At 44.8% G+C, this 69,621-nt stretch overlaps 3 protein-coding genes across 5 annotated transcripts in view; all 3 read left to right on the top strand.

The window, feature by feature from the left end:
- LOC141148502 (sulfotransferase 1C1-like) overlaps positions 1–7,227 on the top strand; it is an 18,231-nt gene extending 11,004 nt beyond the window's left edge. Inside the window, exons 5-8 of the mRNA XM_073636025.1 lie at positions 1,073–1,199; positions 4,626–4,720; positions 5,378–5,558; positions 6,685–7,227. Of these exons, the coding sequence (XP_073492126.1) occupies positions 1,073–1,199; positions 4,626–4,720; positions 5,378–5,558; positions 6,685–6,797 (516 nt within the window). The 3' untranslated portion in view covers positions 6,798–7,227. The remainder of the gene's footprint in view (positions 1–1,072; positions 1,200–4,625; positions 4,721–5,377; positions 5,559–6,684) is intronic.
- A 2,313-nt stretch (positions 7,228–9,540) lies between these two features.
- On the top strand, positions 9,541–46,562 carry LOC141148501 (sulfotransferase 1C1-like). Of its 3 annotated transcripts, none has more exons than XM_073636023.1 (8): positions 9,541–9,657; positions 22,869–23,049; positions 26,941–27,069; positions 27,149–27,246; positions 36,009–36,135; positions 41,930–42,024; positions 42,699–42,879; positions 45,945–46,562. In XM_073636023.1, the coding sequence occupies exons 1-8, from the start codon at positions 9,640–9,642 to the stop codon at positions 46,055–46,057; spliced, it is 942 nt and encodes a 313-aa protein (XP_073492124.1). In that variant the 5' UTR covers positions 9,541–9,639; the 3' UTR covers positions 46,058–46,562. The 3 variants fall into 3 exon arrangements, with proteins under 3 accessions (XP_073492124.1, XP_073492123.1, XP_073492125.1); XM_073636022.1 differs by lacking the exon at positions 9,541–9,657 and adding an exon at positions 20,071–20,186; XM_073636024.1 differs by lacking the exon at positions 9,541–9,657 and adding an exon at positions 20,167–20,278.
- A 4,095-nt stretch (positions 46,563–50,657) lies between these two features.
- LOC141148500 (sulfotransferase 1C1-like) overlaps positions 50,658–69,621 on the top strand; it is a 21,171-nt gene continuing 2,207 nt past the window's right edge. The window contains exons 1-8 of the mRNA XM_073636021.1: positions 50,658–50,752; positions 59,491–59,671; positions 60,045–60,173; positions 60,254–60,351; positions 62,353–62,479; positions 67,963–68,057; positions 68,304–68,484; positions 69,530–69,621. The exon at positions 69,530–69,621 is cut by the window's right edge and continues 2,207 nt beyond it. Of these exons, the coding sequence (XP_073492122.1) occupies positions 50,735–50,752; positions 59,491–59,671; positions 60,045–60,173; positions 60,254–60,351; positions 62,353–62,479; positions 67,963–68,057; positions 68,304–68,484; positions 69,530–69,621 (921 nt within the window). The 5' untranslated portion in view covers positions 50,658–50,734. The remainder of the gene's footprint in view (positions 50,753–59,490; positions 59,672–60,044; positions 60,174–60,253; positions 60,352–62,352; positions 62,480–67,962; positions 68,058–68,303; positions 68,485–69,529) is intronic.

The following is a 69,621-nucleotide window of genomic DNA, read 5'->3' as shown; positions in this document are numbered from 1 at the left end:
CAGCTCCGGAGGATAGGTTCCACCCTTCTTCCTTTAGATAGTGGCGATTGTGTGTGTGACAGTCCCACCCCTCTGTTCTGAGTCCCCAACCTCTTCTCCATTCAGGATGATCCAGTGTACTCTGATCTCCCTGTGTCTGGTACGATGTAATCAGTGAGTTTGCAGCAGATTTCCCTCCTCCTGATTGGTGCTTACAGAGATCCCCGCCCCCTATTGATCCTATGACCCCTCCTGTATTGGTGAGTGGTGAAGCCGGAGATCCGTGATTCTCTGCTCTCCGGAGTCATCCACCACAATATAAGGCACCTAGGGGTGCTAATGTATTTTGGGAGACATTTGGGGTCTGTATGCCATTTTTTTTTTTTTTTTTTATTTTACAAAAAGAAGCCTTGAGGGGCATGTCAGTTGGCGCAAATTTTAAAACTCTTTTTTTTCCCCTTAGAAATGTTAGTGCTTTAAAGAAAAATCAATGCTCCTGGCTGCTTGGAATCTCTCAAATATTTTTTTTGCATTGGTACAGGCTCCCCAGGGCAGTTCCCACTGTGCCTCCCCCCAATACAAATTTTTTGACACCCCTTGCCTATTGCCCAAAAGATTTGCATTTTTAATTTGACAGATTCCGCTTCCATTGATTTCAATGGGGTTTGGGTTCAACAGCCAAACTTCTTTAACGTTCACCAAACCTTGTTTGAACTGAACTCAGGGCAGTTCAGCTCATCACTATTTGATATATATCTCTTGCACACTCTGCTGGTGAGACCTCTTTTGCCGAGTTCCTGAGTTTACACACCTTCTGTGAGGTCTTCCCAATCAACATGCTTCCCCTAGTCTCTGCAACTGGTGGCCATCACTTGGCCTATAAGGTGTTATTGCCCGTAAATTTTTAATAAGATGGAGTACCACCAGTCTCTGGGAAATACTGGTTTGGCTAATAAAGTTTTTGACTCCCCAGTATAATTTGTTTCTCCAGACCATATGTAGATCACAAGAAATACTTCCCAAATGCTAAAGTTTACAAGATCATTTTCAGCATATACAAAACAAAGATGGTGTATTCTTCTTCCACTTGCAGGCAGTTTACGTTGCTCGAAATGCAAAGGACACCGTGGTGTCATATTATTTCTTTGATCAGATGAATAAGACTCAGCCAGATCCCGGGACCTGGGATCAGTACGTGGAAAAGTTCTTAAAGGGCGAAGGTATGTGTAGCTCATGTAAAGGCTCTAGTTTTTTTATTCCAAAAGAAATTAACAGGTATTTTCAAGGAAAATGGACATGTCACCTGTCAGAAAATAAATGCTAATGACCTATTTGTAAATGGCAAATGCCAACAGGAGGCTTGATTTCTCCTGTGCTGGAGGAGGTAGCAGGGACTAAGCAAAAAATAAATATATAAAAATGTCCGCACTGGACACAGTGCACTATGGGAGGCGCCACGTCAATGTAATCATGAGATTGCAGACACGGCACTTCATTGATGGGGTTTGGAGCTGCTTTGCGGCCGGCCGGGTGCTTTGCTCTCAGTGTGAGAACAAAGTCACTTCCGACGGGCTACAAAAAGATGGCTGCCATAAGGACTAATCCCCTTGTGTTCAGTGGAGAGGGGAGACCCCTCCCCTCTTCACTGAACACACAGGGAAAGCCAAGAACTAGCACAGACGCTGCTTGAGAGTGCTGTGCTGCTGGGGACACAGATCCTGTAAGGAGGGGCTTCGCTGGAGACACGGATGTAAGGAGGGGCTACGTTGGGGACACAGATGAAAGGAGGGATTCTGCTGACTGGGACAAAGATGTAAGGAGGGACTCTGCTGACTGGGACACAGATGTAAGGAGGGACTCTGCTGACTGGGACACAGATGTAAGGAGGGACTCTGCTGACTGGGACACAGATGTAAGGAGGGACTCTGCTGAGGGGGACACAGATGTAAGGAGGGACTCTGCTGAGGGGGACACAGATGTAAGGAGGGACTCCGCTGACGGGGACACAGATGTGAGGGGGGATTCCACTGGGGGCACCTGATGTAAGGACGGACTCCGCTGGGGACACCTGATAGCATCTGGTGGCAAGCGAAGTGGCTAGTGACACGCTCAGGGCTCCCACTGATTCTGCATTATGGTGAGTTGAATGATTTCATTTTATATTACAATATAATAATAGAAATATTGCGCTTCAATCATCCCGACACCATAACCATGGTGCCGGGATGATTGAAGTGCTAACACCAGTTGTTTGGAGTATCTTTATCTGCTGATTGTTAAACTTTCTAGAATACACATATTTCTATTGTTGTGTAGGATTTGGGCCTGCTGTCCCTCCCTCTCCCTCCATCCCTCGTTCATCTCAGATGTTAACCACACCACCTTAGAGCCACGCCCACTATTTCTCTTAAACCATGCCCATTTTCACCAAGTGGGCGGGGTCTGGCGCCCCCCCCCCCATCCTAAAATTTCACCAGCCGCCACTGCAAGCCGTTGTGGGGATGGCTGGGGGGAGAGATGACACAGAGGTGAGATGTCCACAGTGTTTGCAGATGGCGAACCAACAGACCGGATGGGTGTTCCTGACACGCCAGAGATGACAGGCTGTAGTCTGACAGGAAGACATAAGAGACATCGAGGGCTGGAGTGGACCAAAAGCCCTAGGGTTGCCGCAACAACGCATTTTACATGCATGCGCTTTATCAAGTCCTAAGTACCTGTTGGTAACTGGATCTGCATGTAATTTATTTTATGGCTTATGATTTTAAGTCTATTTTTTATGCCTGAATAAATGCAGTGCTTTTTTTGTTTTTTTGAATACTTCAATGGCAATTTCTCTTTTCACCATTCCTATCATACATCTAGCATAGAACTATTACTCGCCACAGTTATTGCCATTAGAGGTCCTGAGCACTGTGTATGTCTTCCTTGATCTAAGCAGCTACAGTAACAGCAAGAGTGACAACACTTCAGTCAGCATCTACGCAGCTATAGCAGCAGCAAGAATGACAACATGATATACAAAATAATGGACCCTAACAAACTAAATATAAGGACTATAACCGTACCAAGTCTTTATAAAAAGTATCAAAAAATATTTATTATATAAAAAAAAAATGCACACGTATACATATCAAAAAAACTTACAAAACACACAAAAACTGCACATAGAACATAACCAAAACCATCTAGTACTCCTAGAATACAAGTTCTTGGTGGCTCCCCTATAGTAGAGCACAGTGAGTTGCTGTAATTTCGACACAGTTTGCGTTTCGCAAGAGATAACCCGCTTCTTCAGGAAAAGTTTCAGCAAGATCATTCACGGTTCTATCTCACTCCATGCTGATCTGAGGAACAACATGATGGGAACCACTTTACCTACCTAATATAATACCTTTTATATATCACTAGGTGCACACTATACGATTTGACTATTGATACCTAGTTCCAATTACATAGTCCTTAGATCTTATCTTGGAAAATGAGTTGCACCGCCCTGTGGCATTATATGGGTGACAGAGACCATTTGTAGGAGGACCATTCAATGTGTTTCTATTTTGATGTTGTTGACTGTTAACCTTGAGCGTTCTTGCTGAAACTTTTCCCGAAGAAGAAGGAATAAAAATACATTCAATAAAAAGCAATTGACAGGTTGCTTTAAAACTGACTTCATCTGCAGATCGAAGTTCATCCCTTTTGATCTGTAAATGAATAAACCGAAAGATACAAAAAGTAACAATGTTTCTTTTTATCTTTCTGTTTCAGCTGCTGAGCAATGCTGTTGATAAACATTGCCAACTTTGTTTACACTTCAACTGTCAACAGGGGAACCCCACTGACAGCTGAATGAGTCATCAGTTAATTAGGACTCAGCGGCCCCATTTCTTAACAACCGATAATTGCCTTTTTTTTTTTTTTTCTCTTACATTTCAGCTGTCAGGGGGGGAATCCCACTGACAGCTGAAAGAATGTAGTCTGAAAGTATCAGTTTCAGGTTTTGGAGCATGAGTACTGATGTTTGTGCAAATGCTTCATATAGGCACCGATACCGGTATTGGTGCAAACCTAATTATTATTATACAGTATTATTATAGTGCCAACAGTTTTCACTTTTTGGGTCCTGCCTGGTTCAAAAATATAGGGGGGGGGGCAGGCTCAAGAGAGAGTGGGGACCGCATGGGAGCCAGAGGGTTCATGTCATCTGGAATGATGTAGCCTTCATCTGCCACCCCAAGGGGGTCACTAGTAGTGGATACTACCAGTTAGGGACTCACACCTTTACAGGTATGCCTTGGCAGCCAAAGAATAGTTAGCTAGGAGTTGGACTGAGATGCACCTATGTTGGCGTAGGTGACAGGTAACTACTGCACACAGTGTACGGCTCATCTATAAGCCGGTGTACCGCCATAATGTTGACGTCCACATAAACACAGCCCCAGCTGGTCCCAAGCATTGATGAGCATGCACACGCAAGAAAGGTACCCCCTTGTGCAGGACAACTGGCCCCACCAACAAGGGGTTATACCACTGAAGCACTGACTGCTTGCCTGAAAGACCTTTCAAGCAGATAAAATGCTCTTAGCGGTCTCACTACTCTGAAAAAGTGAGACCATTTTTACTACAACGCATGTTCCCTTCTTTTTTAGTTGCCTGGGGAAGCTGGTTCAATCATGTGATTGGTTGGTGGAATGCCAAGGAGAAGCATGACATCCTCTATGTGTTTTATGAAGATATGAAGGAGGTGAGGTGGGGAATTGAGAGGTAATGATATCAAATTATTTCCTGAATGCTAAAGGTGTCCTTCTGCAGTATAAGAAGTATGCTGATGGGAGGAGATTGCAGAGTGACAAATAGATGAGCTCATGAGTGTGCAGCGTCTCCTATTACTCTCCAGTCGCAGGGTGGAGGGAAGACCCATGTGTGAAAATGAAAGTGCAGCAAAAAAAGTCCCCTCTCAGGCTGTGATGTGGGGTACAGTGTGTACATTTCAGGACAAGATGGGCAGAAAAACAAATCCTTAAGTGGGTAAAATGGCTAACTTATGAATACGTATTTATCTGTATAAGTTCAGCTCTAAACCCATCATGGACATAACCTCATACCTGTGCTAATGCCTCAGCTACTGCAAATAATCCCAGTACTGTGTGTAATATAATACATTTTCCATGATTGTCAGCTCTATCTACTGGCCATAACGTGGTATGAAATGTCACAATCAGGAAAATACCACATTATGACCACTAGATGGAGCTGACGATTATGGGAAATACATGTTAGACACATTACAATTAAGCGAATGCTTAAAATGAAATGTTGTAGAGGGGGTTCAGCCTCTTATCAGTTGGTTACGTTCATGACAGTTGTCCTCAAAGCATGTTACATAAATGTTTTTGAACAGGACCCAAAACGAGAGATAAGAAAAGTGATGGAGTTTCTGGGGAAGAACCTCTCAGAAGAAGTGTTGGATAAGGTCTGCCACCACACTTCTTTCAAAACCATGAAGGAAAACCCGATGGCAAATTATTCCACTGTTCCTGATATAATTCTGGACCAGGCCCATATGCCCTTCATGAGGAAAGGTAAGGTTTTGTACATGGTTCTTGCTCACTAAAAAAAATACTGATTTAAGTGTTTGTCCACTTTTTCTAAGACAAAGAATATTCAGAGTAAATTTGGTGCAGCTCGGTTTCTACTAATTTTGCTTAAACTTGATTTTTAGATTTCCCCACAACAATGACACTGCCGATGGCAATATAACAGGCTATTACAAGGGCTATCGTCAAGAACACTAGGGGTCTCCTAGCCATATTTTCAAAGTTTTGTGACTTCTACAGCAATGAAGCCCAATGCCGGGGCATAGTAGCAATTCCAGGGACAAACAGTTTTTAAGATCCAGAATCTGAGGGTTTCAGCAGATGGAGCATTTTTTTTTGTTCTCGTTGGTAACAGAGGTAGGCAGAAGGCTCCCACTAAAGTTTGATATCTAACTAGTCTTGATCTTCACTAAGGACCTGCTCAAAGAGGAGTTGTCTCTTGACATTTGGCCCATGTGTACATGGCTTAAGACAAAATACAAAACGATAGGTACAGAGAAGAACCAGAAGCAGAATCACAGATAATACTTGACCACAGATAACGGAGGTCAAGGCAAGGGATAACCAAAAAAGTCAGGTTTCTACAGACATCTGTGCTGGGTAGCAGGCTAGTCAGGTGATGGACACAGAATGTACCAGCAATAACGAAAGGCAGAACGGTCGTTAAATGTCCAATGGATAACCAAGACTAAACTTGGTAGAGTATGGAGTTTGAGACTAGGGTCAGGAAGGATTCAGACCAGCAGTAACAAAAAGGTAGAATGGCTGGTTAAATACCCAATGGAAAATCGAAACTAGGCTTGGGAGAGTATGGCGCTCATGCTTAGGAAGCCAGGAAGGAGTGAGGTCTAACACAAAACACACAAGATCGGACACAGAGAAGAACCAGAAGACATAGACAAAGGGCATCAAATCCTAATTTGTGAAACCATCACATCAGCTGAATGATGATGGGTCCACCATCCCCATGCAGACAAGAGTAGGACTGGAGATCTGATGCTTACTTAGAAGGACCCTGTTGATTTTTACTAAAGTCACCACAGTTCTATTTCTCCAAGTATCTCTATATCTTTTTCTAGCTGACATTCTTATCTCTCCACTTTTAATTTAGGTGAAGTTGGAGATTGGATAAATCATTTTACAGAATTGCAGAATAAAATGTTTGACGCAGAATATGAAAAGAGAATGAAAGGAAGGGACCTGAAATTCCGCACCACCATCTGAAGATAATTTATGGAGCCTGGAGATGAAGCAGAAAACTGAACAACAATGTCTGTTATCATCATGCATTGGTTTGGATATGAGTAGTATCCACTAAAACAGTGAATCTCAACCTCCGTCCTCAATTACCCCCAAAAGTCCATGTTTTCAGGTTTTCCTTTACTGTGCACAGCTGCTTTAAATCAATATCAATGACATGGTATTGATAAGAGCTATTTTAGCTAAGGGAAGTTCCCAAAACATGGCCCATTGGGGGTACTTGAGGACTGAGGTTGAGAACCACTGCATTAAACCACCCCAAAAATCTGCTGCTAGACTGCGGCTTCTACTATACATAATGCAAGAACCAATGGTGCGCTGTTTCTTTAAATCATTATACTAACATGCAAACTGTACATCATAAACCAATGATGAATAAACCATTAAAGGTAAAGTGCTAAGTGCAATCATTTATATATGGAAAAAAAGTGTTCTTGTGACCACAATTAAATGTGCAAACTCAATCCACAAACTTATAAATGTCCATATAAAGTGCCAAAAAGTCCATCAAAAGCCTTCCCACTGTTTTGTATCCCACAATGTATTGCATTATTTTTCTTCCTATAGCCGGGGGATACAGGAAATACAGAGATATTCCCTCCAATAGGTCATAAGTATCACCTAGCATTAGACTGAACTTAACCAATAAGCATTTACTCAGATTGAAATAATTAGCATATAGTAAAGTTAACCTTCCAGAGAATGTTTATAGAACTAGTTACGGAAGCCAACTCCACTCATATCTTATGAGGCCATCTTGAGTCCTATGAGCAGACATTCCAGAGAGCGCGGCCCAGGCTTTAGGTTTGGCCCACACCTTAAATGCCAGTGTGGGGCCACGCTTGTCATTGTCATTGAGGAGTTTAATGCACGTACAATTTAGTCTGGTTATTGGGGCGGTAAAGTGGAATTAAAGACACCTTTTTATTTTGGATAGAGTAAGGGAGGGTTATAACCCCCCTGTCAGTTTTTTGTTTTGTTCTTTGTCATCTGTGTCCCATTGGGGAGATTTCAATTCACTGTCTGTCCCATAGCCAAAACAGGAAGTGAAAGTAAATCCCTCCAATGTGGAAATCCCTGGTTGTCATCAGAATCTGTGTCCCCATTGGAAAATGTCCCCTCTATTGCTGTTCTGAGAACCCAGCATTTTAGATTTTTTTTTTTCCATGTTCATTCTCTATGATAATGATAAACAGGATAAATAGGGTGAATCTCCCTAATGGGGGGGGGGGGGGGGGGGGGGCATTGACAGCAATACAAACCTAGCAGAGAAGAAGGCACTTCTATAAGTGCAATAATAAAACACTTTAATGACAAGGAAGGGTTAAAAACACTTACAAGATGGAAGTGAAAAACAGGAATATCAATGACTCTATAACGTCCAGTGGGATGCCTCTACACCTGACAGGGGTTTGAATCCCTCTACACTCCAAAAAAAAAAAGTTTTGCCTTTGGTTATATTTTATTGCACATACACTGGAGTGTGATAATTGAGCAGGTAATGCACATACACTGGAGCCTGGACATTGAGGGGTTAATACAAAAAAGACAAAATGGAAGGCGCGCACACCTATTGCATTACCAATGACATTTAGAGGATCACTAAAGCTATTTTTTTTTTTAAATAACAAATATGTTATACTTCCACTGTGCAGCTCGTTTTGCACAGAGTGGCCCTGAACCTGGTCTTCTGGGGTCCCCCGGCGGCTGTCTCAGCTCCTCCCCACAAGGACTCAACACCTTCATGCGAGCTCCCTCTCATGGTGTTGAGTGCTTGCGGGCGCGCTCCCGTGATACAGCCGGTGGCCATAGCCGCTCACTGTATCACTCGGCCCCACCTCCCGGCGCGCCGCGTCATTGGATGTGATTGACAGCAGCGCGAGCCAATGGCATGCGCTGCTTTCAGTCCATCCACTCTAGCCAATCAACAGCCAGGCTGAGCAGCGAAGAGGCTGTCAGGAGCGAGCGCGGGACTTTCGAGGAGTCAGGTAAGTAAAGCGGGGGGGCTGGGGGGGCGGTATTGTCGGATGTTACCTTTACAACCCCTTTAATGAACGATAAAAAGTGGGTACTGACAAAAAGCAAGTCACTTCCAGTGCTAAGGGGTCTTCTATAGTGAAGGGCAACAGGGACATCAATATCCCAAGACTGGGTGGATGCTGCCATCCTCAGATGGGGTAATCTGGTGGAAACTACAAAAAAAGACAAAATGGAAGGAGCGCACACCTAGTGCATTACCAATGACAGTTAACTGAGGGGTTAACACACATACAATGGAGGCTGGCCACTATAAGGTTAATGCACATACACTGGAGTCTGGTCACTCAAGGGTTAATGCACATACAATGGAGTCTGGTCACTGAAGGGTTAATGCACATATAATGGAGTCTGGCCACTGAAGGGTTAATGCACATACACAGGAGTCTGGTCATTGAGAGGTTAATGCATCTATACTTGAGCCTGGCTATTGAAGGGTTCATGCACATGCAATGGATTCTGGACTTTGAGTGGTTTGTGCACATATAATGCAGTCTGGCCATTAAGGGGTTAATGCACGTACACTTGAGTCTGGTCACTAAAGGGTTGGTGCACATACAATGGGATCTGGCCATTGAGGCATTAATACACTTATAGTGAAGTCTGGACATTAAGGGGTTAATGCACATACACTGGAGTCTGGCCATTGAGGGGTTAATGCACACACACTAATGATGGGAGGATTGTGGTTGGGGCGTTGCAGTGCAGTCTGGAAGAAGAAACACATAGGAAGGAGAAGAGAAGAGGAGGACAGGTTGCAGGCTGAAGAATGGAGCAGGATCATCAGGTGAGGGGGAGCCAGGATGAGGGAACACATGGTAGGGGGCCAGGAGATCAGGGAGGGGGGGACTTTGTAAAGTGTATGGAGGAGGGAATGTGAGAGTAGGGAGCAGGACAGGGAATCCCTATAATGGGTGTGAAGTCACAGAGCCACAGGGAGAGATCCCAAACTTTCCACCCCAGCAAAACTGGAGATCCTGGAAGTGATGATACAATTCTCCGCTCATCAAATGGGAAATCAAAATGAGACATTAATGGGGAAGGAGAACTGAGGACTAAAGCTGCCCATACACACATAGAGTTAGAAATACAGATCCCTCCATCCACACTATACAGTACGGATGGACAAATCTCTCGCCAGCTGTCCACTACCTGAACAGTGCCTGCATCTGATTGGATGCTATTCAGATAACTATGTTACGCCCGGTTCCATTGATTTTTTTTTTCCATTGAAGGATGTCGGGCAGAAGTCACCCACTGAGCGGATTCCAGCCGGTTTATCAGGAACTGACCATAATTTGCTCCATGTATGGCCAGCTATAGAAACTTCTACCAGCAGAACTGCTGCAGAGAGACCCCGGGGAGGATGGAGGAAGACCAAAGCTGGTCACATAACATTTTTAGTTGTAAGAAAGTTTGTTCATTTTACAAACTGTTAGTGAAGTCAAATTAATGTTCATTTTCTACAACAGTGCCGAGAAAATTTGAAGGAGCAGAATGGAAAATTTTTCTCAAAGTTCTCCCTTCTCTACTCCTCTCCGGTGTCGCCATCTTGAATTAACTTCCGGCACATGCCGCTGGGAGCTTTGCCAGGTCTACGGGACCCTGCAGCTCCCGCAGCATGTCCGCGCATGTGCCTGCGCATGCGCCGACACACCGTGGACCCCATTCGTGGCATTTCTGCACATGCATGAGATCCCACAATCTGCCTCCTGGGATGATTGATGTAGAAATCCCAGGAGGCAGTTCGCAAGACCGCACACATGTTCTGAAAAGGCGCAAAAGATCCCAGTGTGAGCCGCGGCGTTCTGCGCATGCACAGTGTCCAGGTACGTCACAATGCCAGTCCTGACAGCATGGATGTTGGACCACTTTCTTAAACTGAATCTCTTTAAAACCGAACTGATATTATTCCCCCCTGCCTGTGCCCCTCATGACTTTTCCATCAATATCAATAATGCAACCACTGATCCCTTCCCTCACGCCAGGGTACTCGGTGTAATCCTAAACTCTGACCTATCATTTCAGCCCCAAATCCAGTCATTGTCAAAAACTTGTAGAATTCACCTCCGTAACATCTCTAAAACTCGCCCCTTTTTAACAAATGAAACCACCAAGCTCCTCATTCACTCTCTTGTTATCTCTCGCCTTGACTATTGCAACTTTGTCCTCATTGGCCTGCATCTCCATAGGCTCCTCCCCTCTTCAGTCTATCATGAATGCTGCTGCCAGACGCACCTACCTTACCAACTGCTCTGTGTCTGCTCCTCTCCTCCAATCCCTACACTGTCTCCCGATCGCCCAGCAAATTAAATTCAAAATGCTAACTACAACATACAAAGCCATGCACAATTCTGCCCCAAGCTGCATCACCAATCTTGTCTCCAAATATCACCCAAACCGTCCTCTCCGCTCCTCTCAAGACCTCCTACTCTCAAGCTCTCTTGTCTCCTCCTCCCATGTTCATCTCCAGGACTCCTCCACAGCCTCTCCCATCCTCTGGAACTTGCTACCTCAATCTCTCCTACTCTGGCTGCCTTTAGGCGATCCCTGAAAACGCATCTCTTCAGGGAAGCCTATCATGCCTCCAACTAATCTTTTATTATTTTCATCAGCTCATCCCCCACAGCTACAACCTTTTGTACTACTTACCCCACCCTATTAGATTGTAAGCTCCTATGAGCAGGGCCCTTTTAACCCTCTTATATTTTATTGTAGTGTAACTGTACTGTCTCCCTTTTCTATTGTAAAGCGCTGTGTAAACTATTGGCGCTATATAAAACCTGTATAATAATATTAGTATGTTAACCGCTTGCCGACCAGCCGGGTTGGTAGCTGCACGAATCGCCGTAGCTGTACGTCGCCTGCTTCAAGAGCTCTAGGGGGAGCCCGCGGCGCAACGCTGGAGCCGATGCGTGTGGCCGGCAGCCGCGATCTCCGCCGATGACCTGCGGTCGCTCCTCAGAGAGCCAGAACGGGGATCTGTCAATGTAAACAAACAGATCCCCATTCTGTCAGGGGAGTAGAGAGAGATCTACAGTTCCTAGTGATCAGGAACAGCGATCTCTCTGTACTCCCAGTCAGTTCCCTCCCCCCACAGTTACAAACACCTCCCTAGGACACACTTAACCTCTTGATCGCCCCCTAGTGTTAACTCCTTCCCTGCCAGTGACATTTATACAGTAATTAGTGGCTATTTTTAGCTCTGATAGCTCAAGCCAGAAGGGGGATCTGTCAATATAAATAAACAGATCCCCATTCTGTCAGGGGAGTAGAGAGAGATCTACAGTTCCTAGTGATCAGGAACAGCGATCTCTCTGTACTCCCAGTCAGTTCCCTCCCCCCACAGTTACAAACACCTCCCTAGGACACTCTTAACCTCTTGATCACCCCCTAGTGTTAACCCCTTCCCTGCCAGTGACATTTATACAGTAATTAGTGGCTATTTTTAGCTCTGATCGCTGTATAAATGTCACTGGTCCCAAAAAAGTGTCAGATCTGTCTGCAGTCCCGCTAAAAATCGCTGATCGATCACTGCCATTACTAGTAAAAAAAAAAAAATTATAATAAAAATGCCATAAATATATCCCCTATTTTGTAGAAGCTATATAACTTTTGCGCAAACCAATCAATATACGCTTATTGTGATTTTTTTTTTTACCAAAAATTTGTAGAAGAATACATATCAGACTAAACTGATGATTTTTTTTTTAAATGTATATATTTATTATAACAAAAAGTAAAAAAATATAGTTTTTTTTTCCAAATTGTCGGTATTTTTTGTTTATAGCGCAAAAAATAAAAACCCAGAGGTGATCAAATACCACCAAAAGAAAGCTCTATTTGTGGGAAAAAAAGCATGTCAATTTTGTTTGGGTGCAACGTCGCACGACCGCGCAATTGTCAGTTAAATCGACACAGTGCCGCATCGCAAAAATGGCCTGGTAAGGGGGCAAATCCTTCTGGTCCTTAAGTGGTTAAAGTTGGTATAGGTCCTCAGTTACATGAGCAAATCTATATTTTCCTCTCTTCTAGAGATAGGCTACAAGAACTGTCAGTGTAAAGTCCGATTCAGGGGAAAGGTTGTGACTGCTCCCTGGGTCTAAATAAATACACCAGGTTTCCATAGACACTTCAGGCTTTTTTTCTGTTGACCCGCTCACTTTTGGAACCTGAGACACTCTGCTAAACTAGATTTTCACGCTTGCCGAGGGAGAGCACATTAACGCTTTCACTGCCAGGGCCGGTTTCGCATTACTTTTCTTTTTTTGCACAGGTATAAAAAAATCATTTTAGGCCTTGAGATTAGTTAAAACCCTCAAACATTATATATTTTCTGAAAGTAGAGAATTAAATAGCGGTAGTACCAATGTTTTGGGAGCTCGTGTGCACAGGTACATTCATTGCACCTGGCTTACTAAGGAGGAGTAGGAAGAGCGGAAAGTGCCAGTGAGGGAGCTGTCAAAGAGGAGGTAAGGGACTGCTCTGTGCAATATCGTTGCACAGAGCAGATAAGTATAACGTTATTTTCTTTTATTTTAAAAAATGTATCCTTTAGTATCCCTTTAAAAGCACATACAGGTCATTAGTTTAAATTTAACTTTGAATAGTGGCTCTAGAATTATTGCTCTCATTCAATGTATAACATAAGTATCACAAGCGTGCTTGTGTGTAGGCACCCTCGATGGGTGTGTTCACGTCGTGTGTGCGCATATATGGGGGGCGGGGCAGGCCCAAAATCTTTTTTGGGAGGGCGTTTTAAGTGTTCTGGTGTAACTTTATTTTATTTTTCATTAAAACTTTGTTTTTTTATGTTGTGGCAGTATAAGAGTCCAGGGCTTACTACACATGCACCAATAGCGTCTTGCCACAAGAGGAAATCTGTGCCAACTGAGCATGCGCCAAAGACGCCTCAGTGCGCCAACCCACACCTGCGCAGAAGACCTGATGGAAAAAGGCAGGAAAATGCCCAGGAGGCGCACATTAAGTGACCTCAACCTGATGGAAAAAGGTGGGAAAATGCCCAGGAGGCGCACAGGAAGTGACCTCAACCTGATGGAAAAAGGTGGGAAAATGCCCAGGAGGCGCACAGGAAGTGACCTCAACCTGATGGAAAAAGGCGGGAAAAAGCCCAGGAGGCACACAGAAAGTGACCTCAAACTTCCCTATATAAGCCCAGCCCAGACACTGCCAAATTGCTTGATTACCTTCAGTCTCCCCTTGTTCCTGTGCTAGTGTGTGATCTGTCTGAACTTGTTGTGACCTGGAAACCTATTTGACTACTCTTGATTGCTGCTTGCCATTGACCTCGGATTTGTACCTTGACCATTCTACTTCTTTGCCCCTTTTGTACTCAGCTGCCAGATTGGAGCTGACCCTGGCTTGGATCTCGACCATTCTTCTTCTGATTAACCCTTTTATACTTCGTTGCCAAACTGCACTTGACCTCGGCTCGTATCTCGGACTAAGGCTTGCACGGTGCTCCGCATCCCTGGCACCCGTGCCACTCGGTGTCCACCAAGTCTCTGTCTCCATCTCCAGAGGCTTCAAGGACCTGAGGTGCAAGGGAGGCCTCCCCACTACTTCGGTATCACCTCAGGTACATGGCCCTTGTGACACAATAATCCAGCCCTGTCTAAGACTGAGGGGAGTGCTTCCACCTTCGAGGCCCTGTGCCAACAAGTGGCCTCTGTGTCTCAGGCCCTGATGTCCATACAAGAGGGGTACTTTCAACTGGAAGGTCGGCTGACTGCAATGGCAAATACCTCAGTTCTGAGCCCTGCGGAACCACCTATTATGGCTATGGAGCAGCCCATCTCTACTCCAGCTCCTGAACCACGGGTTCCTATGCCAGAATGCTTTTCAGGGGTTCGCCACAAGTTCCGGACTTTCAGGAACGCCTGTCGGCTATACTTTACCTTACAGCCTAGGACCTTCTCTTCAGAGGATACAAAGGTCGGGTTTGTAGTGGCCTTACTTACAGAAGAACCTCAGGCATGGGCTCATCAGCTATTGGAAAGGGAGAGTCCTATACTGCACTCACTGTCTTCTTTCTTCGATGCCATGGCAATGCTCTATGATGACCCACAACGAACTACCATGGCTGAAACAGTGTTGACCTCTCTACAACAGGGGAAACGCCCTGTTGAGGACTACGTAACGGAACTCTGCAAGTTGGCTGCAGACACTGCCTGGAACGACGCTGCCTGCAAGAGTGGGGCTCCCTGATACATTGGAACCTACATTTCAGACTCAGAGGACGTTGCAGGGAACGATCCGGTATGACCCGTCCCACATGGATGCTCCCACGAGTACCCTTGAGTACCCTTGGCTCCACACCTAAGAACCCCTGAGACTCACGCATCAACCCCAATCATGACGCAGAACCGATGCAACTCGGCTTAGTTCGTGCACCACTCACACCTGAAGAGCGACAACGCCGTCGCCTGAACAATCTATGCCTGTAATGTGGTGGAGCGGGTCACTTTCTTCAGGGATGTCCCATTAGGTTGAGTAAGTTGATCGAACACCCATCTGTTTCACTGTACGTTGTTAAATCCTCGCATCTCACTCTCTGCCTCTCTTTGCAGATACTGGGAAGGATAATCCAAGTAGCAGCCATTATTGACTCTGGGGCTTGCAGCTGCTTTATTGACATCCACTTCTCCAAAAAGTATGGAATCCCACTATGCAAGAAGCCCCAGCCATTTACTGTTCATCTGACAGATGGCTCCACACCAACCTCGAGTCCAATAACCCATGAAACCACCCTCATATTGGCCACCACCAAAGCAGACCATCGGGAATATCTTTGGCTGGACCTGATTTCTTCCCCCCATTTTTCCAGTTATTTTGGGGTTACCATGGCTTCGACAGCACCAGCCACAGATTGATTGGTCCACTGAAGTTTTGTCTTTCGGCTCACCCTATTGCTTACACCACTGTTTCCCACAACAAGCCTGTTTGACAGTTCAACCAACCCCTTTCCACAGATGACAACACTCTTCTCCCCCAGGTTTACAGAGACTTCCTGGACGTCTTCGAAAAGAAGGGGGCTGAATCCCTACCGCCTCACCGGCCGTATGATTGCCCCATTGAGCTTCTTCCTGGTTCTGCAATACCATTTGGGAGGATCTTCCCACTCTCTGAGGCTGAATTAGAAGTCCTCCAAAAATACATTGATGACAATCTTAGGAAAGGTTTCATCTGGCCCTCTACCTCTCCTGCTGGCGCTGGACTCTTCTTTGTTGAAAACAAGGACCATTCTTTAAGCTGATGTATCGACTACAAAGATTTGAACAGTATCACAATCAAGAATCAATACCCATTGCCTCTAGTCCCTGAGCTCGTTCAGAGGTTCCACACCGCCAAGGTCTTCTCAAAATTGGACCTACGGGGGGGCCTACAATTTAATACGGATAAAAGAGGGCAATGAATGGAAAATGGCCTTTCGTACTAGGTTTGGCCATTTTGAGTATCTGGTCATGCCAGTTGGGCTGTGTAACGCCACAGCAACTTATCAACACTTGGTGAACGACATCTTTCGGGATTTTCTTGACCTCTTCATGATAGTGTACTTAGTTGACATCCTTGTTTTATCACCTTCTCTCGAGGCACATCACATCTATTTGTGAAAAGTCCTTTTTCGCCTCCAAGCCCATAAACTCTACGCCAAGCTTGAAAAATGTGAGTTTGAGAAAGATACCATACAATTCCTTGACCTCATTATTTCGACTTCTGGCATATCCATGGACCCCCAGAAGGTAACTGCAGTTCTTGAATGGCCAGTACCCTCGGACCGTAAGAGCGTCTAGAGGTTCGTGGGATTCGCCAATTTTTATAGAAGATTCATCAAAGGCTTCTCGTCAATAATTTTACCTATCACACAACTCACCAAGCAAAACAGCCACTTTCTGTGGTCCCCCTCAGAACAATCAGCTTTCAACAAACTCAAGAAGCAATTCACCTCTGCCCCAGTCCTTCGTCATTACCACTCAGTCCTGCCTTACGTGTTGGAGGTCGATGCTTCAGAGATTGTGGTTGGGGCAGTCCTTTCTCAGCGCCACAAATCCACAGCCATGTTGCATCCTGTTGCCCTCTTTTCCAGGAAGTTGTCCCCAACCGAAAGGAACTATGATGTAGGGGACCGGGAACTCCTTGCTATTAAACTGTCCCTGGAAGAATGGCAATATCTATTGGAAGGAGCCTTGCACCCTATACTTATCTACACTGATCATAGGAATTTGGAATACCTCTGTACAGCTAAACATCTCAGACCTAGACAAGCCAGATGGGCTCTCTTCTTCACCCGATTTCAAATGCATATCACATAGCGTCCAGGATCCAAGAATTTTAAACCTGATGCTCTATCCCGCATGTATCCCACATCAGATAACTCGCCAACGACAGACGCGATACTCCCTGTCTATAATTTCTTCCTACTTACGGATGACCTTTTGTCCAGGATTAAACTGGCCTCCTCTCTAGACCAACTGACCTCAGGAGAACATCTGCAAGAAAAGGATGGACTTTTCTTCCATGACCATGCTGTGTTTGTGCCCCTTCAACTGAGAGTTCCTGTGCTCAAACTCTGCCATGACAACAAGTTAGCAGGGCATTTCGGGGTGACCAAAACCACCAATCTGCTTTTGCAAACCTTTTGATGGCCTACCCTCAAGGCAGACTGCCATGCTTACGTCAATTCCTGCCCGGTATGCAATCACAGCAACATGGAAAAGAATAAATCATGGGGTCTCCTATGCCCCCTGCCTGTTCCCTCCAGACCCTGGGAACAGATCAGCATGGATTACATTAGATTAGTGGAGCTACCACCCTCTGATGGGTTTACATCCATATTTGTTGTTGTGGACCGCTTTTTTTATTCCTATGATTGGCACTCCTTCCTCCCCAGAAACAGCTCAGGCTTTTATCAAGGAGATCATACGCCTCCATGGGGTCCCCAGCAATATTGTATTGGATCGTGGGGTCCAATTCACCTCTAAATTCTGGAAGGAGCTCTGTCTTGCTCTAGACATCGAGAACCACTACTCTTCGGCCTACCACCCTCAGACCAATGAACAAACGGAACGCATGAACCAAACTCTTGAACAGTACCTTCGTTGTTTCTCCACCTTTGCCTAAGACAATTGGGCGTCCCTACTTCCTTGCGCAGAATTTGCATACAACGCAGTACATTCTACCACTAAGCAATCACCGTTCTATGCCAGCCTGGGGTACCACCCTTCTTTTCCCCCTGTCCTACCCGCTTCTGCTTCGGTGGAGTGGAGTTTCTACACAGCAACATAAAGCTCCTAAAGGATACCATGGCCAAGGCACAGTTGGATTACAAGACCATCTATGATTGAAGGCGGGGGGGGGGACCTGGATCTTCAACCGGGAGACAAGGTTTGGTTGTCTACCAGGCATTTGAAGTTGGCCTGTCCCTCCAAGAAATTGGGCCCTAAGTTCATTGGGCCCTTCCCTGTCCTGTCCCGATTCAACCCTGTTGTTTACAAACTCAAACTGCCCTCAACTTACAGGATCCACCCTGTCTTCCATGCCTCCCTCCTAAAGCCAGTGGCCCTGAACCGCTTTGGGGAACGTGGGGCCCGTCCTCCGCCTCCCTCTATGATTAAAGGGATTGAGGAGTACGAGATGGAGGCCATCCTGGACTCCCATAGAAGATGCCAATTTCTGCTACAGTGGAGGGGTTACGGCCCTGAAGAGAATTCCTGGGAACCCAAGTCGCATAACCATGCTCCAGATCTTCTCCGGCGGTTCTTTCAGCGAGCTACATCCCAGGGGGGCTCTGTAAGAGTCCAGGGCTTTTTATGCATGCACCAATAGCGCTTTGCCGGAGGAGGAAATCCGTACCAACTGAGCATGTGCCAAAGACGCCTCAGTGCGCCAACCCACACCTAGGCAGAAGACCTGATGGAAAAAGGCAGGAAAATGCCCAGGAGGCGCACAGGAAGTGACCTCAATCTGATGTAAAAAGGCGGGAAAATGCCCAGGAGGAGCACAGGAAGTGACCTCAATCTTCTCTATATAAGCCCAGCCCAGACGCTGCCAAATTGATGGATTATCTTCAGTCCCCCTTGTTCCTGTGCTAGTGTGTAATCTGTCTGAACTTGTGACCTGGAAACCTATTTGACTACTCTTGATTGCTGCTTGCCATTGACCTCGGATTTATACCTTGACCATTCTACTTCTTTGCCCCTTTTGTACTCAGCTTGGATCTCGACCATTCTTCTTCTGATTAACCCTTTTATACTTCGTTGCCAAACTGGACTTTACCTTAGCCTGGATATCGGACTAAGGCTTGCATGGTGCTCCGCACCCCTGGCACCCCTGCAGCTCGGTGTCCACCAAGTTTCTGTCTCCATCTCCAGAGGCTTCAAGGACCCGAGGTGCAAGGGAGGCCTCCCCACTACTTCGGTCTCACCTCAGGTACGTGGCCCTCGTGACAGGCAGGTTCTCTTTATTGAGACATCAAGGGCCTCTTAGACCCCTGATGTCCCATCGGTCCTCCATTGATCGCACTCCGTTAGCACCACTAGCCTCTTCCCCAGCCAGAGAAAGTGACAGCTGGACCTGGAAGGGATGCAATGCACGTCGCTTCCGGGTTTTTACTAGGTGGGGGAAATCAGAGAAGGGATGTTAGCTGGTCTATGTCCATTCTACCTGGCAGCAACCGCCATGGGGTTCCGAACCCGCAGGTGGGATAGCAGAGCCCCTAGAAACATATGGGAGGAGAAAGCGAATGTACTGGGGGGGGTTGTGGAAGCAATTAGGTGGCCGAAGGTTTTCACCTGAAAAGGCTTACCAGATTTAAATAAAACCCCCTGCTGCGGATGCTTGGGATATGTCGGTGGCAGTGAAAGAGTTAGACTAAGTTTCCACTACTGCTACCTGAAAGTGGTGCGATTTTTGCCAAGATTTTTTGCCACGTTTTTTGTCTCGATTTTGCCCCGATTTTGATGCAACTTACAGCAATGCCTGTGTATTCTTGAGGTCTATGGACCTCAAGTCGCATCAAAGTGGGACCAAAGTAGTGCGGGGACTACTTTGAAGTCGCTGCAGCTTGCAGTCGCACAGATATGAATGGTACTCATTGTAAATCATCGGGTACGACTTGTCATGCGACTCTGCAGGTGGCATAAAAAGTCGCACCAGTGGACACGTAGCCTTAAGGCACACACACTGGAGTCTGGTCATTGAGGAGTTAATGCACAAACAGAAGCGATGAGTGGATTATATTGTGGGGCGGAAGAGCGCATGAGGAAGACAGGCTGAAACATGGAGCTCGAGAAACTGGTGAGTGCAGCAAGAGGAGCACTGAACACAGACAACACATAGCCCAGGAGATTAGAGATTGGGGCTTGTAGAAAGGGGTTGAAGGAAGAAAGGTGAGACAATGGGATGGGAGCCGGAAACCTTAGGGCTCATTCTGTCATGGTGCAAGTGCTGCCACTCCTCTCAAAAGCGATCCACGTTCAGATCGCTTTTCAGAAGTGTTTGACAGGATGTGAGGAGGCGATATAGCTCATTCACACTAGCAGTTGGGGGGTGGGGGAGAGTGGTAAAACCCTATGGTTAAGGCACACCTTACTGCCCTCCAATCACTCCACCTTTAGAGGCAGAAGCAGCGGCCAGGGTGTACACATGCCATGGCTGCAATGCTTTGCTTCATGGCTGTGGCAGGAATTATACCCCTACAGCTTTCAAGTGAATGAGACTGCTCTGTAAAGTACCCTGCAGCTGCACGCAACGCATGCAGTTCTAACAAGCTAGCACAGGGTTCAAGCAGGCGGTGATGAGATGATACAGGTTTTTTCACGCTTGCAGTTCCCACTGAGCAGCAATCCACATTCAGACTGCTTTTTAGAGGGCATTTGACAGGCAGTGAGAAGGTGTTATATCTCCTAATCAAAGCCTGATTTAAGCCTATAATGCTGCACTACCATGCAGCAATTGTGGTCCTTGCCACCTGTCAAACTCTGCACCCCCGCAGTAAAAATGCTGCGGCTTGTGGACAATCCTGTCCGGCTGTAATGTTAGCATTCTGGTGGGCGGCTGTTTTTTTTTATTGTCCCTCCAACCCCTAGCTGCCCATGTGAAAAAAAAAAAAGCCCTACAATGCCTCCTCATTGCCTTAGGGTTCGTTCAAATGCAGCCAGGGTGTGGTAAAACCAAGAAGTAAAGCCATGGTTTTATCCCCTGCCCCCCCCCCCACCACCACCAGTGGTGACATACAGCCACTTTACACTTGATGTGGCTGCGATACTGTGCTTCCTGGGCACAACAAAATTTAGCATGTTGCTTTCCGCCACTAAACATGACTAGTGCAGGTCTATGGGGCTCCACCACAACCACATGCGATGCGGTAGGTCGGCATTTAAAGGGTTAAATCAGGTGGGGATGAGGCAACATATCGCCTTCTCTCGCCTGTTAATCCACACTCAGATCGCTTTGCAGAGGCGTGCCAACCCTTGCCACAAATCTAGCCCTTAGGCTCCATGCATACTAACTTAAAAAAAAGCAGCTTTTGAGCATTTTTCTTTTTCTGCAAATAGTGTTATCCTACGTGTCCATCATGTACACTGTTTAAGTCTAGAAACGCTTTTGATGCTATAGCATTTAGGAGGAGAAAATTTTTTTTTTGCCGTTTTTGGTAGCAATTTTTTGGCAGAAAAAAAAACACTGAAAGCTCCTAAATGCTCCTAGACGCTGCTAAGAGCTGGTTTCCAGCGTTTTTTTTTTTCTTAGCAGGTGGCCCCTGTTGTCCTTAACAATCAGTGAATAGGTGCTTGTTAAGGAGCTGACTGGCAAGCCAGCCGCTGCGTCCTTAACAACGGATGATTTATCAGCTGTCAGCGGGGTTCTCAGATGACTCATCAGCTGTCAGTGGGGTTCTCGGGTGACTCATCAGCTGTCAGCGGTGTTCTCCACTGACAGCTTAGTGTAAACAAAAGAATTGCCGGCAAATGTTGGAGAAAAAAAAACAATCCATACCAGTCCCTTTGGGTCTGTTGTGGATTTTAAGGGGTCTTAGATTTTGAGGGGAACCCCAAGCCAGATCCTTATCCGAGCATGCAGCCTGGAAGGCCAGGAAAGGGAGGGGTAATTGGGGTAGGGGGGCTCTCCCCTTGTCCCTATATTAATGAGGACAAGGGCCTCTTCTCAAAAACCCTGGCTGGTGGTTGTGGGGGTCTGTGGATGGGGGGCTTATCAGAATATGAAAGCCCCCTTTAAAAAGGGGGCCACCAGACTCTGTGAATGAGTAGGGGTAAATTGTACTCTTACTCCTTCCCCAAAAAAGTGTCTAAAATAATTACAGTAAAAATGCAATGCGGCAATTCTTTTGCGTACATTCAGTTGTCAGCAGGGAACCCCGCTGACAGCTGATAAATAATCGGTTGTTAAGGGTCAGGCTCCTTAACAACCAGCTATACTAATATTGAGCAATTTTTATCCAGCGTTTTTCCGTTGTTTTTTTCAGCTCATAGTGTGCATAGTTATAGTGAGAGCCAAAGGCAGCCAGGATTGGCAAAAATCAAAAACTTTCCACCCCAGCACACCATCCGTGTGTCAAGATAGAGACTGTCTGTGTTCGAATCTGTGCACCCGCTCCTACACCCAAATCAGATTTTGAGAAACAGCTGTTGCATCTCCATCCACCTGCATGGGCTGCCTATATGCAGCTCGGGGTGGGGCAGATGTAACAAGGCTCGTGTGAACGGGTGTCAACGCCCGTCTGAATGAAGCCTTTAACACCAATATGTAAAATAAAACAAAAAAGCAAAACCTTTTTGGATAGAGTGAAGAGGGATTAGAACCCCTGTCAGGTATTTATTGCTGTCTGTGTCCCCGTTGAGCAGATTTACCCTCTGAGTGAAAGTAAAAGGAAATCCCAAGTTTTGCCTTGAGTTTTACTTAACCAAACAAAGAATGCTAAAATAGGTGTCATCATCTCATTTTCTGATGTTTCTTGGATAGCTAGCTGAAAAGGATTTTGCCGCCGTCATCAACAACCTCCCGGAAGGTACATTCTACAGGTTCCCGCTGTGCTCAGTTCATGGAGTACCGCTAATGAAACCTATTGCAGACCGATGGAAAGATATGGAAAATGTGCAAGCCAGACCAGATGATATCCTCATAGTGACTTATCCCAAGGCAGGTAAGAGAGGCAGGGGGTCTGCACATATCATTTTCTGACCCATTGTCATCAATACAGTTTTCAAACTAACATTATGAATTCCCAAAAAGAGGGATATAGGTTTTGCCTGAACTGATTTGGTTGTTCCAGAGAGCAGAATGTTATGATGAAGGATCTTTCACATGGCTAGCTCACACTAGCGGAGAAACTTAGAATAGTGCAGCTCAAACCAAAACCCTGCTCAAGGTCAGGACAGGTAATATACGGTCAAGTCACAAGCAGGAATTGGGTTACCATTAGGGCATGTAATGTAGGCTCAAGTGCAGGAAGCAGGCCAAAGTAAGGACAGGCAATGTAGAATCAACTCAGGAACATGAAGCAGGCTAAAGTCAGAATGGGCAATCTAGGCTCATGTCAAGTGCAAGAAGCAAGTCAAGGTCAGGACAGGCAATGTAGGCTCATGGTAAGTGCAGGAAAAAGGCCAAAGTCAGGGAAAGGCAATATAGGCTCAAGTCAGAAAGAGGAAGCAGGCTAAAGTCAGGACAGGCAATGAAGAGTCAAGTCAGAAAGAGGAAGCAGGCTAAAGTCATGACAGGCAATGAAGAGTCAAGTCAGGAACAGGAAGCAGGCTAAAGTCAGGACAGGCAATGTAGGCTCATTTCAAGTGCAGAAAAAAGGCCAAAGTCAGAACAAGCAATGTAGGTTCAAGTCAGGAACAGGAAGCAGGCTCAAGTCAGAACAGGCAATATAGGCTTAAGTCAGAAATAGTAAGCAGGGGAAAGTCAGAACAGGCAACGTAGGCTCATATCAAGTGAAGGAAACAGGCCAAAGTCAGAACAGGCAATGTAGGCTCAAGTCAGGAACAGGAAGCAGGCTAAGGTCAGGACAGGCAATGAAAGCTCATGTCAAGTGCAATAAGCAAACCAGAGTCAGAAAAGGCAATGTAGGCTCAAGTTAGGAGCAGGAAGTCATTACAGGTAAAGCAGGACCAATTGAGGTGCAGGAAGCAGACCAAATCCAAAACTGGCAATGCAGGTTAATGCCAAGTGCAGGAAATAGGGCAATCTTGGGGTAGGAAAATGTAGGTTCAAAGCAAGTGCAAGAGACCAGCCATGGTCAACACAGGCAAGGAAGGTTCCATTCAAGTTTAATGTCTATGGGTCAGGTATGACCTTTAGAGAAAACACTTTACTGTTAGGCGGGCCATACATGCATACATACTTTTTTTTACCTATAACCAGCAGGTTGACGGAAAAAAAAAGAGAAAAAAAAAAGGGAGCTGATTCCCCTATCCACACACTCACGTTTGTGGATGGGGGAATCACTCCTGCTGTGCTATTGTATTCTGACCATGAGGAGCCTTCCCTGCCATCAAAATAAAATGATCAGTGTTGCCGGCTATAGCCAGCGGCATTGACCATTCAGGAAAGTCTAACAGGCTGGTTTTACACGGTTTGTTTGACAGATCAACTTTGTAAAACCAGCCAGCCCATACATGGATCAAAATTCAGCCGGTCCCTGCTAAACTGGCTGAGTTTCGATCAATGTATGGCTGGCTTAAGACTAACTTGGGGTTACTGATATACAGAAAGGGAGGAGGGGAGAAGGTGTTTTACAGTCCTAACACACTTCCTACTCCTAGGGTGAAAGTTGTTAAACTTACCTTTTAATTTCTTGAAGTCTGCACGGCTCTGCACCTGGTGACTTCCTCCTCATGCACCTATGCATCTTACATGAGGATGCATGCTCTTTAATGATGACTTGGTGCCAACTCCTCCTCAGGTTTAGTCTATGAACGCAGACTGAACATGCAGATGTTAGCACTAAGCCTGCAGTACAAATGGGAACAAGGAGCTTAGGGTGACAATATTGCTCCTCCATAAATGTACAGTGAGCAAGCGTTGTCACCCTAGGATAGGAAGTTTGGCAGGATCACCAGGTGAAAATAAATAAAAAGAAGCTTGGGAAAAGAAAACTATTAAAGCCACCACAACTAAGGATTGGTAAGTTCAGAGCTTTTTTTCTGCAGGAACAGCGTTTCGGCACCTCTGCCAGAGACAGTGAGGAGAAGAAGCACTCTCTGTATTGCTTAGCCTTAGCAGGGCCAATGCAGCTCACATAGTTCTGGCTGCAGCCTGAGAGAGCAGATGCAGAGTAATATCATCTGCACTCTGCCTCTCCCTGCAGCCCGGATGTTGGTTTTGGCGCCAGTCGCAACTTAGCAGTGTGGAAAAAACTTCAGTGCATGTCACCTGCCTGATTGACAGCTCGCTGCTTAGTGCTCACTTTGGGCTGAAGACAAGTTGTTAGAGATTTTTTGTTAAATTTGACAATGTTGCTGGATGGGGCTGTCATTGTATGTGTCTGTTAATGTTGCTTGGATGTGGGTCTGTGCTGCCTGTGACCGTCTCTTTGCTGGATTGGGCTGTCTCTTTGCCATATGGGGATGTCTCTTTGTTGGATTGGGCTGTCTCTTTGCTGGATTAGAATTTCTCTTTGGTGAATATGTGGGGATGTCTCTTTGCTGGGTTGGGATGTCTCTGTTGGATTGGGTTGTATCTTTGCTGAATATATGGGGATGTCTCTGCTGGATTGTGCGGTCTCTTTGCTGAATATATGGGAATACCCCTTTGCTGGATATATGGGGATGTCTTTGCTGGATTGGGCTGTATCTTTGCTGAATATATGTGAATGTCTCTGTTGTATTTGGCTAACTCTTTGAATATATGGGGATGTCTCTGCTGGATATATCAGGACCTCTCTTTGCTGGCTATATGGGGATAACTCTGCTGGATCAGACTGTATCTTTGCTGGGTTGGGCTGTCTATTTGCTGAATATATGGGTATATCTGTTTGCTGGATTTGGGCCGTCTCTTTGCTGAATATATGGGGCTGTCTCTTTGCTGGATTGGGCTGTCTCTTTGCTGGATTGGGCTGTCTCTATGCTGGATTAGGCTGTCTCTTTGCTGGATTAAGCCATCTCTTTGCTTCATACTGTATATTGGGATGTCTTTTTACTGGATATAGGAGAATGTCTCTGCTGGATTGGGCTGTATCATTGCTGAATGTATGGGGCTGTCTCTTTGCTGAATGGGTTTGTTGAATTGGACTGTCTTTTTGCTGGATTGGGCTGCCTCTTTGCTGAATTGGGCCATCCCTTTGCTGGATTTTACTGAATATATGGGGATACTGGCTTATCACATTTTGAAAAAAAAATAAATAAAAATAATATTTGACATCAGAATATATAAATATGAACCCCTGGTGAGAAATCTATATTAATAGCTCTACTAGTGATATGTTAGGGCTCTGTATCCCTTTGGATTTTCATAACCAATCCCAAATGTTTACAGTGTGTCTAGTTTGTAATGTCTTTGCATGCTTATATGAATTCCACTGTTCGGCCACTTTGATATAATAATTAATAAGTTGGTCCTTTAATACTCACTGTTCTCACTAGCCCAAGAGTGTAGTTGCTGGTTGCATTTGTACTGAAGCCTTGCTGGTGATAAACCCTTTCCTTTAAAGAGACCCGATCACCAGACCATTCATTTTATCAAAAATCTTTAAAAAAAAGTGTACTCACTAAAGTAAAATATATTCTCCCTCTAGGAAAATGTGATCACTTTGACCATTCTCCTCTTGTTTAGGGCTAAGATTATTCACCCCTTCTTCATGCTTCACCAGTTGTGCCTAGTAAATAGATTTATTCTGAGAAATACAGATTATTATAGTCAAGATAGTCAGATTTCACAAATTTGGTGGGCTTCCCTATGCTTTAGTGAGAAGATCCACTAAATGAGCACTGTTGATAGGGTCTGTAGCTAAGATTGTGGACCTCGGTTGACCTTTTAATTCTACTTTTTCTTTTTTCCCCTTTTAAATTGCTATTTTCATCTGAGATGTTTTTAGGCACAACATGGATGCAAGAAATTGTGGACTCCATAATGAATGATGGTGAGGTAGAGAAGACCAAGCGTGCTCCTACCTATATACGTTCTCCATTTTTAGAGAAGTTCGCCCCACCTCCCTTGCCTTCTGGTAAGCTTGGATCAGGTTTCAAACAACTTGACTCATGAAATTCTGAACTTGCTATTGACAACTTCACTTCTTTCTTCAGGTTTGGATGTTTTGAATAATACACCATCTCCCCGAAAAATAAAAACCCATCTTCCGTTTGAGCTGGTGCCAAAATCTTTTTGGGAGCAAAAGTGTAAGGTAGGAGTGAGGATGGGATAATTGGGAACACCACAATGAAAAAAGTGTCCTTTATAAACATTCCATCATCTTTTGGGGTTAAGGGGAGAAAGTTTTGTTTAATATAACATTTCCCAGACCATGATCTGCTGCTGGGTACCATTATCAGAACTTTGCAAAATCCACTTTTGTTATTACCACTTCTGCCACACCTAAAAAGGCATTGTCTAGTCAGGTGCTGTTCTTTCCATAATTGCCATTGGAACTTATGACAATAGACATTGTGGCGGCCCCATTGGCTTGAGTAAATAACGAGAGGAGAGCATCTGTCGGGTGCAGTACTTTTATTCTTTTGCCTCAAAGGTGTGCATTAAGGTTGAACACCACAGAGTTCCAATGGTGTTCCTTTATCTACACACATATCTAAATTAACATTAAACATTTAAGGAAACATAACTATAAGTTCAAACATGTGGATTGTCTACAGCATATCTTTTAACTAACAGCATGGACTCAATTTGTGTCTAAAAACATATATACTGACAATGACAATGCACCTTTACTGCATACCTTGCTCCGTTTGCCAAGGGGTGCAAACTTTAAACTTTAGAAAACTTCCATAAGCAATCGCCTTCCCACAAGGTACTGCTGACTTGCCTGTGAATGCTGAATTAATGAGAGCCCCTTTTTCCAAAACTAGAGGAAGCAGGAAGTGTCTGATGATTAAAACATTCCCCAGAGAAACAAGAGGAAGGCAATAAAGGTCCCACCTGTCAGTCAGTGCTGAACAAAGGTTTAAAGTGACAAGCGGACAGTTACACTCCCACCAAATTATGTTATGACGAATAGGACTTTATTTACAGAACATAACTGTGGCCGCTATAAAAAACATGAGTCTTACACAATGTAGCTTGTTAGATACCTCTGTGACTGGCTACTGTATTGCGTGGTGGTATGCTAGTGAATCACTAAACTGGCAACTCATTTACTTTCTATGAAAACTACTAGCTTTTAAATAGGACGTTCAATAATTGAGGGATTTGATACATAGTCCTTATTTTGCAATCTTCAGTCACCCACTAGCACCCTGACTCGACGAACTAGACCGTCTTTTTCTATTTCAAGTTCTGCCATGAACACGACACTCCATCTTGCTGCAGTGACTGCAGCTGAGAGTTCAAGCCTTGGGATGCTCACGATCTTCGTCGTCGCGACTCCTCCTTTAGCCATCACGAAGCTGCAGTGAACTTGACTTCTGTCATTTTTGTACCTAAGGTAAGAACAGGCACCATATCCTACGTTGCTGGCATTGGAAAAGTGTAGTTCCACCTTCACTATGTTACCGAAGTCAGGATGGTAGCATCTGGGTATCTTGATTTTCCTTAAAGCTTGCAGACTACTCTTCCAGGCCTCCCACCGTGGGCTTAAAGCAGGGTTCCACCCAAATTTTGAACAATATCTGTATGTATTCTCTTCCTTGCCTAGATGCTGACACGCCGTTTAAAAAAATTTAAATCGCCGTAATTACCTTTTATTTTTCTATTCTTCTTTGCACTTCCTGGTTCTCCTCCCGTGGGAGTAGGCGTGTTTCTAGCCTCTCCCAGACTCCCCAGTGTCCCCTGGGAGCTAGTCTCGGGCTTCCCAGGATGCCACTGAGCATGTGCGGGAACGAGCGGTGAATGCTGGGAGCACAGCATTCACCACATCCAGGAAATAAATGCTTGTGGGCTTCAAATGCCCACAATGAAGATGGAAACCACCTGCAGTGAATAATATAAGTTATTCTTTCCGACGAAATCTGACACAGGCGGACATATTACACACAATATGTGAGTATGTAATGCTGAGAAGAAAAGGTTGTGAATGAACTAAAAAAAAAAAAAAATGATAGATAGGTGGACCTCCGCTTTAAGCTCTCAGGAAGTGCTTCATCCCAACTGATGCCCCTGCGACAAAGCTCCTGGAGAATGCACTTGACACTCAGTATGAAGGGAGCTATGAAGCCTATAGAATCATAAAGAGAGGCTACAACTGACAGGATACCACGACGAGTTGAGGGTCGATCCTTTATGTCAACGCTGAAACTGAAGGTGTCGTTTTCAATTGACCACTGAATGCCAAGTACTTGTCCTTTTGATGTTGAGCTTGACAAAGGAGCGCAGCCGTCACGTCACTCACGGCTAGCCGGCTCAGAAAACGCGCCGCACAGTGTGTGACGTCATCATCCCTTGCCCGGATCACTGTTTGCTTCTCAAGCCTCGCTCTGGCGTTCTCCCTCGCTGTCGGCCGATATGCATCCAGCGCTTCGGGAACAAGACAGAGGACACACATCCACGGCTGGAAGAGATGACCTCACGGACACCTTTGATTGCCTTGGGACTTTTTTATGCTTGATACTTTCTTTGTAAATGCGAGTGCAAACCTTGTTGTTGCCTTTTTATTAAATTGTTTTAAAGTCTTCACCCAGAGGCGCCTCCGTTTTTCTTGTTTTAAGTTTGAGAGGTTTACTAGTTGTTGCTCTTTCTGTTGGAGCTACACAAGACAGGACGTCGCTTTTATAAGAGTTGAACTTATGCAGCCTTAAGCCAGCATTTTTACATAATCCTTGCGCTTTGAGGATTAGATTTGTAGCCTCACTTATTGTTGAAACACTGGTTGGCCATCGTCGACATAAAAGTTCTTCTCAATGAAAGCTGATGCTGAAGGATATTCTGCCTTGTGTTGTTGTGCAAGATACTTGCGGCCAAAGTTGGCATATCCTGTAGATGAACTGGCACTGAAGAGGTGAACTGCCATTCTGTATTCCTTTGGTTCTGTTTCTAACTGGCCGTTCTCCCACCAAAGGAACCTTAAGTAATTGCGCATTTCTGGGGGGATGTAGAACTGGTGGAACATCTTTTCAATGTCGCATATCACAGCAACTGCTTCCTTCCTGAGGCGACAGAGGACTCCCACTAGAGAATTTATCAGGTTGGGACCTGTCATTAAGGTGTCGTTAAGGTGTCGTTTATTGAGATGCCTTGAAACTTTGCTGAACAATCAAAGATGACTCTTAACTTGTCTGGCTTCTTGGGGTGATAAACCCCGTGATGTGGGATGTACCACACTGTTTCTTCCTCTGATAATGAAAGGGCTGGTTCTGCATCACCTTTTCTGATCGTTTCTTCCATGAATGCAGTATAGTGTTCGTAGTACTGTTTATTGGCCTTTAACCTTTTCTTTAGATGTTGAAGTCGAATAATGGCCAGCCTCTTATTGTTTGGTAGTGTTGGTTGACTGTTGTCTTTGAAGGGTAAAGGCATTTCATAGTGTCCATCTTTCCTTTTCATTATGGTTTCAGAGAGAAACTGCACAAAACGAACGTCATCTTGAGACACATACTTATCTTCATAATTTCTTTCAGAGAAGTCCATTTCTAAAGCCTTTAACACATCAGTGACCGGGGGCATTGGCATTTCTTTTACTGCGACTCTGTGTACGAAGCTCTGGCTACCCTGTCTATCAAGCTGTGGATTTGCTGATCCTATGATGCTCCAGCCGAGCATAGTTTTTTGAGCAAAGGGTTCATCTTCGGAGCCCATAATGACCTCCAAGGGAGCCAGTGCTAATGGGCAATCGTAACCGATCAGTAGTCCGACTTCATAGTCTTGAAGTGGCTGTAACTTGTTTGCCAAATGCTTGAGGTGTGGCCACTGAAGTGCAGTCTTCTTGGTGGCGATGTGAGACTTATCTACTGGAATGAAGTTTCTCATATAGGCTTGATGGAGTTGGACTATAGCTTTAGAGTTGAAACCTAAATTGGACTGTGAGCAATTTGGCTTGATATAACTGTATCAATGGCTGCCATGGTGCTGAGCTTTAGCTGTAATGGCTTGGTGCTCACAATTAGCTTAGATACCAGGTCTGCCAAAATAAAGGTTGAATCACTCTGCGTGTCAAGTAAGGCGTAAGTGAGGATTTCTCTCTGAGGCTCCGCCGCAGCTGACAACAGAACTGGAACAATGCAGGAGGTGGCAAGAGTAAGCTTGTTAATGTATGGGACGTAACTTTGGGAACGCTGTCGTTTACCTTATCTCCCGTAGCTACTGAGTCATCGTTTGGCGTTTTGACAGGCTCAGTGTTTCTCTGTATGTGCAAACAGGTTGACGATGACTACATATGCTACATGTGTGTCTTCCTTTGCAGTATTTTGAAGTATAGCCCTTTCTTAAGCAACCAAAACAGAGGTGGTTTTCATAAATGAAGGCCTTCCTTTCATCGATGGTCCTTGCTGCAAAATTCAATAGCAACACTGTGCGTTTTGTCTTTGCAGGCTAGGCAGGGTGGTTTTGGTCTTGAAGCTGAGATCTCTGGAACACTGGAGGTGGAGGGCTTCATTTGAGTGCTTGTGTTAAGCGCCTTGGCTCTTTTGGATATTCTCTCATCTGTGGTCTTGGTACTGAGGAGGAAGGGGGAGGCAATGGGGTTGCATGCTATCTTGGCTTCCTTTTGCAGGTACTCTGTGAAACGAGCAAAGGTTGGGTATTTTTGAGACTTGTCTAATTCGTCCACAACGATGCGACTCCATCTATGCACGACCTATTCAGACAGTTTCTTGAGAAGCTTGTGGTTTTCTTCACAATCATTTAGAATAGCTAGGCCTTAAACGTGGGGAATGGCCTCCACACAGCCTTGAAGGAAATCCGCAAACTCTCTTAATGCTGCAGGGTCGTTTGCTGATATCTTTGGCCATTTAGTTAGCCTTTCTCTGAAAGCTCTTTGCACTATGAATAGACCTCCCATACCTGTCCTGTAGGATTCCCCAGGCACCTAGATAAGCATCTTCTGAATTCCGATATAAGAAACCTTCCACTACCTTTATGAGCTTCACCACCGAGATACCTCCTACAAGTGCAACATTTTTTCACACACAGGAATTGATTTTTGATCAATCAGCGCCTTAAAGGATATCTTCCAATCTATGAACTTTAAAGGATCACCTGTAAATATAGTTGGTTCAGGTATAGGGAGACGGTTGGAGATGAACAGACTTGCGAGTTCTGGAATTAGACTACCTTCTTCTTGTGGTCTTGACACTTCAAGAGGTGTATTTGAAGGTTGAAATGGCACAGCTTTCGGATTCAATGAGGTTTGTCGTTCATTTTTTTTGTAAAGGTTTTGTACCTTGTAGTCTGTCTCCTGTTCACAATATTCAAAAATATCACAGGCATTGTAAGCGTTCACTCTTGCTGCAGCTACCTTGACTTCATTTTCTGCTTGTAGCTGTTGCAGTCTTGTCTTTTGCTCATCTAACTTAAGTTTAGTTTCTGCCTCCATTTTGCTCAGCTTAACTTGTTGCTCACACATCTGTTGCATCGCCTTTGCCTGTTCCATCTTGGCTGCAAGGTAGGCTTCTGCGTCTGCGCGTTTGCTAGAAGATATGGAAGTGGCTCTCGAGCTTGAGCTAGAGTCTGGTAATGACTCTGAGAGGACAGTTTCTGTTTCCGTGTTTCCAAAGACTGACTCGTGCTCTTCTTTAAGTACCATCCTCACTCTTTCCTTCTCAAGTTGATCATTAAAGGTTCCCTCCACATTCTCTAGCCGTTTGCTGGTGAGGTTGCAGATTTCAGCTGTTAACGTGCTGCATGCATCCATTCTTTTAACAACGTATGAGGTAGTGGAGTGATTACGGCAAATGGACTCATACTGTTGGTGTACTAACGCTTCCTTGGCTTTAATCTCCTTCATTCTTGTATCAAGGTCTTCGGCTCAGCAGAAGTACGAATATACTGCTGATATTTTTGACCAGACAATTTACCCTTTACGTGATTAACAGTTTAGTGGATTAGGAACTTAGGAGATAGCATTGTTTACATTTTGACACTAGGCCTCTAGACACTAGGCACTCATATCACGAATATAATAACAATCAATGCTTTAGTAAAATATAAATTAATTGGTTCGTATACTAATTAAAGGCGATTTCCAGACCGCGTATAAAGCAGCCCGCTATATTTAAATGTCCATGTGACGCGTTTACTTTTCGGCCTATTCTCTGTTGCTAAGATGGCGTCCGCACGTGTCCTTGCGAGGCATTGGGAAGCCCTTACTCACAGTTTTATGAAAACAGCGATGACAGAGATGGGGCATCGAGTCTCCACCTCAGCGACAAGTTTTCACTGTAGCGACCCCATTGGCTTGAGTAAATAACGAGGAGAGCTTCTTATGGGTGCAGTACTTTTATTCTTTTGCCTCAAAGGTGTGCATTAAGGTTGAACACCACAGAGATTAATCCCTTTGACTCCTTAAACACCTTAAGCACCATAAGCACCGTGAAAACTGTAAAATAACATACAATACATTCGTTTACAGAGGTCACCAAAAGAGGGTTACAACAGAATCACAAATGTGGAGTTACAAAGTGGTGTTCCATTATCTGCACACATATATCTAAATTAACATTAAACATTTAAGGAAACATGACTATATGATCAAACATGTGGATTGTCTACAGCATATCTTTTAACTAACAGCATGGACTCAATTTGTGTCTAAAAACATATATACTGACAATGACAATGCACCTTTACTGCATACCTTGCTCTGCTTGCCAAGGGGTGCAAACTTTAAACTTTAGAAAACTTCCATAAGCAATCGCCTTCCCACGAGGTACTGCTGACTTGCCTGTGAATGCTGAATTAATGAGAGCCCCTTTTTCCAAAACTAGAGGAAGCAGGAAGTGTCTGATGATTAAAACATTCCCCAGAGAAACAAGAGGAAGGCAATAAAGGTTCCACCTGTCAGTCAGTGCTGAACAAAGGTTTAAAGTGACAAGCGGACAGTTACAGACATTTCTGGTGATACATAATAAAGGACATAATAAAGGGTCAGTCTACATAAAGGGTTTGTCTACCTAACTCTGATCTGGTAAATTCTGGAAAGTTAAATCACTTGACAGCTTGTTATCAGGAATGAGCTAAGTGTTTGGTCCGAACATAAGTTTGGATAGAACACTGGCTGTTCGGGTTCTTCCGAATGTTTAGGGCATTTGGTGAGGATCTAAGGCTGTCAATGGTTGCTAGGGAAGCAACAAGTGCTTGAATCCGCCATCTCCTTAACAACAACTGACGTCTGCCCATTCACTTTCCTTGCCAGGAATCCTTGGCCACGTAAGCAGGGCCACTGTTAGAAATCATGGGGCCTCGTACAGCCTACCTAGTTCTCCCCTTATCCCGCATTGAAACAAGCAGATTTCTCTTCAAGTGAGATTTATCTTTCTACAGCCTGTTATCAGGTCCTCCATTCACTATAGAGCGGTGAATGTAAACAGACCATCCACAAAAAAAAAAAACTAAGGGGATCCATTCCACTCCTTCTGGGTGGATGGGTGCAGGGGCGTATGTACCACGAGGCAAACAAGGTATTTGCCTTGGGCGGAATATTTCAGGGGGCTGCCCCCCCCAGGCAGAAGGGACATGGTCATGTCCAGTAGTTCGGGGTAGATGGCGTCATCGTCCTTTTCCCTGGGCAGTCAGTGGATCTGGCTGAGGATGTGTCCGTCCAATTGGTCCGATTGATCGGGGATGGGGACATTGCTGGGCTCGGTGCCCCAGGAGAAAGTACAGGTGGGGAAGTATTTGCGGTACTCAGTGTCGGGCCGGACCCCGGGCTCCCAGCTCCGGAGGATACCCCTCAGGAGAAGCACTGTCCCGCCCCTCTATGCAAGGATCTGCCAATCTGTTCGGAGGTCCTGCCCCTCCATGGCGCAGAATCCACCCAACTGTTCAGAGGTCCTGCCCCTCCATGCCAATGTTTCTGCCCAACTGTTCGGAGGTTCCACCCTTCTTCCTATAGATAGTGGCGATTGTGGGTGTGAAAGTCCCACCCCTCTGTTCTGAGTCCCCGCCCTCTCCTCCATAGAGAATGATCCAGTGTACTCTGATCTCCCTGTGTCTGGTACGATGTGATTAGTGAGTTTGCAGCAGATTTCCCTCCTCCTGATTGGTGCTTACAGAGAGCCCCGCCCCCTATTGCTCCTATGACCCCCCCCTGTATTAGTGGGTGGTAAAGCCAGACATATGGGATTCTCTGCTCTCCAGAGTCATCCACCACAATACAAGACACCTAGGGGTGCTAATGTATTTTGGGAGACATTTGGGGTCTGTATGCCATTTTTTCTTCTAAAAAAGAAGCCTTGAGGGGCATGTCAGTTGCCGACAATTTAAAACTTTTTTTTTTCCCCTTGCAAATGTTAGTGCTTTAAAAAAAATCAATGCTCCTGGCTGCTTGGAACAAATCTTTTGACACCCCTTACCGATTGCCCAAAAAAATTAGCATTTTTAATTTGACAGATTCTGCTCCTATTGATTTCAATGGGGTTTGGGTTTAGCAGCCAAACTTCTTTAAAGTTCACCAAACCTTGTCCGAACTGAACCCAGGGCAGTTCAGCTCATCACTATTTGATATATCCCTTGCACACTCTGCTGGTGAGACCTCTGCGTTGAGTTCCTGGGTTTACACACCTTCTGTGAGGTCTTCCCAATCAACAAGCTTCACCTAGTCTCTGCAACTGGTGGCCGTCACTTGGCCTATAAGGTGTTATTGCCTGTAAATTCTGAATAAGTCGGATTACCACCAGTCTCTGGGAAATACTGGTTTGGCTAATAAAGTTTTTGACTCCTCAGTATCATTTGTTTCTCCAGACCATATGTAGATCACAAGAAATACTTCCCAAAAGATAAAGTTTACAAGATCATTTTCAGCATATACAAAACAATGATGGTGTATTATTCTTCCACTTGCAGGCAGTTTACTTTGCTCGAAATGTAAAGGACACTGCGGTGTCATATTATTTCTTTGATCAGATGAATAAGACTCAGCCAGATCCCGGGACCTGGGATCAGTATGTGGAAAAGTTCCTAAAGGGCGAAGGTATGTGTAGACTTTAAGCTCATCTAAAGGCTCTAGTTTTTTTATTCCAAAAGAAATGAACAGAATTTTTTTTAAGGCAAATGGACATGTCACCCATGGGCGTAGCATAAGGGGTTGCAGGGGTCACAATCGCAACACTGGCCCTAGCTCCAGGGGGCCCCTGCAGCCTCCCTGTCATATTATCAAATCCTCCACAAAGTCCAGCTCCGATCTGCCCTAGGGCCCCACAGCCACGCTCCAGTACTGGGCTTCCACTTTGCCTTCCACAGTCCACACCCCTCTGTTCTCATTGGCTGGGGAGAAGCTGTGAGCCATTTCCTGAATGGAGAGGAGCACGAGGTGAGAACAGCCCAGGATGGGGAAGTGTCTGTGCTGTCAACATGGAATGGTAACCGAGCTCAGCGAGTTAAGAGGAGGAGAGTGCCGTCCTGTAGCCACGAAGGACCAATGTCACTGGTGAGGTATGACACTGCTCAGTGTCTTCTAGTCACTAGCTGGTATTCTCTGTACCCCCCACCCAGGGATGTCCACTTACCCCACTTCCTTGACAACTGGAGAAAAGACACGTACCCCTGGGAGGTGACCTTCCCCCCAACACCTGCCAACACTGACAGAGAAACCTTCAGAAATTGCTAGAACAAATCCCTTCACACCTCCTGAGGGGCCCCTGAGGGGCTGCAGGCTCCAGATTTCATGTCACATGGCTTTGACCCCCCAGATTTAAGTTGCACCCTCCCCCCAAAGCCCCCTGACCACCCCCTCCGCCCTGGATGCTATGCCTGCTGCTGAGCTTCTTTCCCAGTACAGCACTCTATACTGCTCCTCCACAGCAGGGCTGAAATCACATTGCTTTACAATACAGCCAGTCAGCCATGATCTGCACAGGGTGTATCTGCCTACTGCAACTACACTGCCGTTCCGACCAGAGAATTTCACAGGTCAGAAGGGCAACATAAAAGCCAGATACACCCTGTGAAGACTGACAGGCTGTGTGTAAAGGAATGTGATTTCAGCCCTGTGTAGTGTGTGTGTGTGTGGGGGGGGGGGGGGCTGTTTATAGTGCTGGAAATGGAAAGGAGCTCTGCCAAAGACCTGCCAGGGGTCCCTGTCCTCTGATTCTCCATCGGAGATCCCTGTCCTCTGATTCTCCATGGGTGATCCCTGTCCTCTGATTCTCCATGGGTGATCCCTGTCCTCTAATGTGAGGAGGAACTCTGGGAACTCTTAAGCTACGTTGAGTATCTTGGTGGGTGTATCTGCACACATGGTGGAAGTGGTGGGTGGTAGTGTGGGGGGCAGGGTTGCCACATCATCCCTTTAATCCAGGACACACATTAAGTACACAGGTTCTGTGGCTGATTAAGGTGGTAATTAAATTCACTTGGTGCTTTATCTGTATTAAATCAGCCTCAGAACCTGTGTAATTAATATGTGTCCTGGATTAGAGGGATGATGTGGCAACCCTAGTGGGGGGCCAGGTCAACTTTTGCATCAGAGCCCACAAGCTTCAAGCTACGCCTCGGATGTCACCGGTCATAAAATAAATGCTAATGACCTATTTGTAAATGGCAAATGCCAACAGGAGGCTTGATTTCTCCTGTGCTGGAGGAGGTAGGAGGGACTTAGCAGGGCTTGTACATAATTTCCCTAATTCCTTTAGATCAGTGATTCTCAACCCTTCCAGTGCTGTGACCCCTTGATAACATTTCCCAAGTTGTGGGGACCCCTAACAGAAAAATAAGTTTCGTAGCGTGGGTTGTCAGCACCCAAGGCAAGACAAGTAATTTGCACCCCTAACCCACGGACATTTAGCGTCCCCGAGTCCCTTCCACTTGTATAGTATTAAAACCCCTTATGGTACATTTTAGGATGTACCACTCTCTTTGTTCTCCTTTCTTTGCCTTTTATCTCTATCGTAAATTCCCCCCCCCCCCCCCCATCCCTCTCTCTAGCCGTCTTTCTTGTTCTCTCTCTTATGCCCCGTACACACGGTCGGACTTTGTTCGGACATTCCGACAACAATATCCTAGGATTTTTTCGGACGGATGTTGGCTCAAACTTGTCTTGCATACACACGGGTCACACAAAGTTGTCGGAAAATCCGATCGTTCTGAACGCGGTGATCTAAAACACGTACGTCGGGACTATAAACGGGGCAGTGGCCAATAGCTTTCATCTCTTTATTTATTCTGAGCATGCGTGGCACTTTGTGCGTCGGATTTGTGTACACACGATCGGAATTTCCGACAACGGATTTATTGTCGGAAAATTTTATCTCCTGCTCTCAAACTTTTGTGTGTCGGAAAATCCGATGGAAAAAGTCAGATGGAGCCCACACATGGTCGGAATTTCCGACAACACGCTCCGATCGGACATTTTCCGTCGGAAAATCCGACCGTGTGTATGGGGCATTATTCTTTCTCTCCCTTTTTCTTTGTTCCTCCCCCTTCCATGTATTCTTTATTTTTATTCCTTCTCTTACTCTTTGGTGTGGGGGGGGGGGGAATGAGATGAGCGGCAGTGTTGGCGGAGAGTTGGGATGAGTGGCAGTGCTGGGGGGAGTTCTGAGCCAACTTGGTGCGGACTTTTATTCGCAACTATAATCACAGGTAGTGTTACTCACTGTGTCTCCCACTTTGTGATGTCTCGCAGCAGTGACACCTATGCTAAAATCAGGAGATAGGGTCTCCTCCAGCCCCTCCCACTTCACATTCCTCACCAGTCAGCTGACCTCTAGTCTCTGCCCCCCCACCCATGCCGTGAAATGAATGGGCGGCTGCGAAAAGGCTGGGAGAACGGTGCAGGCTTCAGGAACAGCCCAGGATTTAGTGACCCCTGGCAAATTGTCATTCGACCCCCGAGGGGGTCCCGACCCCCAGGTTGAGAACCACTGCTTTAGATAGAGCAATGTGCTGTCAATCTAAAGGTCTGTACATGAAGCCAGGTGTGGCTTTTCCCCAACAGCCCTATCAACAATGCCAACATCTAAGCAGCTACAGCAAGAGGGACAATGCTACAATCAGCATCTAAGCAGCTACGAACCAAAAACGTACACACCAAGCGCTCAAACCATAAATCCATATGATTACGTGGGTGAAAGTACTATGGAGAGACACAGGCAGCTGTGAAAGCACTAGGAGTAGTAGCCGGACAGATCAAGGAACACATACACAGTGCTCGGGACCTCTAATGGGAATTATTGTGGTGAGTCATAGTTCTATGCCAGATGTATGATAGGAATGGTAACAAGAGGAACTGCCATTGAAGTATTCAACAAAAAAACACTATATTTATTCAGACATAAAAATAGCCATTTATTTAATTTATATATTTTTGTTTTTATTTTATTGTTTTTATTTTATTTTTATTTTCATCTTATTTTATTATACTCTAAATGACTCAGTAAGAATGGGTTTTTGACAAGGAATCTAGAATTGTAAAAATGTTAAACTGTAAAATGGTCCAACTGTTGATCCATGCTTAACAATAATTATTACGTTAAGAGTACAAATTATTATCAGCTGAGCTGCACATACTGTATTTACCATTCTTTCAATATAAGTGTTGTTTGACACATTCTGCATGATAACTTTTTGCTTGTACAAAATTATCCAGAAAACAATAAGAATTATGGAAAAAAATAAATAAAAAATCATAAGCCATAAAATGAAGTACATGCAGATTCAGTTACCAACTGACTGTGACACAAGATAAACCGATCCTCATTGTGTAGCCGATGTGGAGGATAAAACACTCCTGGCTGTACAAGCCAGTGTGGGGATGGCTGGGGGGAGAGTTGACAGTGTGAGCAGATGGCGAACCAACAGACCGGACGGGCGTTTCCGACACGAGATGACACAGGCTGTAGTCTGACAGGAAGACATAAGAGAGACATGGAGGGCTGGGGTTGCCGCAACAACGCGTTTCACATGCATGCACTTTATCAAGTCCTAAGTACCTATTGGTAACTGGATCTGCATGTAAATTATTTTATGGCTTATGATTTTAAGATTTTTTTTTTTTGCCTGAATAAATGCAGTGGTTGTTTTTTTTTTTGGACACTTCAATGGCAGTTCCTCTTTTCACCATTCCTATCATACATCTGGCATAGAACTATGACTCGCCACAGTTATTGCCATTAGGGGTCCCGAGCACTGTGTATGTCTTCCTTGATATAAGCAGCTACAGTAACAGCAAGAGTGACAACACTTCAGTCAGCCTCTACGCAGCTATAGCAGCAGCAGGAATGAAAACATGATATACAAAATAATGGACCCTAACAAATTAAATATAAGGACTATAACGGTACTCAATTTTTATAAAAAGTATCAAAAAATATTTATTATATAATAAAAATTGCACACTTATACATATCAAACATACAAAACACACAAAAACTGCACATAGCACATAACCAAAACCATCTAGTACTCCTTGAATACAGGTTCTTGGTGGCTCCCCTATGGTAGGGAACAGTGAGTTGCTGTAATTTCAACGCAGTTTGCGTTTCGCAAGAGATAACCCGCTTCTTCAGGAAAAGTTTCAGCAAGAACACTCACGGTTCTATCTCACTCCACGCTGATCTGAGGAACGACATGATGGGAACCTCTTTACCTACCTAATATAATACCGTATATATCACTAGGCACACACTATACGATTTGACTATTGATACCTAGTTCCAATTACATAGCCCTGTGGCGTTACATGGGTGACAAAGACCATTTGTAGGAGGACCATTCAATGTGTTTCTATTTTGATGTTGTTGACTGTTAACCGTGAGTGTTCTTGCTGAAACTTTTCCCGAAGAAGCAGGAATAAAATTACATTCAATAAAAAGCAATTGACAGGTTGCTTTAAACTGACTTCATCTATAGATTGAAGTTCATCCCTTTGATCTGTAAATGAATAAACCGAAAGATACAAAAAGAAACAATGTTTCTTTTTATCTTTCTGTTTCAGCTGCTGAGCAATGTTGTTAATAAACATTGCCCACTTTGTTTACACTTCAACTGTCAACAGGGGAACCCCACTGACAGCTGAAGGAGTCATCACTTGATTAGGACTCAGCGGCCCGTTTCTTAACAACTGACATTTTTTTTTTTTTTTACATTTCAGCTGTCAGTGGGGGAATCCCACTGACAGCTGAAAGAACGGTGTCTAAAAGTATCGGTTTCAGGTATTGGAGCATGTGTACCCATGCTTGTGCAAATGCTTCGTATTGGCACCGGTACCGGTATTGGTGCAACCCTAATTATCATTATACAAGATTTATATAGCACCAACAGTTTGCGCTTTTTGGGTCCTGCCTTCCTGCCTGGTTCATATATATAGGTGGGGGAAGGCTCAAGAGAGAGTGGGGACCGCATGGGAGCAAGACGGTCCATGTCATCTGGAATGATGTAGCCTTCATCTGCCACCCCAAGGGAGTCACTAGTAGTGGATACTACCAGTTAGGGCCTCACACCTTTACAGGTATGCCTTGGCAGCCAAAGAATAGTTAGCTAGGAGTTGGACTGATATGCATTTATGTTGGCATAGGTGACAGGTAACTACTACATCAACATAATGTTGACGTCCACATAAACACAGCCCCAGCTGGTCCCAAGCATTAATGAGCATGCACACGCAAGAAAGGTACCCCCTTGTGCAGGACGACTGGCTCCACCAACAAGGGGTTATACCACTGAAGCACTGACTGCTTTCCTGAAAGACCTTTAAAGCAGATAAAATGCTCTTAGCAGTCTCACTACTCTATCACTTTTACTACAACGCATGTTTCTTTCTTTTTTAGTTGCCTGGGGAAGCTGGTTCAATCATGTGATTGGCTGGTGGAATGCCAAGGAGAAGCATGACATCCTCTATGTGTTTTATGAAGATATGAAGGAGGTGAGGTGGGGAATTGAGAGGTAATGGTATAAAAGTATTTCTTGAAAGCTAAAGGTGTCCTTCAGCAGTATAAAAAGTATGCTGATAGGAGGAGATTGCAGAGTGACAGAGAGATGAGCTCATGAGTGTGTGGCGTCTCCTCTCATTCTCCAGTCGCAGGGTGGAGGGAAGACCCATGAGTGAGATTGCAACTGCAGCAAAAAAAGTCCCCTCTCAGCCTGTGATGTGGGGTACAGTGTGTACATTTCAGGACAAGATGGGCAGAAAAACAAATCCTTTAGTGGGTAAAAATGGCTAATTTATAAATACGTATTTATCTGTTTGCTTGGAGTTCAGCTCTAAACATATCATGGACATAACCTCATACCTGTGCTAATGCCTCAGCTACTGCAAATAATCCCAGTACTGTGTGTAATATAATACATTCCATGATCACCAGCTCCATCTACTGGCCATAACGTGGTATGAAATGTCACAATCAGGAAAATACCACATTATGACCACTAGATGGAGCTGACGATTATGGGAAATACACGTTAGACACATTACAATTTTTTGTTACGGCTATGCGAATGCTTAAAATGAAATGTTGTAGGGGGGGTTCAGCCTCTTATCAGTTGGTTACGTTCATGACAGTTGTCCTCAAAGCATGTTACATAAATGTTTTTGAACAGGACCCAAAACGAGAGATAAGAAAAGTGATGGAGTTTCTGGGGAAGAACCTCTCAGAAGAAGTGTTGGATAAGGTCTGCCACCACACTTCTTTCAAAGCCATGAAGGAAAACCCAATGACAAATTATTCCACTATTCCTGCTATAATTCTGGACCAGGCCCGTTCGCCCTTCATGAGGAAAGGTAAGGTTTTGTACACGGCTCTTGCTCACTAAAAAAAATACCGATTTAAGTGTTTGTCCACTTTTTCTAAGACAAAGAATATTCAGAGAGTGAATTTGGTGAAGCTTTCTTTTCTACTAATTTGGCTTAAACTTGATTTTTAGATTTCCCCACAACAATGACACTGCCGATGGCAATATAACAGGCTATTACAAGGGCTATTGTCAGGAACACTAGGGGTCTCCTAGCCATATTTTCAAAGTTTTGTGACTTCTACAGCAATGAAGCCCAATGCTGGGGCATAGGGGCAAATCCAGAGATAAACAGTTTTTAAGAGCCAGAAGCTGAGGGTTTCAGCAGATGGGGCTTTTTTTTGTGTGTTCTCGTTGTTAACAGAGGTAGGCAGAAGGCTCCCACTAAAGTTTGATATCTAACTAGCCCTGGTCTTCACTAAGGAGAAGATAGATTTGGACTGTGATATGTTATATTCCAAGGTCATGGTCCTTGGGCCTTTCTAGCTGGCACCAACACACAGGTAAGCTGAAGCAGGATACAGAAAATTAGGCATATCTCCCAACTGTCCCTGATTTTGAGGGACTGTCCCTGATTTGGAGCAATGTCCCTCTGTCCCCCCTCATTCCTCCTCATTTGTCCCTTGTTTTGGTCTGACGTATATAGATGTATAAAAAATGCACTTTTTACCTATCAAAAGGTGTTTTCCAGCACTAAATCTTTCATCTGGTTTTTAAATTGCTGCATAAAAGCACTTGTGCGTTTAACCAATCTTTTTTTTTTCCGTACAATTCTCCTTTAAGGGGGTGTGGCAGGGGGTGTGTCCAATGCCTGCATACTTTTGCTGATAGGTGTCCCTCATTCCCATCTCAAAAAGTTGAGAGGTATGAATTAGGCAGAAGAGTTATCTGAAGACAAGCAAGTCATAGCAGGCAGAGAGACAATATACGAGCAGAACTACAGATTCTACATGCCCACAGCTACTAAGAAGCAAGTCAAGGTAGAAGACAGAATACACTCAGAAACTGATATGTATATAGCACAGGTTAGGTCACATAAAGATATACAGGCCTGAGACTCTAGTTTGGGTTAAAAAAAAAAAAAATCAGACGGGCTAGGGCCAAACCTAAAGGTAAGGATTGTAATGACACTGGGTCTGGGTAGCAGACTAGTAAGACAATAGACATGCAATTTACTAACAGCAATGAAAGGTAGAATGATCCTTCAATGGCCAATTGATATTCAAGATTTGGTAGATTATTGAGTTTTAGACAAGAGTCAGGAAGTCAAGACTAACACAGAACTAGCAATAAAGAAAAGGATAATGGTCGTAAGTCAGGCCTAGGCTTGAGAGAGTATGGAGTTTGAGACTAGAGCCAGGAAGGAGTGATAACTAACACAGAACCAGCAGTAACGGAAGGAAGAATGGTCATTAAGGCTGGGTTCACACTGGTACGACATACGCTCTGACTTTGGGAGCACATGTCGCATCATCGCATGACATGGATAAATCAATGATTCCCTATGAGAGCTGTCTTAACTGGTCCGACACGAGTCGGTCCGACTTTGAAAAAGGTTTCTGCACTACTTTTGTCTGACTTTGGTCCTACTTCAGCCCATTGAATACCATTGAAGTTGGATCAAAGTCGGATCCTTGTCCTAACCATCTTGACCAACCCAACTTGTGACATCCAACATGGTGATTACAGCAGCAGTAAAAGGAATTTATGTCACACTGGGATTGTCTTGATTGGTCAAAGGACAAGTCGGACTATCTCAAAGTTGGAGCAATCTTATCTTGTTCATTCAAGTCGGATGGAAGTAGGACCGATGTAGGACCGATGTCCCAGGGCAAAGTAGGATGACAGATGTACAACAGTCGTGTCATACCAGTGTAAATCCCGCCTGAATGCCCAATGGATAGCCAAGACTTGGCTTGGTGGAGTACTTGGTGTGAGACTAAAGGCAGGAAGGAGTAAGGGCCAAGGCAGAACACACAAGAAGAAGACAGACAAAGAGGTAATAGAATCAAATCATCACATCAACCTAATCATGAGGACTTAAGCCGGGTACGCACTATTATTTTTTTTCATTCAAACCCCCTTGGGTTAAACGGGAAAAAAAAACGTCAGCTCCAGTCGGAGCAGCTGTACTAACCATGCAAGGTTAGTTCAGCAATCTCCCCTGCTGAGCTGTTGTGTTCTGGCAGGGGAGCGGTCCTCCCGCCAAAACACTCCGATCAGCTCTTCCCATCATTGGCTGAGAGCTCTGATCCGGAGTCAAGCGGATGCTGGTTTTCCAGCATGCTCGGCCGGCTTCTGTTGGACAGACTGACATAAACATGTGCGGAATGTTGGACTTTTTGTTTTGAAGCAGCCGTTGTCTCTTGACATTTGACCCATGTGTACACGGCTTAAGACAAAATACAAAACTATGGGTACAGAGAAGAACCAGAAGCAGAATCACAGCTAATACATGACCACAGATACCGGAGGTCAAGGCAAGGGCTAAAGAAAACAGTCAGGTTTCTACAGACATAGGTGCTGAGTAGCAGGATAGTCAGGTGATGGACACGGAATGTACCAGCAATAACGAAAGGAAGAATGGTCTTTAAATGCCCAATGGATAACCAAGACTAAACTTGGTAGAGTATGGAGTTTGAGACTAGGGTCAGGAAGGATTGGGGACCAGCACAGAACCAGCAGTAACAAAAGGTAGAATGGTCGGTAAATACCCAATGGAAAACCAAGACAAGGCTTGGGAGAGTATGGTGCTCATGCCTAGGAAGCCAGGAAGGAGTGAGGTCTAACACAAAACACACAAGAATGGACACAGAGAAGAACCAGAAGACATAGAGAAAAGGTAAAAGCATCAAATCCTAATTTGTGAAACCATCACATCAGCTGAATGATGATGGGTCCACCATCCCCATGCAGACAAGACTAGGACTGGAGATCTGATGCTTACTTAGAAGGACCCTGTTGCTTTTTACTAAAGTCACCACAGTTCTATTTCTCTTCAAGTATCTCTATCTTTTTCTAGCTGACGTTATTATCTCTCCGCTTTTAATTTAGGTGAAGTTGGAGACTGGATAAATCATTTTACAGAATCGCAGAATAAAATGTTTGACGAGGAATATGAAAAGAGAATGAAAGGAAGGGACCTGAAATTTCGCACCACCATCTGAAGATGAATTATGGAGCCTGGAGATGAAGCAGAAAACTGAACAACAATGTCTGTTATCGTCATGCATTGGTTTGGATATGAGCAGTATCCACTAAACCAGTCGTTCTCAACCTCAGTCCTCAATTACCCCCAACGGTCCATGTTTTCAGGTTTTCCTTTATGTTGCACAGCTGCTTTAAATCAATATCAATGACATGGTATTGATAAGAGCTATTTTAGCTAAGGGAAGTTCCCAAAACATGGCCCATTGGGGGTACTTGAGGACTGAGGCTGAGAACCACTGCACTAAACTACCCCTAGAATCTGCTGCTAGACTGCGGCTTCCACTACACATAATGCAAGAACTAATGGTGCGCTGTTTCTTTAAATCATCATACTAACATGCAAACTGTACATCATAGACCAACCAATGATGAACAAACCATTAAAGGTAAAGTGTTAAGTGCAATCATTTATATATGAAAAAAAAAGTGTTCTTGTGACCACAATTAAATGTGCAAACTCAATCCACAAACGTACAAATGTCCATATAAGATGCCAAAAAGTCCATCAAAAGCCTTCCCACTGTTTTGTATCCCACAATGTATTGCATTATTTATTTTTCTTGCTATAGCCGGGGGATACAGGAAATACAGAGATATTCCCTCCAATAGGTCATAAGTATCACCTAGCATTAGACTGAACTTAACCAATAAGCATTTACTCAGATTGAAATAATTAGCATATAGTAAAGTTAACCTTCCAGAGAATGTTTATTGAACTAGTAACGGAAGCCGACTCCGCTCATATCTTATGAGGCCATCTTGAGTCCTATGAGCAGACATTACAGAGAGCGGGGCCCGGGCTTAAGGTTTGGCCCACGCCTTAAATGCCAGTGTGGGGCCCCGCCTGTCATGCATACAGTGTCAGCAATATTATAACATCACAGAGCTATTCAGATGAGAATAGCTAAAGGGGAAGCTCTCACAATGCACATGCACAGTAAAGGGGTCATTGAGGAGTTAAATGCGCATACAATTTAGTCTGGTTATTGGGGAGGTAAAGTAGAATTAAAGACACTTTTTATTTTGGATAGAGTAAGGGAGGGTTATAACCCCCTGTCAGTTGTTTGTTTTGTTCTTTGCCTTAGGGGAGATTTCCATTGACTTCCTGTCCCATAGCCAAAACAGGAAGTGAAAGTAAATCCCTCCAAATGTGGAAATCCATGGTGGTCATCAGAACCTGTGTCCCCATTGGAAAAATGTCCCCTCCATTGCTGTTCTGGGAACCCAGCATTTTAGATTTTTTTTTTTTCACGTTCATTCTCTATGATAACGATAAACAGGATAAATAGGGTGAATCTCCCTAACGTGGTGGTGGTGGTGGTGGTGGTGGTGGTGGTGGTGGTGGTGGGGGGGGGGGGGGGGGGATTGACAGCAATAAAAACCTAGCAAAGAAGAAGGCGTTTCTAAGTGCAGTAATAAAACACTTTAATGACAAGGAAGGGTTAAAGACACTTACAAGATGGAAGTAAAAAACAGGAATATCAATGAATCTATAACGGTTAGTGGGATGCCTCTACACCTGACAGGGGTTTGAATCCCTCCAAAATTATCCAAAAAAAAGTTTTGCCTTTAGTTAAATTTCATTGCACATACACTGGAGCCTGGACATTGAGGGGTTAATACAAAAAAGACAAAATGGAAGGCGCTCACACCTATTGTATTACCAATGACATTTAATGAATTATAAAATCAATAAAAAGTGGGTACTCACAAAAAGCAAGTCACTTCCAGCGCTAAGGGGTCTTCTATAGTGAAGGGCAACAGGGACATCAATATCCCAAGACTGGGTGGATGCTGCCTTCCTCAGATGGGGTAATCCGGTGGAAACTACAAAAAAGACAAAATGGAAGGAGCGCACACCTAGTGCATTATCAATGACATTTATTGAATAATAAAATCAATAAGCTAGGCTATCCCTGAGGAAGGGGATGCACCCCCAAAGCGCATCAGCTTTTACCCCGTGATGTGATTTAGCACACGTTTCCACATTGTGTGAGTTTATGGCTTATTGAGAGTTGCTTTTTGTGAGTACCCACATTTTATTGATTTTATCATTCCTTAAATGTCATTGGTAATGCACTAGGTGTGCACGCCTTCCATTTTGTCTTTTTTGTAATTTTCATCGGATTACCCCATCTAAGGAAGGCAGCATCCACCCGGTCTTGGGATACTGATGTCCTGCTTGATTTCCTGCTTGTCAGTCCTGCCTACTTAAAGCCGTCCAGCTCACTTCATCTCTGCCTTCTCCTTTGGTCACATCTCAGAGACTTTCTCCTGCGTTCCTGTTGAAGACTTGCTCCGCTGATGTCCCTTCTGGCTCCTGATGCTGCTTGCTGTACTACTACGTTGATCTCTGGCTCTCTGACATTGAAATTGGCTGACTACCCGATCTGGTTACTGAACTCTGGCTATGTATTGACTACGCTTACTCTGTTTACCTTTTTATTATTATTAAACAAGTGTGATTAACTGTACTTCTGTCTCGGTCTGATTCATGGTTTCTGATAAGAAGACCCCTTAGCGCTGGAAGTAACTGTCTTTTTTCGTGTATTGAGGGGTTAATGCACTTATACTGGAGCAGAGGCGTAGCTTGAAGCTTGTGGGCCCCGATGCAAAAGTTGACCTGGGCCCCCCCCCACTACTTCCAACATGCGTGCAGATACATCCACAGCACACCAAGATACTCAAAGTGGCTTAAGAGTTTTGAGTTCCTCTTTACATTAGAGGACAGGAATTACTGCTGGAGAATCAGAGGACAGGGATCACCCCTGGAGAATCAGAGGACAGGGATCACCGCTGGAGAATCAGAGGACAGGAATCACTGCTGGAGTATCAGAGGACAGGAATCACCGCTGGAGAATCAGAGGACAGGAATCACCGCTGGAGAATCAGAGGACAGGAATCACCGCTGGAGAATCAGAGGACAGGGATCACTGCTGGAGAATCGGAAGACAGGGACCCCTGGCAGGTCACTTGGCAGAGCTCCTTTCCCATCCCAGCACTATATACAGCTCCCCCCCCCCACATTTCACAGGGCTGAAATCACATTCCTTTACACACAATCTGTCAGTCTTCACAGGGTGTATCTGGCTTTTATGTTGCCCTTCTGACCTGTGAAATTCTCTGGTCAGAACGGCAGTGTAGTTGCAGTAGGCAGATACACCCTGTGCAGATCATGGCTAACTGGCTGTGTTGTAAAGGAATGCGATTTCAGCCCTGCGGAGGAGGAACAGTATAGAGTGCTGTAATGGGAAAGGAGCTCAGCAGCCGGGCATAGCATGCAGGGTGGAGGGGGTGGTCAGGGGGCAACTTAGATCTGGGAGGGCAAAGCCATGTGAAACAAAATCTGGAGCCTGCAGCCCTTCAGGGGCCCCCCGAGGAAGTGTTAAGGGATTTGTTTTAGCAATTTCTGAAGGTTTCTCTGTCAGTGTTGGCAGGTGTTGGGGGAAAGTCACCTCCCGGAGGTTTGTGTCTTTTCCCCAGTTGTCAGGGAAGTGGGGTAAGTGGACATCTCTGAATGGGGGGTACAGAGAATCCCAGCTGGTGACTAGAAGACACTGAGCAGTGTCATACCTCACCAGTGACATTGGTCCCATCATGGCTACAGGACGTCACTCTCCTCCTCTTGCCTCGCTGAGCTCGGTTACCATTCCATGTTGCCAGCACACAGCACAGACACTTCCCCATCCTGGGCTGTTCTCACCCTGTTCTCCTCTCCATTCAGGAAATGGCTCACAGCTTCTCCCCAGCCAATGGGAACAGAGGGGTGTGGACTGTGGAAGGCAAAGTAGATGCCCAGTACTGGAGCATGGCTGTGGGGCCCTAGGGCAGATCGGAGCTGGATTTTGTGGATAATATGACAGGGAGGCAGCAGGGGCCCCCTGGAGCTAGGGGCGGGGTTGTGATTGTGACCCCTGCAACCCCTTATGCTACGCCCATGTACTGGAGTCTGGTCATTGTGGAGTTAATGTGCATACACTGGCGTCTGGGCACTGAGGGGTTAACACACATACAATGGAGTCTGGCCATTAAGGGGTTAATGAACATACACTGGAGTCTGGCCACTATAAGGTTAATGAACATAAACTGTAGTCTGGCCACTGAAAGGTTAATGCACATACACTGGAGTCTGGTGGTCACTGAAGGGTTAATGCACATACACTGGAACTTGGCCACTGAAGGGTTAATAAACAAAACCTGGAGTCTGGCCACTGAAGGGTTAATGCACATACACTGGAGTCTGGCCACTGAAGGGTTAATAAACAAAAACTGGAGTCTGGCCATTGAGAGGTTAATGCATTCATACTTGAGCCTGGCTATTGAAGGGTTCATGCACATGCAATGGATTCTGGACATTGTGTGGTTTGTGCACATACACTTGAGTCTGGTCACTGAAGAGTTAATGCACATACAATGGCATCTGGCCATTGAGGCATTAATACACTTATACTGAAGTCTGTACATTGGCATTGAGGGGTTAATGCACACACACTGAAGTCTGGCCATTGAGGGGTTAATGCACACACACACACAATAATGATGGGAGGATTGCGGTTGGGGCGTTGCAGTGCAGTCTGGAAGAAGAAACAAATAGGAAGGAGAAGAGAAGAGGAGGACAGACTGCAGGCTGAAGAATGGAGCAGGATCATCAGGTGAGGGGGAGCCGGGATGAGGGAACACATGGTAGGGGGCCAGGAGATCAGGGAGGGGGGGACTTTGTAAAGTGTATGGAGGAGGGAATGTGAGAGTAGGGAGCAGGACAGGGAATCCCTATAATGGGTGTGAAGTCACCGAGCCACAGGGAGAGATCCCAAACTTTCCACCCCAGCAAAACTGGAGATCCTGGAAGTGATGATACAATTCTCCGCTCATCAGGAAGACTGAGGACTAAAGCTGCCCATACACACATAGAGTTAGAAATACAGATCCCTCCATCCACGCTATACAGTACGGATGGACAAATCTCCCGCCAGCTGTCCAATACCTGAACAGTGCCTGCATCTGATTGGATGCTGTTCAGATAACTATGTTACGCCCGGCTCCACTGATTTTTCCATTGAAGGATGTCGGACAGAAGTCACCCACTGAGCGGATTCCAGCCAGTTTATCAGGAACTGACCATAATTTGCTCCATGTATGGCCAGCTATAGAAACTTCTACCAGCAGAACTGCTGCAGAGAGACTCCGGGGAGGATGGAGAAAGACCAAAGCTGGTCACATAACATTTTTAGTTGTAAGAAAGTTTGTTCATTTTAGAAAAGTGTTATGCCGCGTACACACGAGCGGACTTGCCAGCGGGCTAAACTCCGTCGGCATTTCCGACGGAAAGATTTAGAACATGTTCTATATTTGAGTCCTTTCAGAAATGCCGACAGAAAAAGTCCGATGGGGCATACACACGGTCGGAATGTCTGACCAAGAGCTCCCATCGGACTTTTTCTGTCGGGAAGTCCAGCGTTTTGTTCGCGGCATTAGTAAAGTCAAATCAATGTTAATTTTCTACAATAGTGCCGAGAAAATTTGAAGGAGCAGAATGGAAAATTTTTCTCAAACAAATTCCTAACAGTGAAAGTGATTTTGGCTCGGGAAATGACATTAATTTCAAAACCTAATGTTAAAAGCAAACTAAGTCTTGAAGTACTTTTTGAATGATATTTGTCCAACCTTTGAATGTACAAAGAATTTTTGTACGAAATACCGTACTTTTCGCTCCATAAGACGCACCTGACCATAAGATGCACCTAGGTTTTCGAGGAGGAAAACAAGAAAAAAAAATATTCTGAACCAAATGGTGTACTAAAATATTTACCAGTGCCCATGAAATGCAGCTTGATCAGTGTCCAATAAAATGCAGCCAGACCTGTGCCCAATAAAATGCAGCCTGATCAGTGCCCATAAAATGCAGCTGACCTGTGCCCATGAAATGCAGCCAGACCTGTGCCCTATAAAATGCAGCCTGATCAGTGCCCATAAAATGCACCCCGACCTGTGCCAAATAAAAAGCAGTCTGATCAGTGCCCATGAAATGCCGTCTGACCTGTGCCCAATAAAATGCAGCCAGACCTTTGCCCAATAAAATGCAGCCTTACCTGTGCCCAATAAAATGCAGCCTGATCAGTGCCCATGAAATGCAGCCTTACCTGTGCCCAATAAAATGCAGCCTTATCAGTGCCCATGAAATGCAGTCTGACCTGTGTCCAATAAAATGCAGCCTGATCAGTGCGCATAAAATGCCGCCTTACCTGTGCCCTATAAAATGCAGCCAGACCTGTTCCCATGAAATTCAGCCAGACCTGTGCCCATGAAATTTGCCAGACCTGTGCCCATGAAATTCAGCCAGACCTGTGCCCATGAGATTCAGCCAGACCTGTGCCCATGAAATGCAGCCTGACCTGTGCCCAATAAAATGCAGCCAGACCTGTGCCCAATAAAATGCAGCCAGACCTGTGCCCAATAAAATGCAGCCAGACCTGTGCCCATGAAATGCAGCCAGACCTGTGCCCATAAAATGCAGCCAGACCTGTGCCCATAAAATGCAGCCAGACCTGTGCCCATAAAATGCAGCCAGACCTGTGCCTATAAAATGCAGCCTGACCTGTGCCCAATAAAATGCAGCCTGATCAGTGCCATGAAATGTAGCCTTACCTGTTACCTGTACCACCTTCACCTTGCACAGACTGACATTCCTGTATCCATCCGCCTGTCACTCAGACAGAAGACAGAGCAGCCCGAGCGGCCGCCGCGGCCGTACTCCATTCGGCCACTCGGGCTGCTCTGTCTTCTGTCTGTGGCTGAGTGACAGGTCCAGTGGGAAATCACCAGGCGCTCGCAGGAGACGGCCGCGCCGCCACTGGCCCGTATTGTAACTTGGGGAGGTGGGGGGGCATGGTCAGTATTCGCTCCATAAGACGCAGAGACATTTTCCCCATTTTTTGGGAGGAAAAACGAGCGTCTTATGGAGGGAAAAATACAGTATATGTAGGAACATTTGTTGAACATCTACTGGTGTATAGCCAGCCTAACATCATATTAGGATGTTCATTTTTGCAATTTTTACCTCCTTTTTGTCTATAATAACTTTTGACAAAGGAAATTTATCACCAAGCCAATAGGTCCAAAGTTTACAAAATTGCTCTGGGGATGTACGGGTGTTAATTAGGATTTTTAGTACTTCATAACCTTGAAGAAATAGAGGAACTCCACCCTTACTGTCCAATAAAATTTTTAAATGTTAAAAATTGTCCCTGTATAAAGCAGGACCATCTTAAGAGCATTATAGGCCCCCGGGCAATACAGTGCACTGGGGCCCTGTCTACACAATCATGCACGAGAATAAAAATGCAAATTATCAATAAGGCTATATTTATTGATGCTTCCAACAAAATCAGTGTTTAAACATTAACACAACGTTTGGACAATATAACGTTTGATGGGCACAGTGGCTGCGTTTGAGGGGCACAGTGGCAGCGTTTGAGGGGCACAGTGGCTGCGTTGGAGGGGCACAGTGGCAGCGTTTGAGGGGCACAGTGGCAGCGTTTGAGGGGCACAGTGGCAGCGTTTGAGGGGCACAGTGGCAGCGTTTGAGGGGCACAGACAGTGGCTGTGTTTGATGCACAACTTGAACTTACTTAAGTAGACAGTGTTAGACTTACTTGAGGCTGCCGGCCTGGGTCCGTACAGTGTGTCACTCAAGGCAGCAAGGCAGCACCAGCTATCAATCAGGGCCGTCTTTCCACTCTGCTCCCTCTCCACGCTGTCTGAAGAACATGGCAGAGGTGGGTGGAGCTTGTTGACTAGCCGCTAGGGGCGGCCGTGGCGCACTATGAATGCTGGAGCGGCCTCTGACTGACATCACTGGTTGCTAGGTAGACGCCGGGCGGCCGGCAATTCTAGCAAGTGAGCAACCAGTGCAGACAGTCAACTTAAGCAGCAGATTGCAGCGCTGAGGATCGGCCCTGGATGGGGCCCTCCAGGCAAGTGGGGCCCCCGGGCAACCCAGTGGAAAAAACTGCCCTGGTATAAAAACAGAGAAAGAGAACAAAAAGCGGGACTTTACGTGAGACATGTCAGCGCATAAATAACAATTAATTGGTCAGGCTCATATAGGGTTGGCCTGTATCCAATGCAAATATAAAAACTGGAAGTTAATAATAATATAAAAAACAATGGGCGTAATCACAAAGGATTTACATCAGTATAATTTTAATTCATCATTCAACATGGAGGAATTAATGTAAAATCAATCAATAGACATAATAAGTACAAAAAATACAGTTACAGTACAGATAGTTGTTAGAATGTAGGCATCCATAAGTTGTTAACTGAACGCGTTTCTTGGCTTATAACCAATCATCAGGAGTTCAGATGCGTAATAACTAAAATTAAATAAAGTAATGGAGCAGCCATTAGTCTAATGATTGACACATATGTACCGAAAAAACAAAAACTAAGAGAGTACTCACAAATTGATGGATAACCATTGAAATGGGACTATCAGGTGGTCTGGGTCTGCAAAGTCTCCCCCGGGGTTGAGGCAAGGACCAGTCCCCAAAAAAAAACAAAAGACAGAGGCCGCTAACCGGGCCGGGACACCCCACGTAACCGTTGCCCAGCGAGAAGGGGAGAGCCTGGCAAAACGCATGTGGAATGCTGTGGAGGGAAAGGAAGGAGTGTGAGTGAAGGTGAAGGTGAAATGGGGAAGCCACCCATGACTAGGCAAGGTAGTCGGAGTAGGGTAGGTGGTAGGGGAAACAGTGAAATAGGGAGGGGATATGATGTACAAGGTAAACCATGAGGAAGATATATGCGTGTGACATACTGTAAGTGGTATTGAAAGTAGGGAGGCATGGATAGTGATAGAAAGGTGGAGGGGATTTACCTGTGAAGTGCATGTGGTGCGCAAGGCAGTCATCCCTACACAAGCTGAGGCGGTTTATGGAGCGGACCAGCCAGAGGCCGCCGCCATATACCCCAGGCTGGGGGCGTGTCCCCAGCCTGATCAGTGCTCAGTGCTCTGATTACATACCTAGCTGTCCCCTGTGAGGAGATGCTCTGTCAGTGTAAGGCGAGGAGCGCTGATTACCGGCATCTCCGTGTTTACATGTGACTGGCTGTGATTGGACACAGCCGATCATATGGTTAAAGAGCAGCGGACAAGGCTCATTACAGAGATTGGGGTTGCGCCGTGTCCTAGCAACATGGCGGGGCCGGGATCGCGTCCCAGAACGAAAGCCGCACTGCCCCGCCGTCATTTGACGGTGGGCGGGCAGAAATTAGTTAAATAAAAAACTGTTTGGACAAAATTGATGATCATTGGTGTGCTGGCGGATATCTACTTATCGTATAGGTTCCAGTATCCAGCTGGCTGCCGCTACAGCTTACTGTACTCTAATGCCCCGTACACGTAGTCAGATTTTCCGACGGAAAATGTGTGATAGGACCTTGTTGTCGGAAATTCCGACCCTGTGTGGGCTCCATCACACATTTTCCATTGGATTTTCTGACACACAAAGTTTGAGAGCAGGATATAAAATTTTCCGACAACAAAATCCGTTGTCGGAATTTCCGATCGTGTGTACACAAATCCGACGCACAAAGTGCCACGCATGCTCAGAATAAATAAAGAGATGAAAGCTATTGGCCGTTTATAGTCCCGACGTACGTGTTTTACGTCACCGCGTTCAGAACGATCGGATTTTCCGCCAACTTTGTGTGACCGTGTGTATGCAAGACAAGTTTGAGCCAACATCCGTCGGAAAAAATCCATGGATTTTGTTGTCGGAATGTCCGATCAATGTCCGACCGTGTGTACGGGGCATAAGAGCTTATTCCGGGAACGTGTGCGATGGGAAAATGGCAAGACGCATCCTATTGCCGGCAATGGCACCGTTCAAATCGGTGCAACGTCAACTTTGCGGTGCCGCACTGATTTGAAAAAAAGCAGTACATGCACGAATTTCGCTGATTTCGGGTGCGACTTGAATAGACATCTGTGCATGAAGCCGCACAGCTGTCTTCAAGGTCGCACTTAAATGCGTCTTTGAAATCGTGCGATTTCAGATGAAGTTGGACAATTTCAAAGCCGCAGTCAATGTGAAGCAGAAAAAAGGCAGACATATTTGGGCTCAAGTTTGCATGAGGCCTAAAAAAATAAATAAATAAATCAAATGTTCGCAATTCTAAAAAAAAGGGGGCTGAAGGTTTAAAAGTTAAGGGATGAGAACTCAATAATGAAAAGTAATAAAATAATAAATCAAATGTTCGCAATTCTATTATTGGGAGGGGGGGGGAGGCAGGCAAAAGCAATGCTAAAAAAAAAAAGAAGAAATTAAGGGGTGAGAACGCAATAATGAAAAGTAATTAAAAAATACATTAATAAAATGTTCGCAATTCTATTATTGGGAGGGGGGAGGAAGCAGGGGAGAGCAATGTAAACAAAAAATATAAAAAGGGCGCTGAAGGTCCGTTTTTAAAATTAAGGGATGAGAACTCAAAAATGAAAAGTAATAAAAAAATAAATAAAATGTTTGCAATTCTATTATTGGGGGGGGGAGAAGGCAGGCAAAAGTAATGCTAAAAAAAAAAAATTAAGGGATGAGTACTCAATAATGAAAAGTAATAAAAAAATAAATAAATAAAATGTTCGCAATTCAGTTATTGGGAGGGGGGCGGAGGCAGGGGAGAGCAATGTAAAAAAAAAAATATATAAAAGGGCGCTGAAGGTCCGTTTTTAAAATTAAGGGATGAGAACTCAATAATGAAAAGTAATAAAGGAAAAAAAAAAGTGTTTAAAAAGCAAATAGCAAATAATGACAAGATAAATAATAAAATACAAAACATTGAATAAAATGAAAAAACAAGTGAGAGTGTTTCTGCTTGTGTAGAAAGATGCGTGCGATAGGGTTGCCGTGCGAGTGTATGGGGTATATGTGGGTGTGTGTTGCAGAGTCACGCAATCCTACTACAGAGGTCGGCGACACCGTGTAATCTGAATCTCTTTGTCTAGTTGCCTTGTAGAAGAGGGGGATGGGGGATGGGGGATGGGGGGAGGTTCCTGTTCTTCTTCCAAGTACAATTTAAAGGTTAGCTCCACTTTCGTGGTAAATTCATTTCAACAACAGTCTTCCTATAAAATTTTATGTGTGCATATAACATATTTTATCATGTTCTCCTTTGTTCCTCCTCCAGCAGCTACATAAAAGGTTATGTAGGATGTAAGGAGAGGGGCTGAGGAGCTGGATCAGCACAGACCAGTAATTAGACACTCTCAAAAGAGGAGAGGGCTATGGCAAATAAGGAAGGAGGGGGTTGTGCTAGTGAATTGACTCCCCCAGAGTCACGCTGCACTCTGTGAACGGTCCCGCAGCCTACTGGGACCTGTGAAGTGTCTCAGGAGGTTGCGGGCAGTGACAGTAAGGTGACCAGTCAATCCAGTCCCTGGATTGAGGACACTATCCCCAGAGCCCACCTGTCCCCGGATTTGTCCCCGGATTGCAGACTGCCTGTGTTTGTTGTACAGAAACAGTTTCCCCCCCATGAAAACTGGGGGGCATGCACTGAGGCGGGGGCGGTAGAAGGGTGAATGTCATTTTGAGGGAGATTGGGAGGAGCTGCAGTGCAGAGGGCTGGAGGGGCGGAGATTAGGAGGAGCTGGAGTGCAGTAGGCTGGAGGGGAAGAGTTCCGATCTCAGCCAAGAGCCAGGGGAAACAGGTTTTCTGGGGGAAACACTATTTCGGCACAACACTGGCACACAAGACCCGCCTCCTGGTTTGGCTCCTTGGTTTTGATAGACAGCATGCTTGTTCAACGTGCTGTCTATCATAGGTAGGAGCTGATCCAGGAGGCGGGACTTCTGTAATGCGTGCGCTCGTCGATTCAAATTAAAACTGTCACAGCGGGTGATGCCGGCCTCAGTGATGATCCAGGTGGCTTCTCTCACTGATCTCCTGCACTGGTTGGGCTGCATTGCTTGGCACTGGTTGGGCTGCATTGCTGGGCACTGAACCGGCTGCATTGATGGGCACTAAACAGGCTGAGCTGCTGGGCACAGAACAGGCTGCATTGATGGACACTGAACAGGCTGAGCTGCTGGGCACTGAATAGGCTGCATTGATGGGCACTGAACAGGCTGCATTGATGGGCACTGAACAGGCTGAGCTGCTGGGAACTGAACAGGCTGCATTGATGGGCACAGAACAGGCTGAGCTGCTGGTCACAGAACAGGCTGCATTGATGGGCACTGAACAGGCTGAGCTGCTGGGCACTGAACAGGCTGCATTGATGGGCACTGAACAGGCTGCATTGATGGGCACTGAACAGGCTGAGCTGCTGGGCACTGAACAGGCTGCATTGATGGGCACTGAACAGGCTGAGCTGCTGGGCACAGAACAGGCTGCATTGATGGGCACTGATGAGGCTAGAGCTGCTGGGCACTGGTAAGGCTTGAGCTGCTGGGCACTGGTGAGGCTGAGCTGCTGGGCACTGGTGAGGCTGCATTGCTGGGCACTGGTGAGGCTGCATTGCTGGGCACTGGTGAGGCTGAGCTGCTGGGCACTGAACAGGCTGCCCTGCTGGGCACGGGTGAGGCTGCACTGATGGGCACTGATGAGTATAATACACTCTTCAAATGTGCTTTTAAAATGCATGTTTTTTCCTTTTTATCAACAAGAAAATAATGATGTTATGCGGTTGGGCTGGTATAATAATTTTTTTTGGTGCTGGTATGAAATGATTTTCAGAAATAACGTACAGTATATATCATACAATCATTACATAAACACATACCACATACACTGCATATATCGAAAAAAATGCTTATAAAATAGTTTACTATTTGCTAATAAAAAAAATATATATCCCCGCATTTTATTTTAAAAATGTTGTCATCCTGGGAGCTGAATTTCTGCTCGGGTCGCCTAGGTGATCTGAGCAGAAGTGGAAGCAGGTACCTGCCAATAAAAAAAAACAAAAAAAACAAATACACGCAGAGGAGGGGGGCATCGGACAATCAGTTGAACTTTCTGGAGTAAGTGGAAGTGGAGTTCCGCTTTTAATCTATGCTATGGAGAAGCCTGGACATGGGGGCATTAACGCACATGCATTGGTGACTGGTCATTGAGGGGGTTATTGTATATACTTTGGAGACTGATCGCTGAGGGTTTCATGCTCATACACTGGATCCTGGTCACTGAAGGTTAATTCATGTAATCCAGAGACTTTTAGCACAGAATTGATTACAGAAGGAGCCAAAAACTAGATTTACCTATCATCATACGCTAGGAGGGTGCTACAGCTTGTTTCCAAAATATCTGTTTAAAGTCAATCTGTACCTATTGGAGGTTACAAAATTGCCAGCCCTTTATTTATCTGATGTTCATGTTCCCTTTATAGACAACTAAGGAGGCTTTCGAGGCCACCCTCAAGAAATTACCAGAAGGTGCGATTTGCAGGCTTCCACTATCTTTAGTTCATGGAGTACCACTGATGAAACCTTTGGCGGACCAATGGGAACGTGTGGAAAAATTTCAAGCCAGACCAGATGATATCCTCATAGCGACTTATCCCAAGGCAGGTAAGAGAGACTTGGGTCTATGCCGGTTCTTGACCCAACTAATTTCCCTAGCCCATAAATTTAAAAAGAGTTCCTTAACAAAAAAACAGGGAGATACATTTCTGAACAGAATAATTTGGTGTTTAAGAGCAGAGTTTTATGATGATGCTTCTTACACATGGCTGGAAAAAAGTGAGGGAGATACAGAGTTTTTCTGATCAAACCAAGAGCAGGATGTAGGCCAAGGTTAGGGCAGACCGAGAAGGTTCTCCTGTACTCTTGTGAGGAAATCCACAAATTGTCCACTGGTGGGGCCCAAGGACATGTTTTTCGAACTTGGGCTTCAGGTCTACTTTTTTCACTTTTAAATTGCTATTTTCTGAGGTCTCTCTAGGCACTACATGGATACAAGAGATTGTGGACTCCATAATGAATGATGGCGAGCTAGAGAAGAACATGCGTGCTCCCACAGAAATACGCTCTCCATTTCTGGAGCTGTTCCCCCCTCCTCCCGTTCCTTCCGGTAAGCTTGGGTTAAGTGCTCACACAGCTCGGTTCATGAAACACTGGCCTTGATGTTAACTATGTCACTCTTAACTTTAGGCATAGATGTTTTGAATGTTACTCCATCTCCACGACTGGTCAAAACCCATCTGCCATATAAGCTGGTGCCAATATCTTTTTGGGAGCAAAAGTGCAAGGTAAAAATAAGAATGGGATACATGGTTACATCTAAAAGAAAAGTGTGAAGCATAAACATAGCATGGTCTATTAGGTTACTAAAGCTGGCTGTACACTGGTAGATTTTCAAATGAATGGTCATACAAAAAAACCTCATCATTCGATAATGCTAGAGATTCGATGAATGACGTACTTCAAAATGTCAGTTGCTTTCCCAAATGATAACTACATACGCTTTTGGAAATTTATTTGACAAAAATTTTCTATTCTGCTCCTTCAAATTTTTTCGCCACTGCAGTTGATCATTAATATGACCTCCATAACGATTAGAAAATTTAACAAATGTCCAGAAAACAAACATTTTCGAAAACAATTCTAGTTTATGGAGCCAGCTTTGGAAAAACATTTGTTTCCTTCAGCAAGCTCAGACCTGATCAGCTGCATACCACCATTATTTTTGTAAAAAAACACCCATACTATTAGAAATGATCATCACTGCCAGTTACCTAAAGAAGCATTAATCGATCAGGGTGTTGTGCTCTCCATTTTGACCACTGAAGCCTATGAGAATAGATACTTCTGAGTGACACATGCTAAATGGTAAGTGCCCTTAAAGTTGTTGTAAACCTCAGGCATATCCCTCTAAAGTGTGTTCTTGTTTCAATCCAGAGCACTAAGTGTCATTTCTGTCCTCTGCTCCGTTCCTCTGCTATCAACATGAGCCACTTCTGATGAGTTTTCCTGGCACCAAGAGAAAAATGGTGACAGGGGAGGGCACAGCCTGTGATTGACAGCCTCAGCTCTCTTCCTGTGTGCTGTGTGAAGGGGGAGTGTCCCTTCCCTCCAATCAGCTCTCAAAGCTCTCCCCACTAATGTAACTGCAGCTCTCCACCCCCTGCTATTCAGAGCTGAGAGATCCTGTGTAAATTCTGCACTTTGAATGGATGCAGGGGAAAGATGGCTGTAGATAAACAGGTACAACTTGTGTAGGAGGATTTGTTTCATCTCTCTGTATCACCTGAGGCCAGTCACTTCACTGGGTATATGTAAGTGTTCACAACCACTTTAAGGCTGATATTTCAACTTTTGTTAGATGCTGGAGAGATAAATCTCCTGACAGCTTCTCATATATTTTGTGAACTGTCGGTGGGATCTCTGCAGACTTCCAAGGTTTGCATACATGCAGTCATAGGCGTGCACACAGGGTGTGCCGGGTGTGCCTGGGCACGCCCTAATCCGAGGCCCGACAACCCGTTGATCACGATCTATCTGTCAATCATGAGCAGGTGATGGGTTGACCACAAATCTTCCTCACCAACCCTCAGAAAATAAAAAATTGCAAAAAATAATTAAAATAAAAAACTACTGACACCAAACTCTGTTCTACTGACACCAAACTCTGTTCTACCGACACCAAACTCTGTTCTACCGACACCAAACTCTGTTCTACCGACACCAAACTCTGTTCTACCGACACCAAACTCTGTTCTACCGACACCAAACTCTGTTCTACCGACACCAAACTCTGTTCTACCGACACCAAACTCTGCTCTACCGACACCAAACTCTGCTCTACCGACACCAAACTCTGCTCTACTGTCCTCTGTCCTATTGACACCAACCACTGGCCTACTGACATATCCACTGCTCTACTGACACCGCATACATACACACACAGGCGTATGTGTTTGAGCTTTGGGGTGCACACCATGATACAATGGGCTGCCCACTGTCTGCAGTGGCCATCATGAGGTCTTTCCAATCAACATGCTTCCTCTAGTCTTGGACACTGGTGACCATCGCTTCTTCCATTTGGTGTTATTTTTGATAAATTCTGACTAAGACGGAATACCACCAGTCTCCAAAAAAAACTGGTTTATCCAATAAAGTTTTGACTCCGAAATGTAAACTGATTCCCAAAAACAAGTGTAGATCACAAGAAAGATCCCCCTAATACCAAAGTTTTGACATTAATTTCACGCACATGCAAAAAGTTCACAGCTTATTCTATTGTTTTGCAGACAATTTACTTTGCTCGGAATTTAAAGGACAACGCAGTGTCGTGCTACTTCTTCGACCAGATGAATAAGTCCCAGCCTGATCCCGGGACCTGGGATGAGTTCGTAGAAAAGTACCTAAGGGGTGAAAGTATGTGTAGACAGAATATTGATTTGTAAACCAAAGGTTGATGATGCTACCAGAATACCAATGGTGGAAGTCTTAGGTCTATATAACAAATGCTTAGTCAAACTCTCATTAGCCAGGAACTATAGCTGATAAAATGTCAAAATAATACTAAGCTCCCATTCACGTTGAGTGTGGCTTTGAAATCGCATGCTTTTAAAGCCGCATCTTGAAGACATTTGTGCGGCTTCATTCACAGATGTCTACTGAAGTCAAAAACCCGAAATCACCAAAAGTAGTGCATGTACTAATTTTTCAAATCAATGCGGCACCGCAAAGTCGGCATCGCATCAATTCGAACACTGCCATTGCCAGCAATAGGATGCGACTTGTCATGAGATTTGACCTGTCAAAACGCATGACAAATCGCTCCAATGTGAACGGAGGCTAAATATTTAAAGGGGTTGTAAAGTCTCATGGTTTTTCTCATGGTTTTTCACCTTAAAGCGGAGGTCCACACATATTGTAAACTTTATATTAATCCCTTCATGGCACTGAACAGATGTCTAAATGAAAAAAAAAAAAATTCTGTGTGTTTACCTTGTAATTGGTCTTTATAGTGGAACTTCCTGTTTCGGACTCCCGCGGAAGTAGGCATGTATATTCTTTATCCCCGGCGGCGCACTGAATCCTGGGAGCTATCTGTTGCCATCTTGCCATCAAAACGGGGAGGAAACTTCCGACGACGACGCCCGTTGTGATGGCAACCTGGAAGTTTACGGCGCTCCGCTGGTAGCTCAGCATTCACCACATCCAGGAAGTAAATGCTTGTGGGCTTCACATGCCCACAAGCAAGATGGAACCGGCCGTCCACAATTTTTAAAACTTTGTTTTTTATTCAAAACCGGACATCGGGGGGACATAGTTCATTGTTATTATGTTAGTGTCTGCATGGTTGAAAAAAAAAAAAAATGAATGGTCGGTGGACCTCCGCTTTAATGCATTCTTAATGCACGAGGTGCAAACATATATGTAGACTACAATTGCCCCACATATCTGAGGTATCGCTGTGAACATCAAACTGAGAGCAATCATTCTAGGGCCATAATTCATAGTTAAAGTGTTACTAAACCCACAACAGTAAGATCAGTAAAGCATGCTTGTTATACTCATTGTAGCACCTAAGTGTTAGGGCTGGGCTCAGCCCTTCCTTCTCTGAGCTGGCCGCTCAGCTGTCGGCTAATTGCCAGCTCCTATCTCTCCACCGTTACTCAGCTGTTGATGATATCCTGCTCGTCAGTCCTGCCTACTTAAGCCGTCCAGTCCAGATGATCTCTGCCTTTGCCCTGGTCAACATCACAGAGACTATCTCCTGCGGTCCTGTTAAAGACTTGCTTGGCTGACATTCCTTCTTGCTCCAGATCCTGCTTGCTGTTCCACTAGGCTGATCTCTGGCTCCCTGACATTCTTGGCTTGTCTGACTATCCGTTCCGGTTCCTGAACTCTGGCTATGTTTTGACTAACTGTACTTCTGTGTCGGTCTGATTCATGGTTTCTGACAGTAGACGAAGGCCATAAATTCAGAAGATACAGTCAATCCACTTGTTGGTAATATTTTTTCTAAATTGGATGAGCAGAATTACCGCATGGATCAGTTTGCCATGGCGTTACAAATGCTCCAGAGTCGCAAGGCTCACCTGGAATCTCCCACTGTGGCTGCTCCGGTACAACCTATGTTGCAGGCCATCCCTGCTGCTGCTCTAGTCTCTGTGCAGGCAACTGCCTCGAGTATTACCTCTATAAGAGGTATGTCTGGTTCTACTCCGCTTCCCCAGCAATTTCAGGGGCGATCCAGTCTAATGCAGAGGGTTTCTCAACCAGGTTGAGATATACTTTGAGCTGCTGCCCCAGGCATTTCCCATGGACAGAAGCAAAGTAGGTTTCGTGATATCTTTGCTTTTTGAGAGAAAGCTGGTTCCGCTCTGCTTCCCCAGCGATTTGGGGCGATCCAGTCCAATGCAGAGGGTTTCTCAACCAGGTTGAGATATACTTTGAGATGCTGCCCCAGGTGTTTCCCAGGGACAGAAGCAAAGTAGGTTTTGCGATATCTTTGCTTTCTGAGAGAGCCTTGGCCTGGGCAAACCCTCTATGGGAGACGCAAAAGCCTGTTGTCTTGAGTTACCCAGAATTTGTGGCTTCTTTTAAAAGGGTATTTGACGTTCCCGCACACTCCACTTCTGCTGCCAAGTGCCTAATGTCCATCAGAGTACAAGAACTGTTGCCGATTACGCCATTGAATTCCGTACTCTGGCAGCAGAGGTTGCTTGGAACAATGAGGCCCTCGTGGCTGCTTTTTCTCATGGTCTCTCTGATACCATCAAGGATGAGATAGCAGCCTGAGATATAACCACTGAGCTGGAGAGGTTGATCACATTTGCCATCCTCATTGACTCCAGACTCAGAGAAAGACTCTCTTTTAAGGAGCGCTTGCGGAAGCCTCCTGTACATTTGTCTCCAAGCTTTGCAGTCCCACCCTTGCCTCCCTCACCTCCTTCACCTCCCATACCTCCTGATACCGAGACTGTCAGTGAAGGTGAACCAATGCACTTGGGCTTCACGCGTCTCTCTGCGGATGAGAGAACCTTTAGGAGGAGGGAGAGATTGTGCCTTTATTGTGGCCAGGCAGGTCACTTTTTGAAGTCTCGTCCTACCTCTGAGAGCACTATGCATCCTTGTGGCTACTTTTCCAACAAATTGTCACCTGCGGAGTGCAATTACGAGATTGGTGACAAAGAGTTAGTGTTAGCGATCATTTTAGCCCTGAAAGAATGGAGTAATCTCCCCGAAGGTACCACTGTGCAAGGTTCTCATTCTTACTGACCATAAGAATCTCACATTTTTGTCTAAAACGCCTAAACGCCTCTCTCCCAGAAGGGCGCAATGGGCTCTTTTCTTGTCAAGTTTCAGTTACATTGTCTCATTCTTACCCAATACTAAGAATGTAAGGGCTGATGCTTTGGCATGACAATTTTCCTCCACTTCCAAGATGGAGTCGGTTCCAGTTCCTGTGATTATTCCTGATCGTATTCTGGCTACGATTCGCACCACTCACTTCTCCTTTGGGTGACAAAATTCTTGCTGCTCAGGTCCATGCTCCTCCTGAGAAACCTTGTGACCGCTGCTTTGTCCCAGAGAGTTTCCGTACTGCCATGCTCCAGACTTGCCATTCTCCCAAGGCTGCTGGCCACCCTGGGAAGAATCAACTCTTTTGGGCCATTTGCCAACAATTCTGGTGGCCTAGCCTACGTGCTGATGTAACCGCCTTCGTAGCTGCCTGTTCCGTGTGTGCTCAGAGTAAGACTCCACGGCACCTTCCAGTTTGCCTCCTACAACCCATACCCAATTGAGAGAGGCCCCAGACCCACCTGTCTATTGTGGAGTTACCCAACTCTCAGGGCAACACAGTTATCCTTATGGTGGTTGACCGGTTCTCGAAAATGTCTCATTGTATTCCACTTAAGAAGTTTCCCACTTCTAAGGAACTGGCTTCCATTTTTGCTCAGGAGATCTTTCGATTACATGGGCTACCCAAGGTGATTGTTTTGGACAGGGGTAGTCAGTTTGTGTCCTGGTTCTGGCGAGCCTTTTGTGCACAGTTGGGAATTCAGCTTGCTTTCTCCTCTGCGTATCACCCGCAGTCTGATGGGGCCACAGAACGAGCCAGTCAGTCCTTGGAGCAATTCCCACGTTGCTATATTTCTGACCATCATAACAACTGGTCAGACCTCTTACCGTGGGCGGAGTTTGCTCACAATAGTGCCTTGAATTCTGCTTCCTTATTGTCCCCGTTTATGGCGAACTATGGTTTCCAACTTTCCATGTTTCCTGACTCATTTGTTCCGCAGAGTATTCCTGCATTGGAGGAGCATCTCTGTGGTCTTCTGTCACCTCTGATCCTCCCTTTCTTCCACTGTCCCCAATAAATTTTCCTGATACTACAGAGCCAGGGTATGGGCTGCACATGCTCAGTTTGGTGTGTATTGCTAGATTTTTTTTTTTTTTCTTGGGCGTGCATGTGATCAGCACAGGGCCAATCAGCACTGTCCAGATAGACTGGGTCAGGGGCCCTGCATGCTGATAGGACAGTCGCAGTAGAATGAAAACTCCACCTACAAGCTTTAAGCAGACACTGATAGAAATCACAAGACTATATACTGCTGAAGAGAAAAGGTATTTAGCAGTTTATATTTACTAAAATAATATAATTTCCATGTTCTGTGTACTGTGGGAGACCAGATATAGTGAATGCAGAGTCCTGGGTTTAGTAACACTTTAACTCTAAAGGCTTTTAAAGCTTATGGACTATTTTGGGTACCATATTTTTTATTTTATTTTTTGCCATTTTTTTTTTTTGAACGCACGCAATTTTAAGGCATGACGTTTTTGATATCTATTTACTCAATGCATCATTATTATTCTACCAAAAAATGTGTATTGTATTATACTTGTGTGTACCAAATATAACTTTAGTATTTCTTTTCCTAAAAAATATGCATTTAATAAACAGTTGCCACATAAAAAATTGCAGCTTCCACCATTTTACTCTACAGGACCCCTCTTCTGAGAAAATATATAATTGTTTGATTGTATAAAGTAGTTTTGTTTAGCAAGAAACACAGATATTTTTTTTTTTTTTTTTAATCATTTAGTTTTTTTTTTTTCCTTATTAGAAACATTTTTTACTAAACAAATTACAAACACGAACATATTTCACAAAGGAGTCCAAAAAAAAAACTATATTATAATCATACATTAAATGTCTACCATGGGGTGTTCTATTTCACACCAAAAACCTTTTTAATGATATACACTGTAGATCATTCTGGTCCTTTACTGACTCCAGCTCTCAACCCATATCCCAACTGTCTCCATATCCCAACACCCAACAAACTCTAAATGCATATTTTAACCTGTGCAAAAAAAAAATGTAAATTGCCCTGGCAGACAAGTGGACGCACAAAGCTCCTTCCTTTTTTTTTTTTTTAATTCCTGCATAGGATTATTATTATTATTATTATTATTATTATTATTTAGGATTTATATAGCGCCAACAGTTTGAGACGTGAGGCCCCCCCCAAAACCTTTTTTTTTTTACAGTAAGCTTTCTTATTTTCCACAAACTGCATTGGAATTGATGTTGTCTAGTCAGCTTGCATTCAGTTCATTCACAGTTCATTCTTCATTAATTATTGCAAAAAAAAGTTTTTTTTTTCTGCGACAAAATATGTTGCAGGGGAACTGTGTCAATGAAAGGTCTGGAAATGTATTATTTATTTATAACGCCTTAAAATATTTACTTGACATAAATGGGAACAATGGGATATACCAGTGAACAACTGACTGTACGCCAGAAAGCTCTTTTCAGCAGATAAAGTGCACTTAGAGGTCTCTGTACCCAGAAAAAGTGGCAGAGTTTTGACTTTGGCTCACAATCCTTTCTTTCATAGTGTCCTGGGGAAACTGGTTTGATCATGTGATCGGCTGGTGGAATGTGAAAGACAAGCACGACATACTCTATATATTTTATGAAGATATGAAGGAGGTAAGCTGGGGAAAAGAGATTTAAAGGGATAAGTCCTTTTTTATTTATTTATTTATTTTTTTATTTAAACATACAGTTTTGTAAAAATAACCTGATGTCAAGTAATGTGGGACTGTTCCATTTACATGGATCCTCTTGGTTACGAGAAATAGAGGAATCAATATACTTGGTGGTTGTGGGGAGTTCTTCTCTCTTAGTTATGTTCATAATAGTTTGTCCTTTAAAGATTCTTACATTTATGAACAGGACCCCAAACAAGAGATACGTAAGGTGATGAAGTTTCTGGGGAAGAACCTCTCAGAAGAAGTGTTAGAAAAGATCTTCCACCACACAACGTTCGAAGCCATGAAGGAAAACCCGATGGCAAATTATTCCACCATTCCAAATATTGTGTTTGACCAGACCATCTCACCCTTCATGAGGAAAGGTGGGTAATCAGTGTATCTGCAAAATAATTATGGTTTGAAAGAGCGATGGAACCAAATGACAGGACATAGTGGGGAATCCAGACACAGAAATCGGTTCCAGAGCCAGAGAATTTCAGCACACAGGGCATTGTAGATTGTTTTTTTTGTAGGCAGGAGGCTCGCACCAAGTCATAAAGTAGTCCTGATCTTTAGGGACCGCTTTATGGAGATTTGGCCTGTGTTCTAAGATGTTCCCAGGATTGGCACTTGGGTCTGTTCCACTGGCAAGGTAAAGAATTCCAGACAGAGAAGTAGTCTTGTGACTTGTGAAGACAAATAGGTCAGGGCAGGCAGTGTGCCACCACGATATACAGGGATCAGGGCCTGTTACGCGCCTGGTAGGAGACTGAGATGACTAGGTCGGCCTCTCTTGTATCTCCAGCCCAGGCTTCATTGACAGGGCCAGTGGTAGACAGATGAACACAGGTACCACACAGAAAGGCAAGGTAGCAGGTATACTCTCATGTAGATGTACAGCACAGGTCAGGCTACACAGGTAAAGATACACAGGTCTGATGCTCAAGTTCAGATATCAAACGCAGAACATGAAAGGGGAAAAAAGATCAAGGGTCAAACAGAGAGGTCAGGTTTGCACAGATCCTGGGGATCAGTAGCAAACAAGTCAGATAGTAGCGTAATGACTAGCATGAGGAACTGGTAAATACCATTGGATAGCTGATACAAGTCATGAGCAATCATGGAGTTCCAGACTGGGGTCTGGGAGAGAGTTAGGACTTGCATGCAACAAAAAAAAGCAAAAAAACAAAACAGAATTGCCAAAAAATATGGACAGAGCTGTCAAAGAATCAAATCTGGTGTGTTATCCATCTGATTAATCATTAGCCCTACTCCCTAGGCTGACAAGAGTAGGACTGGAGATCTGATGCCTACAAGGTTCCTTAGCGGGACCCTGTTGATGGTAATGTGACTGCAATTTATATTTTTCTGCAATGATCTCCATATCTTTTGCTGGCTAACTTTATTATCTTTGCATTTTTAATTTAGGCAAAGTCGGAGACTGGATGAATCACTTTACAGAATCCCAGAGTAAAATGTACGACAGGGAATATGAAGAGAGAATGAAAGGAACCGACCTG

Source organism: Aquarana catesbeiana, linkage group LG06, assembly GCF_042186555.1.
Source record: "Aquarana catesbeiana isolate 2022-GZ linkage group LG06, ASM4218655v1, whole genome shotgun sequence".
NCBI lineage: Eukaryota > Metazoa > Chordata > Amphibia > Anura > Ranidae > Aquarana > Aquarana catesbeiana.
The sequence above is the reverse complement of the archived record's forward strand: the minus strand, read 5'-3'. Positions and strand labels throughout refer to the sequence as shown.

What these genes read in the sequence shown, in the direction of transcription:
- LOC141148501 (XM_073636023.1), top strand. An exon ending in AAAGTTCCTAAAGGGCGAAG is followed by an intron (nt 36,136 to 41,929) that starts GTATGTGTAGAC and finishes TTTCTTTTTTAG; the next exon opens with TTGCCTGGGGAAGCTGGTTC. An exon ending in TTTATGAAGATATGAAGGAG is followed by an intron (nt 42,025 to 42,698) that starts GTGAGGTGGGGA and finishes GTTTTTGAACAG; the next exon opens with GACCCAAAACGAGAGATAAG.